Source organism: Solanum dulcamara, chromosome 4 (genome assembly GCF_947179165.1).
Source record: "Solanum dulcamara chromosome 4, daSolDulc1.2, whole genome shotgun sequence".
Classification (NCBI taxonomy): Eukaryota; Viridiplantae; Streptophyta; class Magnoliopsida; order Solanales; family Solanaceae; genus Solanum; species Solanum dulcamara.
The window spans coordinates 75,864,195-75,936,283 of record NC_077240.1 but is presented as its reverse complement, the minus strand read 5'-3'; the positions used below and the strand labels follow the sequence as shown (position 1 = coordinate 75,936,283).

Here is a 72,089-nt window from a genome sequence, read left to right as displayed (position 1 = left end):
TTACTTTTAAGATACAAGTTATTAATATTATTTTATAATTGATTTCTTTTAAAAATCCCTTTTCAATTGATAATATAGATAATGAGTAGAATCTCTCTTGAGACATATAGATCTTACTTACATAAGGTTTTCTCAATTTTAATTTCTGCACATATAATTTCAAATTAATTAGGCAAATTTGACAAGTGTTGGTAAGACTTTGGTTGATTAATTGAATGATTACAATAACATTGCCAGTGTAATCACATAAATGAGAAGAGTAGGATGTACGCAGACGTTATCCCTACCTTTGTGAGGCAGAGAGAATTAATTCTATGATTAAAACTAATTATTTCTAACTGCATTGAAAATATTTCAACAACCCGACTTCTTTAAAAAACACGAACATTGAACGGGACTGGATGGCAATAACAATGGGGCATCCCACCCAATCCTATATATGTACCAAATGATCTATGTATAATACACAAAGGTAGATTATTGTTAGGAAGCATGGCCAAAATTAAGGAAATGATATATTTTCCACCTTTGTGTTATTGACCAGGGAGACTAAAGTGCAGTAGGAGGAGAGTATCCAGAACCTAATTGTCACGCCCCGAGAGGGTATCCTAGGCGTGACCGGCACTTAGAAATCATCTCTGGCCTTTGAGAGAATCACTTGGTCTCATTACTTATTCGTTCATCAGCGGAAGACTTAAGTGAAAATAAGAATACTTATGTGGACTCTCCATCATCAACATCAAATGAAAGAAAGAAATTCTTAGAAGAAGTAGTTTCAAAGGAGAACTACTCCAATTACATCATTAAACTCTGTCTACGAAGCCGCTAATACTATTAGACGGTGCCAATGACATATCCATGGCTACCTCAAAAGAAACATAATACTCAACAATAATAAAAGGATAAAGAGTTCCTCCGAATACAAGGACTCATCAAATAGCTGAAAAATAATGATCTTCAACGATGCGCCTGTTGAGGATCTCTAACACCTGTATCTGCATCATAAAACGATGCAGGTTGAATGACCTCAGTACGTGAAATGTACAAGTATGTAAAATGACAGGAAAGTAAGGATAGATATCAAGAAACTTCTCTTAGGAAGACTCAGCTCAGAACTCAACATCATCTCAACATTAATATGTAATGCAAATTTAAAAATAATAATAAGCAATGCTTACTTAGTTGAGAGTTTCTCTAACTGACAACCGTCACTTATGAGCTAGTGATGATACAACAAAACGATGTCGTTGCCACATCCATCTAATACCTTGCCAGGGTAAAGGACATCACCATCGTGGATCCAATCATCAAAGTCCTCTTTTTGGGACTTAAGAGGCATAACCTCCATCCTACGCTGGCTACGTAGTTCTGGGGTTTGAGTCAATTAAACTCTTACCCAACTCGGTGCTCAATACTACTCCCAAAATATGTGCTCATATTAACCTCATCATCAAGTCTCATTGGACTTTAATTTAAATCATCAGACTCATCTCATTACCTCTCATCAATCATTATATTTCAAAAACATCATTTACATCTCATGAAAACATCTTACTCAAAAACCCATTTAATCCAAAGAATAAAATAAATTTAAACTCAATTATTTTGATCTTTCAAAACTCAATAAAATACATATATAGTATTAATTCAAATCACTCTTTTTGTCAATGAATAATAAAGCCAACATCTTTACTCAAAACACGTGTAAAAATATTCATGAACATCAAATCAATTAGGGTTCATGGGAAAGTAGCCACGAACAATAATTCCAATAATATGAGAGATAAAAATAATAATAATCTCAATACATAAATATATCTAACTCAATAGAAGAAGAGTTAACTCATTTAAAATTCAAGAATCAGGGTAAAACTCAACTATAACTCAATTACGATGAATTTGGATATTGGGTGCATGGACAAACTCAATCCAATGCTATGAATGGACGTACATACCTGAAATCCGAAGTTTTACTCCAAATTGGAACACTCTTGAACTCCTAGCCTTTTCTCCTCGCCGGAGTATTTTGTGTACTACCCGAAGTATAAGAATCACCGAAATAGTATTTTTATACTACTAAAACTAAAACTACATTTGAGAATGAGTAAAGAAGTGTATAGAGAGAAGAGTTGCTTGAGAAAGCTTGATGAATAAAATGAAAAAATAAGATGGGTATTTATAGGTGTGGAGGAGGGACCAAACCATAAATAAAAATAATTACAAAGGATTATCTTGAAAATTCAATGGAGAATTTTGATGTCATGGATGATGTCAAATGGTTCTAGATCTTTTCATGGTAGGTGAAATGTGCTTTCTTTTAACGGAATATCCTTTTTCGGAGCTGCATTTGAATAAGATAAATTCCTCATTAGGACTTCGTGTCTTCATAAGAATTGTAGAGCTAGAAGTCTAGTTTCATGTCGTTTAAGAATCAACTAATTTGAAGCATCCTACTGTGAGATATGATTTTTCTTCTACAAATACTCCATTTCGTCACAACATCATGTCTTGAAATAATTAATTTATTTGACCTACTTATCCTCTGAATCTTGAGATATGGTCATCATGAAAGTTAAAGGTTATGTCGTTGGAATTACTCAGAAATTTGAATCACCTAATTTGGACTATCTATAAAAAGTTATGTGCAAAATACTTTAGGCATGAGAGAACATAATTATAATCAAAATACTTTAGGCATGAGAGAACATAATTATGATCAAAATACTTTAGGCATGAGAGAACATAATTATGATCAAAATACTTTAGGAATGAAAGAACATAATTATGATCAAAATACTTTAAAACCTTTTCATGCCTTCATATAAGGACTTTTGATAAATCAACAATTCAATGCATTTAAGAGCCAACATAAGCTAATATAAGATAGGTAATTAAACTTCAAATATTTAATAATCTATGCATTTGGAATCATGATATGTAAAATCCATAAAGTTTCATGCTTGAATTAAATAGAAAACTTTGATAATTCATTTGGACTTCATGAATGAAAGGATCCATGAATCAATAAAATTTTAGGGGGTGTTACACTAACCATGCAGATAACTTTAACGATCATATCTGGGAATCAGGAAATGCATTATGTTCACCACTTATTAGCAGACCGAATTGGAAGCCTTGCAATGTGGATTAGAAAAATGGGCAGTTCAGAGAAACACAACCAACACTTGATATAAGGCATTGATCCTCAAAAGGAGGAGCATGGGTGGTGCAAACATCATAAAAGCAGATGAAATGCTGATAGGCAGCTCCAAACTCCAATAGCTCACCTAAGTCTCCAAAATCCAAGGGCTGCTTTGCACGATATTCAAATCAGTAGTGAAAATCCGTACTATGATCTGCATGGTGCAGGAGTGTAGTATGAGTACCAACAAGTGACACTCATTAAGTATCAACCAAATGAGCTTCAAAGATAAAACAAGTATAAAGAACCTGTAAGCAAGGAGTATATATCACAAGTAAGCAAGGAGTATATATCACAAGTACCTAATAAGAATAATACCGAATCCTACTATAAGAACATTTGATATAAGGAAGGAAGAAGATAGGAAACAAGCAGGGAAACCAAGAACGTACTTGGTGGCGCTAGCGCAGAACCTAAACATGATAACACACTATGAAGGTGGACGACTAAGTGACTACCTACTAACAGAAGTAAACACAGATATCACATAAAGGCCCAAAAGACCGCATCAGCTAGATTCCTGCTCAACAAAGTTAGATAAATAAGAACAAAAGCAGGATAACGGGCATAAAATCCAAATGAACGACCAGGCGACTGAACTGTCAGTGTCAATAAGTCATAAATGACTTGGGGTCCCTACAGGAAAGCTCTAAACGCTAAAAAGATAGGAAAAGACGAAAATGACTTTGAGGTTCATTACACACAACCTTCTAAATTCAGGGAAATTGAGCCTGCCCCTCTACTCTTCTCCACTTAAATACTAGGCTTAGTCCCACGTGCATGGCTAGGTCACAAGTCCCTCTTTGTCACTTGAACTAAGCCGCGGGGAGCCTATTACTTGGTTATCTTAACATTTGGGTGTATTTTTTATCACATCATGAACACATTAAAGATGAAGGAACAACAACAATATTTTACTAAAGTAATAATACTCACAAGATTAAATATCGAATAAACATCTCAATAGTTGATGGATCTTTTGAGTCGCATTCAAAAAAGCCAGCATGATATATGTGCACTTTAGATATTCCTGATGTATACCAACACTCATAAGTCTTGTTTACCTGAAAAAAGATGTGTATGCAACAGGATGAAGACACTTGATTCTTCCTCAAACGAACATTAATTGGGTCTGTATGCTTCACAGTTCACACAATGCAACAGATCTATCTAGAGAGTAGTGACTAATCTATACTACCTAGGCCAGGCAATAACATTAAAATAAAAGTTAGTGTATTATACTAAATACTAATCCTATTAAATTTACAAAAAGAATTAAACTAGCCTTGTCGGGGCCTAACAGAATTAAGCTTGGACCAAGCAAGCCAATTTTAATCTCCCGTTTGATCATAAATTTTGAAGTTGAAATTTTAAACTTAAAAATTTAAGTTTTTAAATTTGAAGTTGAATATGTATTTTACTTGAAAACAGATTAAAATTTTGTGAGTGAAAGTAAAATTTCTCACAAAAAGAACTTGAAAATATTTCAATATCAAATTTCATGGCCTGTTTGAAGATAATTTCTTAGAAACTAATCCAAAATTCATGAAAGAACGCTAGGTTTAGCCTCCCACCCCCACCCCCACCCCCAAACAGGGCCTTTTGAAAGCCAGGTTACCAAGCTCCCTACCGAACACAAGTTTTTGCATGAAACTGCCGCTATTTTGGAGTGGTTTTTAATTTTTATCTCTCAAATGTGTAGTTTTTAATTTTTGCCACTATTACTCATTTAAAAAAAAATTGTTGTTCAAAGTACTCTTAGCCGTGACGTAATTTCGCTAGAAACGTTTTTAGAGAATGTTTGCTCTAGGGCATAAGTCTAGTGTTATCTAATTCACAAGGCATACTTTTACTCTTAGTATTAAAAAAAATAAAAATACTAACCACAGGTTATGCCTATAAGGCATCATTCATACTACTAAACTTATGCCTCAAGACATACATTCATGCTATTGAACTTTTGCCCCAAGGCACATTTTATGCCTAAGACATAAGTTTTGTGTATTAACTTCTTAAAGCATAATGTTCTAAAGTTGAACCTGTGTCCTAGAGGCGAGCCGGGATTTGAAGACTTCGGTGCATCAATATTATCTTATTTTAGTAATTAGCGAAATTTTCAATGACAATTAATGAATAATATCGTATTTGATTTGTTATTAATGACTGGAACAATACTGAAAATAGCATCACGTACTTGTTACTTTTCATTAGGATGGTATCGAGTAACTCTATCCATCAAGTTTTGGAGGAATGAAATAAATCAACAAAAGATTTTGTTCATTTTTACTATGATTTGAACCACTGCCTCTTGTTAATTTCCTATGTCCCCCTCCTCTGTATTTTGTTTTAAAATCTAGCCAACTAAAATAATTTATCAACAAGGTTTAAATAGATTGGAAGAAAATATATAGTATTTCGTCCATCTCAATATATGGGATAACTTTCGTAATTCCAAAGTAGGAATTCAAACCCATGGTACACAAAAGCCTATAGTAGTTCCAATGCTACACCTTAAACCACAATTTCTATTTTATCGCGATTTTTTCATAGATTTTTTTAAATATTTTGAATTTGTTAAATAAAACTTGAACCTGACTTACACCCCAAAAGTTAGCATAAAATGAATAAGATTGTCCATGCCATATAAGGAGCTTTGGGATCTTGTCTAGTCCGATGTGGGACAGTTTTTCTTTAACATATTTTGTTAATTATTGTGGCTTATATTTCCTCGATGATTTTCAACTTCAATAACACTGGTGGTCCTGATCCAACCATGAGCCAACTTCAGTAACACTGGTGGTCCTGATCCAACCATGAGCCAATGGCTATTGTCTGAGTTAAAGAAGAAGTGTCCTAGAGTTTCATTATTTGACAACATTTATCCTCTTGATGTGAAGACTCCATCTTTTGTAGATAACTCATTTTTTCAGGAAATTCAAAAGGGAAATGGGGTTCTTAAAATTGATCAACAAATAGCATTGGATGAATTGACAAAGGATATTGTAGGTGATATTGTCAATGAACCTGATTTTTTCACTAAGTTTGGGGAGGCCATGGTGAAATTGGGTAAAGTTGAAGTACTAACTGATGGACAAGGAGAAGTGAGGACATCATGTAGGTTTGTGAATAAGAAGCCATTCTTTGGCATTTGAAATTTGAGTATTGTTGTACTGTTTTTTCATGTATGAAATCTATTTTTTAACTTTTTTTTAGGATACATACAAAGTTATTAATAGTTTGTTATAATTGATTTCTTTTAAAAAATTCTTCTTCAATATAGCTAATTAGTGGAATCTCTCTTGTGGATCTTACTTGCATAAGATTTTCTCAATTTTAATTTTGAAAAGTTTCTTTCTGCACAGATAACTATTATTGAACAATTAACATTATTTTTTAAAGAAAAAATACATAAACTTGACCTCAAACTTGCCATTAAAATTTATTTTAACACTTTAACTTTACAAGCATTAAATACCCTTATTCTAATTAGAAGTGAATTAAAATGAAAGAAACAACATTTTAGAACATCTTGTATTAAGAAACATTTATTTGAGGAAGTTACAGACATAGACGTCTACATATTTGAATATAAAATGAAACAACATGAGAAGTCTAAGCATACAAGCTAGCTTTCAATGATAGCAATATCCTTAATCACATCTCTCAACATATTGGTACCTTTGCAAGCAACATTTCCCAACTACGGTCTAGAAAACGAAAATAAGCATGTCTCCATGATCTCTTGAAAAGCAATGAACCACATACGCCCCAAAAGCTTAGTGCAATTCCTATTGCCATTGAAATGTAAAACCAATCCAATTCATCTTTGTCACTCTCGTCATCTGCATACTCGTGATTTGAAATATTACCATTCGAACTACAGTTCACCAAGAGTGGAAGCCCGCAGAGTTTGTTTCCTTGAAAACTCGTGGGATCAAAGCTTTGAAGTTGGGTACTCAATGGTATCATACCTGATAAATTGTTAACAGATAGATTCAAGTAACTCAAAGTGAACAAACTCGAAAAGCTTTGTGGGATTTGACCATAAAGTTGATTTCTTGAAAGATCAACAGATTCCAAGACTTTCATGTCACCAATGTCTTTGTTAGTAAACTGTATTGTAAATATTAAAACAGTAACAAAAACTATTGAAAGTAATAAAATACAGAATCTGAAAAATTAATGTAAGAACAAAATCGAGCCTACTGAATGCACAGTGTGTCCTTAAGGAAATTATTCCCCTCAACGTACCTGAGGTTTTGGGAATTTTTCCTTCCAAGATAGAACGATTTACTCACCAAAATAGAGGTACTGCAAATTCTGGTGACTGCGAACCACTCGAAGGTTGTATATCACACGAGTCTTAGGAAGTGCAGAAAGAAGAAGAAGAAGATGTTATTTCAGAAATTTCGTATGGAACATTCTGAGGATTAACAAATATATATAGACTGTTTGCACCTTTTTAAGAAAAGGCACCTGTTGGGAAAAAGTTTGTCTGTTGAGAAAAGGTTTGCAACCTTTCAAAAAATCTGTTGGAAAAACGGAGGGAAATAAATAAATAATATTAATTAATTAAAATTTAAAGGAAATTTGGTCCAAAAAGATTATCAATCAATCATATCAATTGACCAAATCTGAATTCGAAGCCGAAGCCATAGCCGTAGCCATAGCCGAAGCCGAGCGAGCGACGACGACTCTAGGGGAGACCCTCTTTTTGACCCTTTAGCAACATGAAGGAGTGCTTCTATTTTTAAGTAGGAGACTTTTCCTTTCCACCACCTATGTGGGACAAAAGCTTATTTCATAAAGCAAGAGAGAACAGATCATTTTTTCCTCCACTTCTTTTTTTCACTTAATTAATTAAATAAATAAATAATATTAATTAATTAAAATTTAAAGAAAATTTGGTCCAAAAAGATTATCAATCATATCAATTGACCGAATCCGAATCCGAATTCGAGCGAGCGATGACGACGACGGCGCGAGGGGAGACCCTCTTCTTGACCCTTTAGCAACATGAAGGAGTGCTTCTACTTTTAAGTAGGAGACTTTTCCTTTACACCACATATGTGAGACCAAAGCTTATTTCATAAAATAAGAGAGAACAGATCATTTTTTCCTCCACTTCTTTTCCCCTCAATTTCCCATTCAAACTATCTATTAAACCCAATAGTTTTTTGGAATCATGCCAGTTAGGTTATTTTGGAAAAATTAAATGATCTTAATCCTGCAAGATGTGTTAGATTTATAGGAATATCTCCAGAAAGATTATTACTAGACATATCCATACTTGTAAACAACGCCAAAATGGTGTCATATTGGTATATGTTGCCTTTAGTCGTCACCATTGCACTCTCTATCAAAACTCCAATATAATAAGAATAATTCAAATCTTCATCATCTCCCACTTCCTTTTTTTCTTTGACCATCGCACTAAAATTGCCAATACATCTTGGTATGATTCCAACAAATATATTGTTTGCAAGATCTAAGATTTGAAGATCTTTGAGGTGACAAAGTTCTTGAGGCAATTCACCATCAAATATATTGGACCGGAGGATAAGTACTATCAAGGTCGGAAACTTCATTCCCAACCACGATGGTAATTTCCCAATAAACTCATTCTCAGTTAAATCTATTTTGTGCAGTTTTTCAAGGATGAAGGAAACGAACCGTTACCAACTTACTCAAAACATAACAACACTTATGTTTTCTCTTACTCTGTATTGCACCTTCAATGCCACTAAAACGGAGCGCAAGATGTTCAAGATTATTCAAATCAAACAACTATTTGGGTAAACTACAATTGAAAGAGTTTCCAGAAGCCTTGAAAGTTGTGAGAGAAGTCAAGTTAACTGGATCATCAGGAAATGGACCAATAAAATTACAATCACTCAGGTCAAGAGAAACGAGATTAGGGAGGTTGAAAACCCATTTGGGAAGACAAGAACAAAACTTGTTGTAATTCCTAGAAAGATCGAGAGATTTGAGTGAAGAAAAATTGTGATGATCAAGTAGAGGTGTTATATTTTTACTAGGCCAAGCAATATGTATATAAAGCTATTAACAACTGTATAATATTGTTGAAGATTATTGTTTTGTTTAAGAAAGATGATGCATATAGATGTTGACTCAAAAGACTTGTTGATTTTAAATTGTGGCCGGCTGAAGCGACCACCTTAGTCCCTCTAATTATTTTAATGGGACAATTTTAAATATATAGAATAAACTAATTAGTTTATAATAAATATAGTCATATTTTATTTACATAAAAGATAGTCAAAAATCATAGAAAATATATAAGTAATTAATTACAGTAGATAGTTATTCGGTCATTTTACTTACCAAAAAAAAGGCATTAGGTGTATATTCGGTGTATATTCAATGTAAATTTCATGTATAGAATGTACCATAATGTATATTCAGTATATAGCTCATCTATAAGTAATCTATTTATAGAATCAGTGTATACTTTCTATGACATTTGGCAAGGTATATTGTATAGTCACTGTATATTTCCTATGAACTTTGACTATTTTTTATGTAAATAAAACATGACTATATTTGTTGTAAACTAATTAGTTTATTCTATATATTTGAAATTGTCCCATAAAAGGTATTTTGAGATTTAAATTATCTAAATCTGATTAATATTTTAAAAAATTGTTATATTAATATGAAAAAAATTACAATTCATAGTAGTTTTTATAAAATTTTTAAATATTTTTTATTTTTATTTTAAACTATTATGTTGATTTAATCCAATTTATCTTCAAATTGGATTATGTTGTAAAAAAGAGCCTTTGAGGGAAAATCTGAGCTACAGTATCGTGCAAGCGCTATCGCAGGCAGGCACCCGTTGCAGCAAGATGTGTGTGTTAGAGCGGGATATGTCCGCTATAGGAGGTACATCCAGCATTATAACGGGACTTCGGCCACTATGGCAGAGCCGCTATAGAGGAATAGGGTAGCGGGGTAAGTCAGAATCTAATGCAGAAAATTCTCAAAGTCAGTCATTAATTGACCATCTCGTTTTGGGAACTGCAATGGTGAATTAAGACGTTTTTCACCAATTTTCATTGTGTTCATCGATTAAGGTAAGTTAATCACTTTTCCAACTTGTATATTTGATTCTTAAGCTGTAAAATCCGTGAGGATAACCTTGGGGAAGGGTTTTGACTTGAAATTGATGGTGGGAAGCCCTAGTTTGGTGGAATGATCATGAATTGGCCTAGAGTTAGGATTTGATTATAATCCGGGTACTATTAGGCCACTATTGACTGATTATTGTATTTTATTATTATTTTAGATGAAGAACAAGACAAGATTCATAATAAGGGGAAAGCTTAGGTGTTTTAGAGTTTTCAAGGCTTGGTTCGTAGTAGGTGATGGTTTGTGTGTTTTTGAATCATTTATGTATGCATGTCTACTGCTTTGTAGTATTACTTGTGCAATGCATGTGAAGGAAACTAAGAGGCTAATGTGAAATGACATCATGTTGATAATCTCATGCAATAAACCTATTTATTTACTTGTGGTTTCAAGTGTGACTGTTCATTGTGATTGTGATGGTGCATATTGTGTTGTGATAGATAAATGGTTGGCTCGGGTATCATATCTGGTATGATTCATAAATGTTTGACTCAGGTACCGCGCCGATACACTAAAAGTTTATATGTGGGTTCCATGAGAGAACCAGGTATGTGCATGTTGTGATCATGTGGGACATGTTTATGTATTTATGATTCAGGCTATTGATATTGTAAATCTGTACTATGATGTAACTGTTGATATATGTGTTGACCTGTTTTACTATGTGGTAGTTGCTTGTTTACATTCATGTTTTGGAACTGACTGTGTACTGATACTACTCTTGCTCTTTCTTTGTTGAGTACATGGCATATTCAGGAGGTTGTTGAGAGACCTTAATTGAGAGATACTTGATCATTCGAATTCAAGGATGAGTTAGTTCTTTCAGGCTGCCATAAATTCCTCTTGTTTCTTAATCCTTTCTTTTCAGACTCAGACATTCTTAGACTTTAGTTTTACTTTTACTGTTTGGGGTTGCATCCCCATATTCTAGACTTTTGTTAGAAGTTTTGGTACTATGACTTTTAGGTTTCTAGGAGGTTTATTTTCCTCAAATGATTTTTGATAACTATTGAGTTTATGGGAACTCAAGCTTTTATTGGTTTAAATTGTTTTACTTTCATTAATTGCATGTTTGGGCATTTTTAAAGTTATTTGATGGGTTAAATTGGGTTAATAGTTGATTCTCTCGTCGGAGGGTTGCCACTCACGGCGGTCTGGATCGTGACAGAAAGTGAATGTATATATATTTGTGGTCATTTTATACAATCCAAATTCTTCTTCATTTGTTATTTATCTTTATATTTTTAATTACTTTATACGTTTTTATATTTTTCTATGATTTATTAGAATTAAAGTGTTAACTAGAAAATAGTTTAAGTTAATTACTTAAATTTGAAATAAAGAGAAAAGAAAACTTTAACGAACAATAAGAGAATAACAAAAAGGTATTAGAGAATAGTGCTCTTAGAATATGATCAGGTCACTAATCTAAGTTGAGCGCATACACCAAAAAATAGGAGGGGTGAAAAAATTAAATTCAATCCCCTAACTTGTATAATTTGTTCATTTATTAGTCCAATTAATTTTGGTCTATTAAAATTTAGATTGATATATGAATTTCTTACATAAATGTACAGACAATAACGAAAATTCAACAAAATAGTTATACATATATATAATGTATTGATATTGTATAACCATATATATATATAATGTATAATTAATTATGTATCAGAGATGTATATATAATCACATATATATTTACACATTACAACAATCTCAAAGAGTTAATTATTTGTTTGTTCATTTGTAAGTTACAAGTTTAATAACATTAAAATAAAAGTTAGTATATTATACTAAATACTAATCCTATTAAATTTACAAAAAGAATTAAACTAGCCTCGTCGGGGCCTAACAGAATTAAGCTTGGACCAAGCAAGCCAATTTTAATCTCACGTTTGATCATAAATTTTGAAGTTGAAATTTTAAATTTGATAATTTATGTTTTTGAAGTTGCATTTGGATACACATTTTACTTGAAAAAAATATTAAAATTTTGTGAATGAAAGTGAAATTTCTCACGAAAAGAACTTGAAATATATGAATATCAAATTTTATGGCCTATTTGAAAATAATTTTTTAGAACCTAATCCAAAATTTGTGACTGAACGCTAGGTTTAGCCACTCCCCCCCCCCCCCCTCAAACCTGGCATTTTGAAAGGCAGGTTACCAAGCTCCCTACCAAACACAAGTTCTTGCACGAACCGTCGCTATTTTGAAGTGGTCTTTAATTTTTATCTCTCAAGTGTGTAGTCTTTAATTTTTGTCACTATTACTTATTTAACGAAAATTTGTTGTTCAAAGTACTCTAGCCATGACATTTTTTGCTAAAAACTTTTTTAGAGAATGTTTGCTCTTGTACGTTATCTAATTCACAAGACATACTTTTACTCTTAATATTAAAAAAAAAAATTACTAAGCACAGGTTACGCCTTATAAGGCATGCACCAGTTCATACTACTGAACTTATGCCTCAAGACACACATTCATATTATTGAACTTTTGCCCCAAGGCATATTTTATCCCTAAGACATAAGTTTTGTGTATGAATTTCTTGACGCATAATGTTCTAAAGTTGAACCTACGTCCCAGAGGTGACTGAAGATATGAAGACTCTGATGCATCAATATTATCTTAATTTAATAATTAACAAAATTTTCAGTGACAATTAATGAATAATGTCGTATTTGATTGGTCACTAATGATTGGAACAATACTGAAAATATTAAATACAAATATATTCATCAAATATGAGTTCTAAGCTAAAACTTGAACTTTACTTTGTTATAATACGTGTTTAAGCATTTAAGGTAATATATAGACTTTAACTTTCTTGAGTGTGATAGCTCAATAGTCGGGGTGGATTCGTCTACTGAATGATCATGAAGTCAAATCTCCTATCTAGCAATTTTAATGTTATAAATAAGCTTCTTTAAATTCAAAACTTATAATAAAAATAATAAAATGGGGTTTTATCTGGGATCAAACCCTGATCGTGTGAGTAGTACCAAATGCCCTTCTATGCTTTCCATGGGGGCACTGTTACTTATATTTAGTTTCTACCAGTTTCTCAAGATATATACACATATATACCTGATTCTTTCTGATGTTAACAGGTGCACATGCATTCTATTATGTCCCACGGAACAAGTATGTCTAAGTTCAGTTTTAAAACTTTATGCCTCAAGTAATTCATGTTACCGAACTTATGGCCCAAGGCGCAAATTATGCCTAAGGCAAACAAAAAAATAATCACAAGGCACACCCTGTTGACACCCAATTTTGACTCTCTGTATTCAAAATTAACATCTTCAGGCTACTTGATCGTTAAAGAACACAAAATATAATATTTTGTTTTACACATTTTTTTAGTTTTAATTTTTATTTTATTTATAATTATCCTTATTTTAGCATTTTCATGAATTTATTTTCTCATTTTTTTAATAATTTATAAATAAGCATTCTTAGTTTCGTAAATAATAGGATTCTTATCCATGTTGACATCGATCCTCCACAATGCAAATTAATCATCGAGCTTCTCCAATTTTAAACAATTTGAAATAATTAATCTTTTAAAAATCCAAAAAAAATATTTTAAATACTTTAAAATAACTTTGTCATTTTATAATTTTTGAATGATATATATAGTTATATATAATTATTAATATAATTTATTATTTTTTATCATTATTCAAAAATAATCTCAAAAAGATTTTTTTTTAATTAATTATTTCATAAATTAGTGTTGACATCCAATTTTGACCGACCTATAACCCATTTTTCGATTGCTATTTAATTAAATGTGTATTCTTTAAATTTTTATTTATTGTATGTTTGAGCTTACATTTGGTATAATATTTAAAATTTTATTATTGTTATTATTATATAAGTAATATTATTATTTACTTCATTGGTTATTAATTTAGAATATTGATTCCAATCATCCATCTCCTTTTGACTAATCCTACATAAAGAAAAAGGAAGACAATCTTATTTTTTTTTCTTCTTCCAAAAGAAGACTAACACATACTATTCTCTCTATTATCTTCTCTTTTCCTCCCTCACAAACACACCACTATCTCCAATCTCTTCTCTTTTTCTTCCTAAAAAATACATCAATTTCTCCATTATCTTCTCTTTTTCTCCCTCAAAAAGTCTCAAAAGAAGCTTATCCTTTCATCTAGAACACGCAACTCCTCCCTTGTGGTAAGTAAATCAAATTCGATTTTTTGAAACTGCATAGTTGTTAGTAATTTTGACGTATCTCATTGTATAGATCTTTGTTTTTAGTAAATAAATATTTTTTGGAAAGATAAAACACGTACCTACAACTTTTATGTTTATGTTGGAGCCTAGATCTTCTGTTATTGGGTCGAAAAATAGGACGCAACATAGGACAAGTTTTGTCCAGATTTTTTATTTAAAATTCCAGCATGTACAACCACTAGTATTTTGATCATATCTTTTTGTACAAAATGTATTTTGTGATGATTCTTTTCTTTTTGCAAGCTTAAGACATATATCTACAACTTTCATGAAGGACATAAAGTTCATTTTTGCCGTTTGGAGTTTCAAATTTTAGGTACAACATGAGGTACAGTTTTGGTCGGATTTACTGTTTTGATAGCCTTGAAGTGTTGTTGTTTGTTTGTTGTTGTTGTTGTTGTATAGCCTTAAGTGATAATATGAAATATTACTTCAAATTTATATATAGTTCAAATTGTAATTGGCCAATGAAAAAATCTTTCCGTCGATTTTCGAGGCCTCCCCATTAAAAAAAAGACAAAATTTTTAGTTTAAGTTTATATTTTACGTTATATTTTGCAAGCTAAAACAAAGTCCAATAGTGTCAAATCAATAACCTCCGGAGTAGCTCCATCTTCGGGAAACAACAACTAGCTATCGCGATGGTAAATCCGGTAAGAAACTAACAAGTAACAACTCTATCTCTCCTTTGTTTTATTATTTTTTTTTCATTGTTGTTTTTACTTTTTTTTTGTTTATAGATCTACTTTATTTTATGATAGATATAATTATTGTGATTTGTTTCTATTATTTTTTTACTTTATTGTTGTTGTCTCCATCATATCTTTTATTAGTGACATCTATTGTCATATATATTTGCTTTTGATTATTTTAATTGATTGTTTTAAAAGATATGATAGTTTTAATCTACTTTGTTTGATGATAGATATAATTATTGTGATTTGTTTCTATTATTTTTTTTACTTTATTGTTGTTGTCTCCATTATATCTCTCTATTAGTGATATCTATTATTTGTTGAGTGAAAATTATTATTTTGTTTTTGTTTGACTACTTTTGTTAATAGTTTAACTTCATTTGTTTTGGCTATATTTATTCATCACTTTTGTTTGTTGGTGGATTATAATTGATGATTAGTGTATACTTTATTTATTTATAGTTATCTTGTATCTATTTTTAACTTTGTTTGACTACTTTTGCTAATAGTTTAACTTCATTTGTTTTGACTATATTTATTCATCAAAGGATTATAATTGATGATTAGTAATAATTTATTTCTTTAATACATGATTTTTTATTTAATGGATGTTGATATTATTATTTTTATTCTTTTTAATTATGTAGGATATACTAAAGCTAGGTTGATTCACTTGTCATTAACTTTAGTATTACTATTTTATTTTTTATATTATCATGTGTTTAAGTTAATTGATAAAATCTTCTCACTTATTTTTTTGTCATATTGTACCTTTATTTTTGTGGGTGTTGGTGCTTGATGATGTAAATATTCACTAGTTGTTATTTTTTCTTTTCTTTTGTTATTTTGTTTATGTTACTATTTTTTTTGTTGAATTATTGTTGTTGGTTTGAATTTTACATCTTTTATCTAGTGTATTTCTTATTATGTTATTAATTACGCTATTATTGTTTCACTTTTCAAATATCTTATATGTTGTCTCTATTATGTCGATTGTTTCATCAATTATTGGTTGTTATGGCTTTCACGCCATTTTATTGAAGTAATTTTATTATTTTTAATTATTATTGTAATTCATCATATTAAATAGAGATTACACCTAATAGGTCGATGAAGAAATTACCGTCGATTTCCAAGGCCTTCCATGTTTATAAGACGGATTTTATTTTTAGTTATTATTATTATTATTATTATTATTATTATCATCATCATCATCATCATCATATTTATTCCTTACTAACACTTTTATTAAGTCTTTTACAGGTACTCAGAATTGCTTTCTGAGAAAGCTATTCGAATTAAGTTCGAATAATATGTTTAATTTATTATTGTGTATATTATTGACGTTAGGCAAACATTAGGCCGTTCCTTATATTATTGTTTTAATTTATTCTTTATGTATATTTCATTACATATTTGCGCAATATTTTCATCTTCTCAATTTAAAAGCTGAGTTTAGCTGGGACCTGCAGTTGTGGATTTCGAAGGATGCTGATACCTTCCCTTTGAAATAACTTGAACCCCTTACTTAGGATCCATTGAATTTGTAGACATTTTTAAATAATTGAATGGTTTCTAATTATCCTAAAATTATGGTGACTCCTTAAATTAAACTATTTTCTTTTAAAATCTCTTTTGAACAATTGAATTGATTTTTTACGGATCCCCATGACGTTCTAATAGGGATGTAACGCTTATTACAGTTACACCTCTGAGCTTACTATAAAATAGAATTCTATTTTTTGTAGTATATATACACACATATTTTAAAATTATTTTGATAATAATTTATTCATTATTAATATTTTACCAAGTGTCTGTACATGTATTCGGAGATACTGCAAATGATATTCAAAATTATTTTTCTTTTCATATGATAAAAGAGTTCTTTGTTCATATGAATAAAGGGCTATTCTTTTAATATTGCATAAAAACTACCTTTTTTATATACATATACCTTTCTCATATTTTTCTACACATAATTGGTGATAATATACTTTACTTACTTAGTACATATTTTTTTTTATACATATATTCTTATACAATTTTAGTGTATATATTTTTATATATATGTTTGTTATACTTGCAAATAATAATTTTATCTCCTCCCTTTTTGATGAATTAAGTCTAGCTGGATACCACATTTTGTGGATTTCGAAGGATGCCTAACACCTTCCCTTTGGAATAATGTAAACCCTTACCTAGAATCTAAACTGATTTTTCGCAGATTGAAATGTGAGTCATACAGGTCATGCATCAAATAGGTTTTCCTTATTTTCCTAAATAAATTAGGTGGCGACTCCATACAATAATTAATTTTTTTCAGAGTTCATATGTTGTGCTTTATATCTAACCTCGGTTAAAAATAGGGCATAACACACCCTATAAGGTATAAGTTTAGTGTATGAACTTCTTAAAGTGTAGTGTTTTAAAATTGAACTTATACCTTATAAAGCATAATTCGTGCCTGCCGAATTATGCTTTTGCCTTGCATTTTTTTAATACTAGGATATTTTTTTCATGTTTTTATTACTTAGAGTGCTATACGATAAAAATTAAAAATCACTCTAAAATAGGGACATTCCTGCGAATAACCATACAAAACAGGTTCTGAGACAGATCAGGCTCAAATTTGTATTTAGGACATCTTGCCAACACCAATTCAACATGCACGAATTTAAATTTTAAATTTGATGGATATATAACTTTAAAATTTTTTAGTACCAACCAATATATATATTTATTACGCTTGTATTTCATGTTAAAAATATTAAATATGATTGAACCGATTGGATATAAGTTCCATTTGCCACTGAATACAAACAAAGCATTTAACTTGCTTTACTTCTTTGGATGTCTTAAAAATATCTCATTTACTTCTTTGGATTCATTTGATATGGAAAATATTTTCCTATGTATGTACTTGTTAGAGATGAACCTATGATAAATAGTCAAGCTTTGGAAGCCATCGATATCAATGATTGTGGAATGGTTGAGATAAAGATTTTGAATTCAAACCTTAAATAATTGGGAATTTTTTTTATTAGGAATATTGTACTTAAAAATGAATTTTGCAATACACAAATTTAAATTTAATCAGCATCAAAAAAACCTGCTGTATTTGGATGTTACTCACACTACCTATCAGTAAAGTGAGCCACACCAAAAAAAAAAAAATAGACATAAAGCATATGGCTTTGTCGGTGCTTCTTGCTCAAGGTTCTTTTTTCCACAAAAATCACAATTATTCATTCATGCAAAACATGTTCTCTCTTAACCCCATGTGCATTGTTTTATTATCTATTCTGTTAAAATGTATGCGTCCATTAAAAGTCAGGGATCGGGCCCCTTCTCAGAAAATAATGCAGAAAATTAAAGAATAAAAACGTAAAATCAGATACACAATTTTACGTGGAAAACTCCTTGTTCAAGGGAGAAAAAATACGACCTGTCTCACATGATTTCACCTCCTATCTTCACTAATCAAATGAGTCAAAGATTTAGATTACAAACTCTTGCAATCAAGGAATCGCACTCCCAATCCCTACTCCCCTCACTGCAACAACTCTGTTGCAAACAGATCTAAAATCAATACCTTAGCTAACTTAGACTTCAAGTAGCCTCCATAATTAACTCTAGTTACTTTTACAAGACAACAAACAAAAAGCTGATCTAATTCCTTTATAAATTAGAAATAGATCTTACAAAGATTTAGACCACGAAATCAAGACTCTAAAATAATAACAAACAACTGATAACTCTACCAGGTCCTTCGTCTTCTTCGAGAGCAGATTTTAGAGAGAAAGAGCTTCAAGGTTTTTTCTTTTTAGTGATTCCCCAAGATAAAGAGGAAAATGTTATTGAGAATATATATTTAGAAGATATACATTGTGTTGGACGTTTTCTATTGGGTAGACAACTGTCCTCCTGCAAAGGGACTTAGCCTCGCACAAAATAGTCCTGCAGATTTGGCAGGATCTGTTTTGTACTATTGTCTCAACTTAGAGTCTTCAAAGAAATCAGGTCCCTTACCTATTTCCTTAGTTTGTTAAATCATCAAAACCAATAATATTAAAAATTATCATATTCTATCTTTTTCTTTCTAGACTAAAATAACTTGGGATCGAACTTTTTGTTCAAGTGGTTATAAGTGCGTTCAATTCTCCATCTTAACGATAGAAAATAGGATTGTCAAATTCTACTGAGTTTGACTCATAAAAACAAAGTATACAACTTTTCTTTCCTCTAAAAACATCCACAAACCCTTCAAAGACTAGCTTAATCATCATCATCTTATCAATGATCCTCTTACCTTCAGCCAATGCTCCCTTGATTTGTTAACCAGAATAAACAAAATTTTCAACAATTAAGAGGAGAAATATCAAACTGTTAATACTTGTATCCAACCGCATTTTCCACTTGTCAACATGAAAATAATAACAATCTAAGTGTGTAAAAATGCATATAATAAACATTATAAATGCTAGTATGAAACACATAGTTGAGCCACAAACAACTCTTCTCCCTAATTTTGTTTCCTCTAAAAACTCCCACAAACCCTTTAGTGACTAGCTTAATTATCATCATCTTGTCATTGATCCTCCTACCGTCTGTCACTTTCTCCCTTGATTTATTAATCAAAATTTAGAAAATATTCAACAACTAAGAGGAGAAAAATCTAATCATTAACACATGTATCCAACCACACTTGTCACTTGTCAACATATAAAAAACTTCTAGGCATGTAAGAATGCATATAATAAACATAGTGAATTCAATTTTGAAATACTTACTCGAGCCACAAGAACCTCTACTCCCTCTAATTCGATACTGAAAAAACATCTACAAACCCTCCAACTACTAGCTTAATCATCATCATCATCTTCTCATTGATCCTTCTACCTTTAGTCGCTCACTCCCTTAATTTTTTAATCAGAATTCAAAAAATATTCAACAACCAAGAGGAGAAAAATTCAGTCTGTCACGCCCCGAGAGGGATGGCACTCAGAAACCATCTCTGGCCTCTAAGAGAACCACTTGGTCTCATCACTTATTCGTTCATCAGCGGAAGACTTAATAAGAAACTTATGTGGGCTCTCCATCAACAACATCAAATGAAAGAAGAAGATTTTTAGAAGAAGTAGTTTCAAAGGAGAACTACTCCAATTACATCATTAAACTCTGTCTACGAATCCTCTAATACTATTAGACGGTGCCAATGACATGTCCATGGATACCTCAAAAGAAACATAATACCCAATAATAATAAATAGAGTTCCTCTGAATACAAGAAGGACTCACCAAATAGAGGAAATATAATGATCTTCAACGATTTGCCTGTTGAGGATCTCTAACACCTGTATTTGCATCATAAAATGATGCAAGTCGAATGACGTCAGTACGTGGAATGTGCGAGTATTTAAAATGGGATGAAAGTAGGATAGATATCAAGAAACTTCTCTCAGGAAGACTCAGCTCAGAACTCAACATCATCTCAATATTAATATGTAATGCAAATTTAAAAATAATAATAAGCAATGCTTACTCAGTTGGGAGTTTCTCTAACCGACAACCATCACTTATGAGCTAGTGATGATACAACGAAGAGATGTCGTTGCCATATCCATCCAATACCTTGCCAGGGTAAAGGACATCACCATCATGGATCCACTTATCAAAGTCCTCTTTTTGTGACTTAAGAGGCATAGCCTCCATCCTACGCTGGCTATGTAATTCTGGGGTTTGAGTCAATTAAACTCTTACCCAACTCGGTGCTCAATACTACTCCCAAAATATGTGCTCATATTAATCTCATCATCTAGTCTCATTGGACTTTAATTAAAATCATCAAACTCATCTCATTACCTCTTCATCTATCATTATACTTCAAAAACATCATTTACATCTCATCAAAACATCTTGCTCAAAACATCATTTACTCAAATTCATTTACACTCAATTCTTTTTCTTTTTCAAAACTCAATAAAATACATATATAGTATTAATTCATATCACTCTTTTTGTCAATGAAATATTAAAAGCCAACATCTTTACTTAAAACACGTGTAAAAATATTCAAGAACATCAAATCAATTAGGATTCATGGGAAAGTAGCCATGAACAATAATTCCAATAATATGAAAGATAAAAATAATAATAATAATAATATCAATGCATAAATATATCTAACTCAATAGAAGAAGAATTAATTCATTTAGAATTCAAGATTTGGATGAAACTCAACTATAACTCAATTATAATGAATTTAAATATTGGGCGCATGGACGAACTCAATCCAATGCTATGAAAGTCTTACATACCTGAAATCCGAAGCTTTACTCTGAATTGAGACACTCTTGGACCCCTAGCATTTTCTTCTCGTCGGAGCGTTTTGTGTACCACCGGAAGTATAAAAATCACCGGAGTAGTATTTTTATACTACTAAAACTAAAACTATATTTGAGAATGAGTAAAAAAGTGTATAGAGAGAAGAGTTGCTTAAAAAAACTTGATGAATAAAATAAAAAAATAAGGTGGTATTTATAGGTGTGGAGGAGGAACCTAACAATAAATAAAAATAATTACAAAGGATGATCTTGAAAATTCAATGGAGGATTTTGATGTCATGGATGATGTCAAATGGTTCTAGATCTTTCTATGGTAGGTGAGATGAGATCTTTTTTAACGGAATATGCATTTTCGAGGCTGCGTTTGAACAAGATAAATTTCTTATTAGGATTTGGTGTCTTCATAAGAATTGTATATATAGAAGTCTAGTTTCATGTCGTTCAAGAAACAGCAAATTTGGAGCATCCTACAGTGAGATATGATTTTTATTCTACAAACACTCCATTTCATCATAACACTATATCTTGCAAAGATTAATTTATTTGATTTACTTAGCCTCCGAATATTAAGATATGGTCTATGAAAATTATAGGTAATGATGTTGGGGTTATTTTGAAATTTGAGTCACCTAATTTGGACTACTCTATGAAATGTTATGTCCAAAATACAGAAGTCATATCATTTTCGTCGAGAATTGAAATACTACATACAACATTTTAGGGGGTGTTACACAGTCGTTGACACCTTTATTTAACTGCACTTGTCAACATGAAAATAATAATAATATAAGCTTGTAATAATATATATAAATAAGAAACATCGTGATTGCTAGCATGAAACACAGTCGAGCCACAAGAAACTCTCCTACCTCATTTTCCTTCCTCCCACCATCTACACTTTCTCCCTTGATTTGTTAATCAGAATTCAAAAAATATTCAATAACTAATAGGAGAAAAATCGAGTCGTTAACACATGTATCCAACGATACTTTTCACTTGTCAATATGAAAATAATATTTTATCTAAGCTTGTAAGAATGCATAAAATAACCGTTGTGAATGTAAGTTTGAATCGAGCCACAAGCAACTCTCCTTCGTGTAATTCCATCCTCTAAAAACACTTACAAACCTTCCAACGACTAACTTAATTAGCATCATCTTCTCATTGACCCTCCTTCCTTCATCCATTTGCTTCCTTGATTTGTTAATCAGAATCAAGAAAATATTCAACAACCAAGAACAGAAAATTAAGTCGTTAATTCTTGTATCCAATCACACTCGTTACTTATCAACAAGAAAACAATAATAATCTAAGTGTATAACAATACATATGGTAAATATTGTGAATGTGAGTATGAAACACACAGCCGAGCCATGACAACTCTCCTCTCTCCTTTTCCTTCCACTTAAAACATTCACAAATCCTCTAGTGACTAGCTTAATCATCATTATCTTGTCATTGATCCTCCTCGCTTCTGTTATCTTTTTCTTTAATTTTTTAATCAAAATTAATATAATATTCAACAACCAAGAAGCAAAAATTAAGTTATTTAAGTGTGTAAGAAAACAAATGATAAACACAGTGAATGTTAGTATAAAACACACACTTGAGCTACAAGCAACTCTCCTCCCTCCAATTCATCCTCTAAAAACATCCACAAACCCTCCCATGACTTGCTTAGTCATTTTCATCTTCTCATTGATCCTCCTACCTTCAGCAACTCACTCCCGTTGATTTGTTAATTAGAATTCAAAAAATATTCAATAACCAAGAGAAAAACAATCCAATCATTAACACTTGTATCCAACGTCACCTGTCAACATGAAAACAATGTATAATAATCTAAGAGTGTAAGAATGCATATAATAAACATCGTAAATGCTAATATGAAAAACATACTCAAACCACAAGCAATTCTCCTCCCTCTTTTTTCTTTCTTTAAATCAACTATATAGAGATAATTTATCCGTGGAAATGGCAAGGAGGTGGATCTAGACGGCAAGCTTTCTTTATTATCTCCTCTATCTATCTTGAGGATTTCAAGTGATAACTCTGATGGTCATTAAAGGGATTGGTTATGAAATGGCTTTTACTTTGCCTTGAACTTCTCCATTTCATAACCAATCCCTTTAATGACCATCAGAGTTATCACTTGAAATCCTCATCACCTCTCTTGCTACTTTCCTAATGCCACTAATTGTCCTAACACATATGTTGTTCGCATCTTCATACTCCCTTAAGCCACCATTGCTATTAACTTCGCCTCCATCTTCCCTGCCTGAATAGGGGTCAAGTCATCTTATTGATCCTCGAATGTTCATATATAGTCTTTTTTTTCTCTCTCCCTCTTGATCTCACTGAGAGTTTATGTTGGATGGTAACATTCGCGCTCTAGATAACCTTGTAGTCCTTACAAGGATCTCTATCCTCCTTCTTAAGGTGTAACTAATCTATTTGCATCTTAGTCATCGCACTTCGAAAGGTAATCAAAATGTCCTCCTTCTTTGGAAAACTCAAATTAGCTATCACTAACTCAAAAACTTCCGCAAAATTCAGAAGCGAAGCTCCTCCCCTATTTCTATCCCTAAACCAAAAAACCTCTATGCACATCGTCGAAATCACTAAAACTTGCCCCGATATGGTTATGGAAATCTCCGCCAATGAAAAGCTTATCGGTGTGCACTATACTCCTCACTTTTTTGTCCAAATCCTCCCAAAAGTACTTTTTGACCTTCTATTCCAAGCCACTTACAATGCATATACACTAATAATGTTCAAAATAAACCTCCTACCGACTAACTTAATCTCCATCATTCTATTATTAATCATCGACCTCTACTACTTGCTCTTTTGGATTCATATCTACTAAAATCATAAAGAAGAAAATAACAAAAGATTATGAGAACACAGCCAAAACATGTACAGTAGGAGATTTGTGTGAAACTATTTGAATCTTTCTTTACAGTTCATTCCACTAAAAACAAACATAATGTCAAAACCAGAGGAGTATAAGTCCAAATTTTCAGTCTAATAATATTCTCACTATCAGAATTTTAAGAAAGATAAATGAATAAAATATAATGAAAATGAAGAACAACCCACTTCTGAAATCACCGCAAACATACAAAATAGCCAAATCACACACTGGATTTCTATAAGAAAATTTGAAATTAAGTTCAGAAAACAGGGGAGAAGAAAACCCCACTTCCAACACATTCTTGCTTGGATCCGGGATTTCCCAGGATAATAGCACGCATGCCGAAGCCAGACTGAGGCAACGGGTGGGGCTTTGGTTGTTTCTGCTGATGGTGGTGGTGAACAAAAAAGAACTATGAATTTGTATTTTTATTTAGGTATTAGTTATTCATCTATAACTTATTCCATCTTCTACTCCACATAAAATAATATATAAATTGACCCATAGCTTATACATGTATTAGTTATATGATTTTTTAATTTTATAATAAAACATAGTATTATGTGTGTTGAATTTTATACCTTACACAAAAATGCTATCAAATATGATAAAGCTTATGCAATATTTTATATCTGAATAACTCAGCTCTTATCCAGTAACCAAACGACCCCTAAATGTGTAAAAATGCATATAATAAACATCATGAATGCTAGTATGAAACACAGAATCGAGCCTCAAACAACTCTTCTCCCTAATTTTCCTTCCTCTAAAAACAACCACAAACACTCTAGTGACTAGCTTAATTATCATCATCTTGTCATTGATCCTCCTATCCTCTACCACTTTCTCCCTTGATTCATTAATAAAAATTTAGAAAATATTCAACAACTAAGAGGAGAAAAATTCAATCATTAACACATGTATCCAACCACACTCGTCACTTGTCAACATGAAAACAATAATAATCTAAACGTGTAAGAATGCATATAATAAATACATTGAATGCTATTATGAAACACTCACTCGAGCCACAAGTAACTCTACACCCTCTATTTCGATAATCTAAAAACATCCACAACCCCCCCCCCCAAACGACTATCTTAATCATCATCATCTTCTTATTGTTCCTCCTATCTTCAACCACTCACTCCCTTAATTTGTTAATCAGAATTCAAAAAATATTCAACAATCAAGAGGAAAAAAATTTAGTTGTTGACACATGTATCTAACCGCACTTGTCACTTGTCAAAATAATGATAATCTAAGTGTGTAAGAATACATATAATTATTAAACATTGTGATTGCTAACATAAAAATACAATCACGCCACAAGCAACTCTCCTACCTCTGTTTCCTTCCTCTAAAAACATTCACAAACTCTCTAGTGACTAGCTTAATCGTCATCATTTTGTCATTGATCCTCCTACCATCTATCACTTTCTCCCGTGATTTGTTAATCAAAATTCAGAAAATATTCAACAACTACTAGGACAAAAATTAAGTCGTTAACGCATGTATCCAACTGCACTTGTCCCTTGTTAGCATGAAAATAATATTTTATCTAAGCGTGTAAGAATGCATATAATAAACACCGTAAATGTTAGTATGAAACACACATCAAGCCACAAGCAACTCTCATTCATGTAATTTCATCCTCTAAAAACATTCACAAACCTTCCAACAACTAACTTAATCATCATCATCTTCTCATTGACCCTCCTACCTTCAGCCATTTGCTCCCTTGATTTGTTAATTAGAATCAAGAAAATATTCAACAATCAAAGAAGAAAACCGTATCATCAACACATGTATCCAATCACACTCGTCATTTGTCAACATGAAAACAATAATAATCTACGCGTATAAGAATGCATATAATAAATATTGTGAATGCTAGTATGAAACACATCGCCGAGCAATGACAACTCAATCTCCTCCCTCCTTTTCCTTCCTCTAAAAACATTCACAAATACTCTAGTAACTAGCTTAGTATTTTATCATTGATCCTCCTAGCTTCTGTTACTTTCTCCCTTGATTTGTTAATCAAAATTAATATAATATTCAATAATCAAAAAGAGAAAAATTGAGTTATTAATACATGCATTCGACTACACATGTCACTTGTCAACATGAAAATAATAGTAATTTAAGCGTGTAAGAAAATAACAGATAAACATAGTAAATGCAAGAAAATAAATGATAAACAGAGTGAATGTTAGTATGAAACACACACTCGAGCTACAAGCAACTCTCCTCCCTCTAATTGCATCCTTTAAAAACATCCACAAATCCTCCACCGACTAGCTTAATCATCTTCATCTTCTCATTGATCCGCCTACCCTTCAGCAACTCACTCTTTTGATTTGTTAATCAGAATTCAAAAAATATTCAATAACCAAGAGGGAAAAAATTCAGTCGTTAACACATGTATCCAACGTCACTTGTCACTTGTTAATATGAAAATAATATATAATAATCTAAGCATGTAAGAATGCATATAACAAACATCGTAATTCTAGTATGAAAAACACAATCAAAGCACAAGAAACTCTTCTCCCTCCGTTTCCTTCATCTAAATCAATTATACAGAGATGATTTATCTGTGGAAATGGCAGGGAGGAGTAGATCTAGACGGGCAAGCTTTCTTTATTGTCTCTTCCATCTTACACCTTTCTTTATTGGTCCGTTTTTTTGTCTGGTTCTTGCTCTCCACAAGCTTTGCATAGGCAATCTTCTTGACTTTTACTTTACCTTGAGCTTCTCCATTTCACAATCAATCCCCTTAATGACCATCAGAGTTACCACTTGAAACCCCTATCACCTCTCTTGCTACTTTTCCAATGCCACTAATTGTCCTATCACATATGTTGTTCTCATCTTCATACTCCCCTAAGCCTTCCATCACTATCAACTTCCTAAGCCTTTCATCGCTATCAACTTCGCCTCCATCTTTCGCACTCGAACAGGGGTCAAGTCATCTCATTTTGATCCTCGATTGTTCATACATAGTCCTTTTTCTCTCTCTCCCTCTTGATCTCAAAGTACATCACCAATAGTTTATGTTGGGTGGTAAAATTCTCGGTCAAGATAACCTTGTAATCCCTTCAAGGATTCTATCCTCCTTAAGGAGTAAATAATCTATTTGCATTTTAGTCACCACACTTCGAAAGGTAATCAAATGGTCCTTCGTCTTTGAAAAGCTCAAATTAGAGATCATTAACTCAAAAACTTCAACAAAATTAAGAAGTGAACGCCCCCCTCCTTTCTAACCTTAAACCAAAGCCTCTATGCACATCGTCAAAATCACTAAAAGTTGCCCTGATATGACTATGAAAATCTCCACCAACGAAAAGCATGCATTATACTCCTCAGCACTTTATCCAAATCCTCCCAGAGTACTTCTTGACCTCCTAGTCCATCAACAAATGTTCAAAGTTAACTCACTAACAGCTAACTTAATTGCCATCATTCTATTATTAATCATTAAACCTCTACCATTTACTCTTTTGAATCCATATCTACTAAAATACCTATTTCATTTCTACCTCGGTTTGACAATCAAAATTCAGAAACCAAGAACAGAAAAATCCAGCCGTTAACACCTGTATCCAACCACACTTGTCACTTGTCAACATGAAAACAATAATAATCTAAGCGCGTAAGAAAACGTATGTATATGTATAAATAAACACTGTGAATGCCAGCATAAAAACCACACTCAAAGCCACGAGCAACTCTCTTCCCTCCTTTTCCTTCCTCTAAAATCAACTATACAGAGAGAATTTATGGCAGGCAGGGTAGATCTAGACGGCAATCCGATTAACCCGATGACGATATGCATGATCGGTGCCGGTGGCTTTATTGGGTCCCACTTATGTGAGAAGCTCATGTCGGAAACGCCGCACACGGTGCTCGCCGTCGATGTTTACAGTGATAAAATCAAACACCTCCTTGAACCGGCTTCTCTACCTTGGAATGGACGGATACAGTTCCATCGAATCAATATTAAGAATGATTCTCGCCTTGAAGGACTCATCAAAATGGCAGATCTGGTAATTTTACTGTAGGGCTTTTTTTTTCTTCTATGCGAATCGGAGCATAGAGGACTAAATGTGACTTTAATTTCTATAGGGGAGGGGATTATAAGGCGGGGAATCAAATAGCTAACTAACTGAGCTACTGAGATTTTATGAATTTTGAAGTATCAGTGTTGCTTTGGTTGATATATTTAATTGGTGCATAATCCTTTGCTGCTTATTTTATAGTAGAAGATTTTTAGGATCCAAGCATGAAGAGCTGATCTCAATGGGTCTGATTAGCAAAGCCACTCTGTCATCTAGAAAACTGTTTTCTTTCTTCATTGATTAGCTCGGAAATTTTTCACAAGTCACTCTACCATTTATGTTGCATCTTTAAGTTATCACTTCATTTGGTGCACTTGTTAACTTTGTCTATATTAGTTTTCTTTTAGTTGTAGCTCTTTTCAAGACTAGCTTGATGTTCTGGTAAAAAATTATACTTTAGTTTCTGAATATTGGAACTAGCAATTCTTTTGGGATCTTAATGTGAATTTGAGATCTGTTATGATATGAACTTGATTCATGGTCAGAATTTTGGAGAGAATTTCCGAAATTAAGTTAAGCTTCCTTGTAATTATGGACTAGTTTAAACTTATATATACTTTGGGATGCCTTTCTCAAAAACGCTGTACGAAGGAAGTCCTTGACGAATGCTAATTTTTTCTCTTTTCTTTTGATGTAGACGGTAAATCTTGCTGCGATCTGCACTCCAGCTGATTATAATACGCGCCCACTTGACACTATCTACAGCAACTTCATTGATGCTCTACCAGTGGTATGCATTTCGGATTTCTAATTTCTCATAGTTCTTATAAAAAATGAATGTTGTTTAAAGAGAGATTTCTATCTGTACCTCATAAAGCACAATTTCTGTGCTTGTGGGATGTCACTTCCAGAAAGATTTCACCTTTTCTGTTGGTAGTTGATGTTAATTGATAATTCAGGTTAAGTACTGCTCAGAAAATGGAAAGCGTCTCATTCACTTTTCCACTTGTGAAGTTTATGGGAAAACCATAGGTGCCTTTTTACCCCAAGACAGCCCATTGCGCCAGGTAAGAGAAACTTTCTTCATGTTATTACTCTTGTTAAATGGCAAACTTGTGCAAATTATTGATCTGTTATTTTCTGTGTCATGTTGCATATAATGGAAGTTCTTGAACTATCCTCTTATTGTGAAATGTCCTCTTCTCTCTCCAAAAAAAAGAGAGAGAGAATAAGAAGTGGTGCTATGGACTATGGTACGATTGATGTGAAAGATGTTGTATTTTAGTGTAAAATGATAGTAATATAACGATAAATATGCCTTAATCCTAATTGAGTTGGGGTCAACTTGGTGGATTCTCTCTATGTCTATTGTGTGCCATTTTGGCCTGTTATTTTCCAATGCTTCACAATTTTTTCTTTTAGGACAAATTAAGATTCTCCAGAACTACAGAATCTCTAAATCCCACATGCATCCCTGCCCTAGCTACAATCTCCAACCAACCTCGTAAACGATATTGAGATGTTAGTTAATCTGGAGCATTCTTTATATTATGTTATATTGGAAAAGACTTGTAATGGAAGTTTTTTAATCAAAAGGATATTTGAGACTTGAGTTATTTTTTTCTCAATTTTCTCTTTCATATTTTTCTTAATGCATTCCTGGTGTATTAGACGTTAGGTCTCATTGATTGTGAGTTGTGACAACCTGTGGAAATCCAAATGTATTCTCAACTTGCCCATCCATTTTTGGTTTCTCTCATTCTTTTGTGTGAGTATAATAATTTATGTTCAAAGTCACCTCATCTTAGTAGCAAATGTTATCCCACAAGGCACCCTATTATGTGGTAAATGAGTCTTGGTATTGGATGTCAATGAAACATGAAACACAAGGCCTATTCAGTGTATTGTTCATGTCTACCTGAACTGCACGACATTATTGTATGTAGGTTTAGGAGGCATTAATGAATTAGTATGGAAATATTATTCGGGCTTGTATTACATTTTTGCATCTCTATGTTTAGAAAGCTAGTTGTCTTTGTCTATAATAGTTTTTGAATAGCTAGTGGTTGGTAATTGGCAAGCGTATGCATGAAATGATGCCATTTTCCATAACCAGAAGCACAGGGTTAATTACTTTCAAGGCTATGTGCTTTGAAGTTGCTTGATTTACTGTTTAACTTGAATCTTAATTAGCAATGTGGAAAGAGTGTTTAACATGATCTCGAGTAGTGGATTGTATCTTTAGCTGCTGGTGTGGACTGTGGTATCATCGACCATATTATGCTTTCTGTTACTTTTGTGGAGATATTCTGATCCTTACCTGATTATTTCTAGGATCCTGCTTATTTTGTTCTGTCGGAAGATGCATCTCCTTGCATTTTTGGACCTATTGAAAAGCAAAGGTGGTCCTATGCCTGTGCAAAGCAATTGATTGAGAGATTGATCTATGGTGTGTAACCGTACTTTCATCTGGCTGTTCTAAAGTTGAATCTCTTTTCATATATTTCTCAGTTAATGATGTTTTGCAGCTGAGGGTGCTGAGAATGGCTTAGAATTCACCATTGTTAGGCCCTTCAATTGGATTGGTCCCAGGATGGATTTCATTCCTGGGATTGATGGTCCTAGTGAAGGTGTTCCAAGAGTATTGGCTTGCTTTAGTAATGTACGTATATTTTTTTGTTTTGTTTTTTTTGGGCTGAGTTTGAAGTCATCTGATGTTTACTAGAGCATGTGTGTCAATTTAATCATCTCTTTATTTCTTTTGTAGAACCTGTTAAGACATGAACCATTAAAACTAGTGGATGGTGGACATTCACAGAGAACCTTCATATATATCAAGGATGCTATTGAAGCTGTTTTCTTGATGATTGTGAGTTTTGACGTATTAAACTCTCTATTCTTGTTCTTAAAATGTATTATGTTCTATTGTGATTCATTTGATTTTTCTCTCAGGAAAATCCTGCACGGGCCAATGGCCATATCTTTAACGTCGGCAATCCTAACAATGAAGTTACTGTTAGGCAGCTAGCTGAAATGATGAGTCAGGTAATTGAGTGACCGCTTTGTCATTTTAATCCCACCTCTCTGGCCATGGATATTGCTTCAGTTCTACATTTCATTCAGCATATGTTCTGCATTCTCAGCTCATTCTCTTGCGTTAGAACAGGTATACTCAAAGGTGAGTGGAGAATCTCCTCTTGAAACTCCCACCGTCGATGTAAGTTCTAAAGAATTTTATGGCGAGGGGTATGATGACAGTGACAAGCGTATTCCAGACATGACCATAATTAACAGACAACTTGGTAATAATTTGATTCCTTATCTATTGAGAAATGCTAACTCCTGAGAGTCGAAAATAACTTGACGGTTGGATTGACTGATGACCAGGTTGGAACCCAAAGACATCCCTATGGGACTTGCTTGAATCCACACTCACATACCAACATAGGACATATGCTGAGGCTGTCAAGCAGGCAATGTCAAAGACAACTGCAAATTGAATGAAGTCAGGAACAGAGCTTTACTGTGTGCTTCATGTTGGCAGGCTTTCATATTCTTTTGAAGAATCTTCATCTACTCGGTTCGACTTCATCCACGTTATTCTTTTTGTCATCCACTTCATGCAAAGGTCATGGCCATAAACATCATGTTTTCGTGTCATATGTAGTGTAATGCCATTAAAGCCTTAGCTACAACAGTTTTCGACACATTAGTCAAAGGAAGCCTGCAATCTGCTCATAGAAGTTTTGTTGTCATTATATTATCATTCTTCGGTATGGAAGTATGTTGTATCATTCCACTGAGATTTTCCTAATCTATTACTTTATTTGTTTGATTAAACTGTCCTTTTACTTTATTGTCTATGTTAGATAATGTTAATCTCCCAAGTACTTGTTTTTACAATATATATGACTTCTCCAATTTTCTGTATCGTGTCTTCTTTCTGCTATTGCATTTGATGTGTTTGCTTCTAGACACAAGGTGATATTTGCTCCCTTTCTTATGATTGTCTTCTTTAATTGGAGCATTCCATTTCTCGATTAGCTGCTTGAGGAGGCGGCTTGAGCTTGTTCCTGATGCTAATCTTTAGCAATGGTAGTCACTGCTTCTTCAGTATGGGAATCTATTTTCTTAAAACGAACTAAATAGGTATTCATAGTTTATTTGAGCTCAGAGCTGATTATTCCAAGTGTCATTTGCAAATTTACACGACATAAGGATCTTATTCTCATGAACTCATTTCAAGATTCAGTGAGGTTAAAGTTTGATTGAAACAGAAGAAAAGGGAAGGCCCTAACGATCATAAATGATTTTGTATAGACAATATCCCTGCAATAGTATTTATGGCTAGTTTTAAATAAATACAATAAAGTAATTAATTATGGCTAGTTTTAAATAAATACAATAAAGTAATTAATTACAAAAAAATATAGTTATGTTTTATTTACATAAAAATAGCCAAAGATCATAGGAAATATACATCGACCATACAATCAAAAACTCGTAGAAAGTATACACTAACTATACAATATAGCTTACCTATATATGATTTAGACACTGACTATACATTATGCTCAAAATCACCTCTAAATAGTCTCAAAATTTAGATATGAAATCTTCTTGATGTTTCGAATCTTTTGATATATAATTCACTCGAAATGATTCACATTTTCGATACGTTGAATTTAAAAAAATTAAGAAAAAAAAAGGAGAAGAATTTAAAAAATTAAGAAAAAAAAGGAGAAGACGAAGAAGAAATTGAAGAAGATGAAGAAGAATGAAAAAGAAGAAGCAACAACACCATCAGCCATTAATGGCGAAATTGAAAGAAAGTAGAAGCAGCCATTATTAATGACAAAATTGAAAGGAAAAAAAGGAACAAATTTGGTGTTATGAAATAAACTAACTTCGCAAATTAAGGCGGAGAGAATAAGACAAAGAGAGAGACTGAGAGGAAATTTATTTTCGTGTATATCTCCTTAATTCCTATATCTGATGACTCCTTTTATAGCCAAAATCATGTACAAGTTGAGTCTTCAACTTGAAGACAACAACTAGTGGCAACAAAAAGGATGATAGTGACATCTATTAATATGCAACACTATTCCTTGAATGTCTACGTGTAATAAAAGAAATTTTACAAGAAACAATATACATAGTTACCCTGAACACCCATAGATGTTGTGCCTCGTTAAAACATTACTAGGAAAAATTTTAGTGAGAAAAAGCCTACTGAAGAAAAAAGAGTACACACATCTGGTAATACGCCTTGAGTGCTGCCTCATTAAAAACCTTATCAGGAAAACCCAGTGGGACAAAACCTTAGTTAAGGGAAAAAGAGTGCAACATGTATTTTACTCCCCTTGATGAAAACTTCATATGATATCTCGAAGACGACGCATTCCAATTTTGTATCTCATTTTCTCAAAGGTTGAAGTCGACAATGCCTTGGTAAACATATCTGCTAAATTGTCACTTGAACGAACTTATTGAACATCGATTTCACCCTTCTTTTGAAGATCATGAGTAAAAAAGAATTTTGGTGAAATATGTTTTTTTTGTCTCATTTGATGTATCCTCCCTTCAGTTGAGTTATACATGCAACATTGTCTTCATACAATATTGTTGGAATGTCTCTTTTCAAATAAATGCCACATGGTTCTTGAATGTATTGAGTTATTGATCTTAACCAAACGCATTCTCGACTTGCTTTATGGATGGCTATTATCTCTGCATGATTTGAGGAGGTGACAACCATAGTTTACTTTGTTGAACACCATGATATAGTTGTACCACCACATGTAAATAAATAGTCTGTCTGCGATCAACCTTTATGGGCATCTATGTAACTAACCAATTGTGACGTGGATTCATTTGAGTAAAACAATCTCATATCAATGGTCCCTCAGAGGTATATAAATATATGCTTAATTCCATTCTAGTGTCTTTGTGTTGGAGAAGAACTAAATCTTGATAACAAGCTTATAGAAAAAGCTATATCTAGTCTAGAATTATTGGCAAGATACATTAACGTACCAAATGCACTAAGATATGGTATTTCAGTACCAATAAGCTCTTCATCATTTTCATGAGGTCGAAACAGATCTGTATTAATATCAAGAGATCTTACAACCATTGGGGTAATCAATGGATGTGCTTTATCCATATAAAACCTCTTTAAAATATTTTCAGTATATGTTGACTGGTGTACAAATATCACATTTGTAAAATGTTTAATTTGTAGATCAAGACAAAAAAAATTCTGCGGTCTTTCATTTCAAACTCTTTTTTCAGACATTTTACTGTCTTTGAAAGTTCTTCCAGAGTTTCAATAATATTCAAATCATCAACCTATACTGCTATTATGATAAATTCAGATCCAGACCTTTTCATAAAGACACAAGGGCAAATTGGATCATTTTTATATCCTTCTTTTAGCAAATATTCGCTAAGACGATTGTACCACATGCGCCCTGATTGTTTCAACCCGTATAAGGATTTCTGAAACTTTATTGAGCAAGTTTCTCGAGAATCCTTGTATGCTTTAGGCAATTTGAACCCTTCGAAAATTTTCATAAAAATGGCATGGTCCAATGAGCCATATAAATAAGTAGTGACCACGTCCATTAGGTGCATTTCAAGCTTTTCATGAACTGCCAAATTCATTATATACCTGAATGTAATTGCATCCACCACAGGGGAGTATATTTCCATATAGTCAATGTCATGCCTTTGCGAAAAACCTTGGGCTACAAGTCGTGCAATTGCCCCCAAAGTATGATTATCTTGATCATTTATTCTTTTCCTTTTTTGAGGATTTTTATCTTTGGAACCAATTGGTCTTCCATGTTTTAAGCGTGACCTAGACTATTTTTCTGAACAAGATGTCCTACCGGGACATCAACTCGAACTTGAGCATTAATAGCTACGATATGCGATTTAGTAACCCGTGGAAGGTTAGTAAACGCATCCAACAGTTAATTTATAATATTCTGCAAATAAATCATCTTTTGAACTTCTTGCTCACATTGATTTGTTCAAAGATCTAAATGAGATAGCGATAATGAATTTCAATCTATCTGATTTTCCAATTGCTTATGTTCTCCCCCTAATATTGGGTATACTGATTCTTCAAAATGACAATCGGTGAATCTTGCCGTAAATAAATCTTCAGTCATAGGTTCTAAATATTTTATAATAGAAAGAGATTCATACCCAATATATATTACCAACCTTCTTTGGGGATCCATCTTTGTGCGGTGCGGTGGAGCAATTGGGACATATACCGCACACACAAATATTTTAAGATAGGGTATAGTTGCTCTCTTCCAAAAGCCAACTGTAGTGGAGAAAATTCATGAAAATTTATTGGTCTTATGCGCACAAGTGTTGCTGCATGCAAAATTGCATGCCCCCATACCGAAAGAGGAAGTTTTGTCCTCATTAGCAATAGTCTAGATATCAATCGGAGGCGTTTAATCAATGATTTTGCTAGACCATTTTGAGTATGAACATGAGCGACCGGATGCTCAACTTTTATTCCAACCAACATACAATAATCATTAAAGGATTGAGATGTAAATTCACCAGCATTATCAAGACGAATTGTCTTTATTGCATAATCTGGAAATTGTGCTCTTAACCTTATAATTTGAGCTAACAATCTCGCACAAGCCATGTTGCAAGTTGATAATAAGCACACATGTGACCATCTTGTAGATGCATCAATCAAGATCATATAATATTTAAATGGTCCACATGAAGGGTGAATTGGCCCACATATATCACCCTGTATACGCTCCAGAAACGCAAGGGATTCAATCCCAACCTTAGTTGTTGATGGTTTAATAATCAGTTTTCCTTGGGAACAAGCAACACAAGAGAATTCCTTTGATTGAAGAATTTTATTATTCTTCAAAGTGTGTCCATGTGAATTTTTAATAATTATGCGCATCATATTATAATCGGGATGGCCCAATCGGTCATGCCAAATGATAAAATTATTAGAATCAATAAACCTTTATTTACTATGGCATGTGATTCAACAGTATCAATATTTGTATGGTACAATTCAGAAGAAAGTATAAGTAATTTTTCGTGCACAATTTTCTTCTCCGTATTCATTGTAGTAATATAAAGGTATTCAATCTTTTCTTCATTCACAGTCTCAATATGATAGTCATTTTGGTGAATAACCTTGAAAGCTAACAAATTTCTTTGAGCTTACTATAATACAATGCATTATCAATTACTATTATCGTTCCTCCAGGTAGTAATAAGACCACTCTTACAGAGACTTCAATCAATTTTGTACTATTTGTACTGACATAAGCCTTTTTCATAATCAAATGACAGCAATATTTCTTTTCTTTTAATATTGTATGAGTTGTGACACTATCCAAAAGACACATATCTCCATTACTCATCTTGGATCCAATTGAAGATTGAAAAATTTTTTTATCTTCATAAAATAAAAATACATTATAAGAGATAAAATAAGTAATAATATTGTTAGAAAAACATAAGTCCTTTTTTCTTCTTTTCTTTTAAATAGATAAACATAAAAACATGTTTGTCCCTATCTGACCTTTTATCTTGTTTTCTTCTCTTGAAATCGAGGGTCTTTCGAAAATAGTCACCCTACCTTTCAAGGTGGGGGTTAGGTCTGCGTACACTCTACCCTCTCCAAACCCCATATGGTGGGATTATACTGAGTTTTTTGTTGTTGTTGTTGTAAACGTAAAAACATGATAATCAAAAGTACATAAAAAATGACAACATATTGTAAATCATATAATGAAATTAAGCATCAATTATAATCTCTAAAGAAGTCTTCAACCTTCAAATGAGTAATATCATTGAGGTTATTAAAATCGTCATCCTTCAAAGTCAGATTTGTTTCAATATTATCATTATGCGAAAGTCTTGCCTCAACATTATTTTCAAACGTCAAGTGTGACTCTATCTGAGCATTAGAAGAAGGTGCACCACCTCTATTTGTCTTTCTTTTGAAGGAATTTTGATAAAGCCTTACAAAATGCTCAGGCGTCCGACATTCATTTTTCTAGTGGTCTTTTATGCCACAACGATGATAGTTACTTCTTGAAGGGCCACTTTGAGAACTCATATTGTTCTCTCTTTTATGTTGACCACCACCACGATAATTATTATATCATATTCTGTCATTGCCACGTCCACGCACATTATTATAGCCTTAATTTTTATTTTGTCTTCTTTCAGACTGGTCATGTGCTTCTACCACATTTGCTTCCGGTAACGGAGTAGCTCCAGTGAGACAGACTTCATGATTTTTCATTAAAAAAGCATTATGTTGCTCAGTCACCAGAAGGCATGAAATCAATTCAGAGTACTTTTGAAAACCTTTTTCACGGTATTGCTGCTGTAATATCACATTAGTGACATGAAAAGTAGTTAATGTCTTTTACAACATGTCCTCATCATTTATAGTTTCTCCACATAATTTTAATTGGGAAGTTAATCTAAATACAACAGAATTATACTCAATTACAGTTTTAAAATCTTGAAACCATAAGTGCATCCACTCATAATGATCCTTTAGCAATATCGTTGCCTTGAGGTGGTCATACCTCCCTTTTAAATCTTTCCACAATTCAAGTGGATCTTTCACTGTCAAGTATTCAACTTTCAAGCTTTCATCTAGATGATGACGAAGAAAAATTATAACCTTCGCTTTATCCTGATTTGATATTTAATTCCCTTCTATTATAACATCACCAAGACCTTTAGCGGTAAGGTAGACTTCAGTATCAAGTATCAATGACAAATAATTTTTGCCAGAAATATCAAGTGCCACAAACTTCAATTTTGACATGATGAAAAATAATTTAAAAATAACAAAGACAACTAAAATTAAATTTCTCCAGGAGATATACCTAATATAGAAGTTAATTTTCTGAAAAACAAATTAGAGTTTCGTGTTGATAACGTGTTATGAAATAAACAAACTTAGCAGATTAAGATTGAGAGAATAAGAGAAAGAGAGAGATTGAGAGGAAATTTATTTTCATGTATATCTCTTTAATTCCTATATTTGATGGTTGCTTTTATAGCCAAAATAAAATCATGTACTGAATTTTCAATTTGGAGACAACAACAAGTGGCAACATAAAAGAATGATAGTGACATCCATTAATATGTGATATTTGGCCAATTTTTGATACTTTTAAAAATTGGGTTAATTTGAGATAAAGCAAAGAAGTGTCCACTTTGCATAATTTGCCTTAGTATTATTTATTCTTAATTTTTATCATTGGGTCGTCGGACATAGTTATTTTTCATCATACTAAATCTGACAATTATAAAGTAACACCGAAATATTATTTAATTTAACTAAAGAAATTATTAGATGAGAAGTGAGCAATACTAGACCTCAATCTAGTTATTATTTTTTTCAAATAAGAACTAGAATTCCTGATGTGCAGTGAGTATTAAAAAGAAATATGAACATTTTGTTTGGAAATGAATTATGAATTTACTATTATTGTGCCACAAATTAGGCGTTTTATGTTTGCATGTGCTAGTTTACAATAGGAGACGAAGATGACAAATATTGGAGTGACGGCTATCTGGCTATCTGTAATTATGATATTTGCTTTAAGTCTTTGATACTCTAATTCGATTTGTTGAAAAGACCATCACTAATAAATTAATAGCAATTCATGAAGCGTTAAACTATCAAATTTATTGAATTCAAATAAAATTATATATAGAAGTTTTTTAAAAAATAATCAGACCTCTTCTTAAAGACTGGTCTTAGGCCAAATTTCCCTTTTATTTATTTCTAGTATACTTTTTTTCCCTCCTATTTCAATCCTATCAACATATAACCCAAAATTCTAATTTTGTCTCAAAAAATATAAATCAAATGGACATGCACATGTTCTCGCTTCTATTGCGACATAATTCATAATTATTACCCATTTATCGTTAAATTATATTAACAATGAATTTTATTGTTTAATTAATAAAACTTAATCATCGTTAATTTTAGTGAAATATCTTAATATTGATTTCTTTCTTCAAATTCATGAATTAATTACTTGTTTAAGATGAAAAATTGTTGAAAGGAGGCATTGAGTTAGGATAATTTACATTAAACTAGTACACAATCAGATGAATTTGTAATATCAAAATCTTCATCTTTGATCTGTGGGCCACATTCACACATCAGTCCTTCATTACAAAAAGGTACGCAATGAAACTTAGCACGAAAGTGTTCACAATCTCCATCATGATAGCAATCTCAGAATCCTTCGACTTTAATAAGACACAAAATGTCTGCCAAAAAAATATTATTAGAGTCGTTTGGATTAGTTGATGATAAATAACTAATAAACAGAATATGATGATGAACATTTTTAAATGTTAAAATTAATTTTATAAGTAAGAATTTGCATGTTTGACTATAAGTATTGAAATTAATAATAAGCACTTAATGTGTTTTGACAAAAAAATGTCGATAAGTTGTTCTTTTGTAAAATGACTAAAATACTATAACATTTTTTCTAATAAAAGGTCGTGAATTTAAATGTAATGAACACAGATATGGAATGAAGAGGAATTAGAGCGAGGTTTTGTTTCAGGAAAAAGTATTCTGAGAAGTACAAGAATATTAAAAATAAAAGTAATTTTTTTTGATTAACCTAAAAGTGCCTACAATAACGACCTACACAATGTAATCTCATAACCAGGCTATGGAGAGGATAGGATATATGTACATCATGCACCTATCTTTATGAGAGAGAAATTATTTCAATAACCCTCAGCTCAAACTTAAAGTGCTTATAAGCTGAAAAATCATAAGTTGTCCCTTAATAGTGTAATGGGAGTTCGCCCGTATAGACTAAGAAAGGGTTTTTCGAGTGACGATTGAAGCAAATTCCGCCATTTCTCACAAAAGCCCATTCGATTTAAAAAGATGCTTTTGCGAAGATGACCTACTTATTACCAAACACATGTATTTATTGCAACAATAAAAAGTTCCATGGTAAAAACCAACTTCAAAGATGTCTTCTTCATATTTAGATTGTTTAATTATGTTTGCCCCTTTTATTAGAGGGAGGAAGCATCACAATTAAAGTTTGATATGATGATAAATAATGAAAATAAATTGGACATGAGAATTTTACATGGAAACCTTTCAAACAGATAGAGGGAAAAAATCACGAGGTAGAAGGATTTTACTATGATAATATGGGAGGGAGTACACTGCTCTCAAATACAAGGAGAAAACAACAATAACACTTCTCTCTTGTAAAATGAATAATTCACTAAAGAGGACACTCAAGACTACAATATTTATCTTGGTGTATAACTCTTTTTGTGTTCTTACTCTTTTAGATTGTATTCTTGTGGGATGATCTAAATGAGGGAAAGAGGCCCTCTATTTATAGAAAATTGGAAATGCATAAAATACGCGTTTTCGTATAAAATATGCGTTTTCTTGTCAAAAATTGCTAAAGGAGACAACAATTTTTGAAACGCGTAAAATACGTGTTTTCTCATTAGACTGTGCATGTGCACCTCCCTTTTAGAAACCCTCTATTTATAGAAAACTGAAAATGCGTAAAATATAAATTTTTTGTGTAAAATACACATTTTTTTGTCAAAAGTTGCTAAAGGAGGCAACAACTTTTGAAACACTTAAAATATGCATTTTCTTCTTGGACGGTGCATGTGCACCTCCCTTTTTGACTTTCTTGCATTCTCCCACTTAAAGATTTAATTGAGAATCAATTAAGTCTTTGCACTATTCTTTCTACTCAATTACTCCAATGTTACATTTCTGCTAGGCCAATAGAAGATTGACACCATAACAACTTGTTACTGTTGATCGGCTTCGTAAACATATCTACTAGGTTGTCATTAGTGTGAATTTCTTGAATATCTACAGTTCCTTCTTCCACCTTCTCATGAACATACTGAACTCGTATGTGTTTTGTCCTTGAATGAAATGCTAGATTCTTTGCAAGATGCAAAGCACTCTGACTGTCATAAAATAGATCAACCTTCTCTTGTTTGTACCCGAGCTCCTCCAGTAACATCTGCAACAATATTTCCGTTTTGTTAGCTTGTGTAGCTTCTACATATTCTTCTTCTGTCATAAATGTAGCCACGATAGAGTGCAGTTTTGAAACCCAACTTACAGCTCCGCCAACAAGAGTAAACACATAACCTGTGGTGGACTTGCTTTTATCAAGATCACTTGCATAATCTGGATCAACATAACATTTAACAGTAAAGTATGATCCTCCATAACACATTGCAACATCTGAGGTACCCTTGATATATCTCAGGATCCTCTTAACAATATTTCAATGCTCTCTACCAAGATTAGCAATGTATCGACTAACCACTCTCACTACTTGTTCAATGTTAGGTCTTGTACATATCATGGTGAACATTAAACTTTCCACTGCTGATGCATACGGTACTCGAGACATCTCCATCCTCTCTGTTTCATTTCTAGGACTCATACTTGAGGATAACTTGAAATTAATAAGAAGTATGGTAGAAATTGACTTACAGTCTTGCATCTTGAAGCGTCGCAAGATTTTCTTCAAGTAGTTCTCTTGAGAAAGCAATATCTTCCTATTATTTCTGTCTCGGTGAATTTGCATTCCTAGAATCTTGTTTGCTGGTTCCAAGTCCTTTATTTCAAATTCCCTAGCCAACTGTGCCTTTAAATTTGTGAGATAATTTTTTTGGGGGCGGCTACTAACATGTCATCAACATACAACAGCAAAATAATAAAATCATCATCACCAATTCTCTTGTAATAAATACAAGAATTTGAATTATGTCTGTTGTATCCAAGGCTTATAATGAAGGAATCAAATCTCTTATACCAACACCTCTACCCCTATTTGAGACCGTATAGAGATTTTTTCAACCTGCAAATCAAGTTTTCTTGTTCTTGTTCTTCAAAACCTTCTAGTTGGAGCATGTAAATTTCTTCTTCAAGCTCTCCATGAAGAAATGCAGTTTTGACATCTAACTGCTCCAAGTACAAGTCAAATGTAGTACACATTTTCAAGACCACTCGAATTATTGTAAATCAAAACACCGGAGAAAATATCTTATTGAAGTTTATACCTTCTTTTTGAGCGAATTCTTTTAACACCAATCTTGCACGATACTTCTCCACTTGATCATTACCATTGCGTTTGATCTTGTAGACTCATTTGTTTCCAATGGTCTTCCTTCCTTCCTTGTGGTAATTGAACAAGATCTCATGTTTTATTTTTATGAAAAGCTTCAATTTCTTCTTGCATTATTTCCATCCACAGAGATGATTCTTGATCTTTCATAGCCTCGTGAAAAGTTGAAGGCTCTCTATCCTTTGTTAATAGACAGTATGCAACATTTCCCTCCATAGAATAATCTAAGTGTCAAATTGGTTCTCTTCTCTCCCTAGTTGACCGTCGAACTTGTGAAGTTTCGATCTCAGCTTGCTCTTGTTCTTCGTGCTCTGGTGCTGCATCAGAAGAAATTGAAACTTCTTCTATTTCTTCAATTTTGAACGATAGTGGTCATTGATTTTTCTTTCAAAATGCTACCTTCTTTTAATTGTATCTTGTTTTCAACAAATACAACATCCCTGCTGATTATCACCTTGCAAGCAGTGGGATCCCACAAGCGATACTCCTTGACTCCAGCAGCATATCTTAATGCACTCCCTGGATTTCGGATCCAACTTCAATTTTTTTTGGGTGTTGTACATAACATAAGTAGGACTTCTTAATATATGTAAGCAAGAATAATCAACTGATTTTTCTGTCCACATCTCCATTAGTGTTTTTAAATCAATTGTGGTTGATGGTGACCAATTGATCACATAATTTGCCCAGAATGGTTTATCCAATCCTGCAGTTGTCAATATAGCTTTTGTCCGTTCCAACGAGATTTTATTCATCCTCTCTGCTACTCCATTTTATTTTAGAGTATATGCCACTGTGAACTGCCTTTTAATACCTTCTTGTTTGCAGAAGTTATCAAATTCATTACTAGTGTATTCTCCTCCATTATCTATCCTCAAACACTTGATCTTTTTCTCAGATTCAAGTTTCACCCGCTTTGAACTCTTTGAAAATTAAAAAAACATCTGTATTTCTCTTGATTAGATACACTCAACTTCTCCTAGAGTAATTGTCGATAAATGACACAAAATACTTTGCTTTCTCTAGGAAATCCACCGATGCTTGCCAGACATCAGAGTGGACCAAATATTGTATTTCCTTGCTTTTAGCAGAGGAACTGCTAAACTTCAGTCTATGTTACTTACTGGTAACACAATGCTTACAAAAGGATAGTGAAACCTTTTAAGCCTTGGAAGAAGCTTTTGCTTAGCAAAAATCTTCAAACCTCATTTCGACATATGGTCAAGTTTACAATGCCATATCATCGTTGTTTCTTCAAATAAACTTGCTGACGCAGTTGATGCTTCTCCTTCTTGGTGTGTTTCACCTTTAAGCACATATAGATTTGCAGCAAGTTTTTCTGCTTTCATCACAACAAGCGCTCCTTTTGATATTTTCATGATTGCACCATAAGTCTTATATGAACATCCATTATTATCTAATTGTCCCAAAGACAATAGATTCTTCCTCAAGTCTTTTACATGTTGTACCTCCTGGATGGTGCGTACCATGCCATCATACATTTTTATTTTGATGGACCCAATACCAATAAAATCCAAAGCATGATCGTCTCTCATGAACACAGATCCTCTTGAGATAGGTTTATATTGATGGAACCATTCTCTTCGAGAAGTCATGTGCCATGTTGCTCCTGTGTCTAAGATCCAGACATCAGTGAAACGTTTTCTGCCTTTATTATTTGATATTACTTCACTGCATAAAATATCACCATCATCCGAGGTATTTGCAACATTCCCTTGAGCATTTGATGACTCAGGTGTTCACTCTTCTTTTTGAACCAATAATCCTTCTTGATGTGCCCTTTCTTGCCATAGTTGTGACACTTGATATTCTTCTTACTTCTTGATTTAGATATACCATGATTGTTACTCCCACTGGGGCCACGTTCCGTTGGTCTTCCTCTCACCATCGTCAAAGTTTCAGCTTGCTACGAACTTATTTGTCTATCTTCCTTATTTTTATGTCGATTTTCTTCTTCTAAGACAGTGACTGCAACTTCATCGAATACTAGATTGTCTGTATTTTTCGTCAGGTTGATGATGAGTTGATCATACGAGTCAGGCAGACTTTGAAGTAGAAGCTCCGCACGTTCAGTCCCCTCTATTTTGCAGCCCATTATTGTAAGTTGCGAAAATAAAATATTCAAAGTATTGATGTGTTCAGTAACCGACATGGACTCTGTCATTCGAAGAGTATACAATCTTCTTTTTAAGAAGATTTTACTAAGCAAAGACTTAGCCTCGTACAATTCTGTAAGAGTATCATATATTTCCTTCGCCGTCCATTTTTCAGCCATACTAGACAACACTTGATCAGCTAGTGTCAAGTGTAGATCAGCAACTGTGTTGCTGTCTATGTCGTTCCACTTGTTTTCATCAGTAAAGTTTGTGGGTTTGCCTTCAATTGCAACTAAGTAGTTTTCTTTTCTCAATATCGCTCTTATTTTCAATTTCCATAATGAGAAATTAGTCTCATTTAATTTCTCAACGTCAAACTTTATTGTACTCGACATTGTTATTTGCTTCACACCCTTCTAGATTGTTTGTGAATATTTTTGCAAACAATCGTGACAAACTGTACCTTCACCAAAATTTACTATTTATTTGAATAGCACTTTTCACTGAATTTTACTATTTACAAAAATTTACTATTCATAGATAGTACCTTCGCATAAAACAGACAGAATAATTGAGGGTTGTGATACCACTGTTAGGGGGAGGAAGCACTACAACTAAAGTTTGATATGATAACAAATAATAAAAATAAATTGGACACGAGAATTTTACGTGGAAACCCCTCAAACAGATAGAGGGAAAAAATCACGAGGTAGAAGAATTTTACTATGATAATATGGGAGTACGCTGCTCTCAAATACAAGGAGAAAACAACAATAAACAATTTTCTCTTGTAAAAGGAATAACTCACTAAAGAGGACACTCAAAACTACAATATTTATCTTGGTGTATAACTCTTTTTGTGATCTTACTCTTTTGGATTGTAATTTTGTGGGATGATCTAAATGAGGGCAAGAGGCACTCTATTTATAGGAAACTAAAAACGCGTAAAATACGCATTTTTGTGTAAAATACGCGTTTTCTTGTCAAAAATTGCTAAAAGAGGCAACAACTTTTGAAACGCGTAAAATACGTATTTTATTCTTGGACGATGCATGTGCACCTCCCTTTTTGACTTTTTTGCACTTTTTACCTTGGTAAAAAAAAAATTACACACTTTTATTGTCTGGAAAATAGCTTCATTTATAAGAAATCACCGTTAAATTTTGATAAATGTCCTCTTTAATGCTCTTTTTCTAGTTAAATGAATGTAACTTCTTTTAAAATTCTTAAATTTCATTAAACCAGTAACGTTTCATCTCAAGTTCATTTTCAAATATTAACGGACCATAAATTATCTTTGGTAAACATTTATTTTACTATAGGAAATAAAAAATTAATGATGGATAAATTTCGTAGCTAATATCAAGATTTTTCACTAATTCTAATTAGTGATGAATTTTCAAAAAGAGAAAGTTAGCTACGAACAATTTAGCAACAAAAATTATAACTCGGTAAGAAACAATTATTGTATGATGAAATTCAATTGATAATGCTTGAATAATTCTTTTATTTAATATAGGAAATAAAAATATTTAGAAAGGGATAAAAATGTTTCCTCTACAATTGATAATGCTTGAGTAATTCTTTTATTTAATATAGGAAGTAAAAATATCATGCTAGTGAGTTTGTAATCAATTAATCATCAAAACAATTATTAGAATTTCCCAATTTTGACATGATTAGTAGGGCCTATATGTCACATAATATTGTTTTCTGCTATATAGTAGGATACTAAAAGGAACTTTAAAAATTATTAAAATTTAATTTTGCAACATCAACAATAATAACGTAATACACTAATACTAGTGTATACTCTTAATGGGCTTTACGGAGAATAAAATGTACATAAATTTATCTGTAGCATGATAAAATAGAATATTATTTCTGATAAATTCTCGATTTAAAATATGTATCATAAAACATATTAAAATCACACGTACCTATTACGTAATTGTAAGAGATTTCAATCAGCATGACTAAATTGTGAAATTTGATGCCATAGTTAATAATTGTTTATACTTTAAAAATATTAGTAATATTAGAAAATGAAGTATACAGAGAATCATCCTAGATAAAGAGTGATTGCATAACTCTTAAACTTATCTTTGTTTATGTTATTAGTTTAATAGTATACAATTTTAAAGATGTTTCTCTTCAAATGAAAAAAATTAATCATATATGGTAATGGTGAGAATCATTTACATGCCTTAATTTTACTTTAAAAACCAATCCTCTCCTCCCTCAACTTTCAACAACAGACATTCTTCTCATTTTATCTTAATTGACTTTTCTAAATATCTATTTATCATTACATTATTAACCTTTTTCTTTTTTTTTTCTTCTTTAAAATCATAATATTTTTTATTTTAAAATTTATATAACAAAATTTCTATAGAAAAAATAGATATTCCTTTCTAGACAAAAATAAAAAGTAAGAAATAATGATTAAGTGTATAAAATGACGTTCTATAATGAAATTTATGAGTGCAGTAAAAAATTTAACTTTATTAAGAATAATGAAAACTCTAATAGTTATGTATATAAGTGAAAATAATAGAGTCTGGCTTTGTAAATATACTTTAATGTAGGTGATAATTTTTTTTAATAATAGTAATGGCATATTTTATTACAAAATTCCTAAAAACTACCTATTTGTATTGTAAATAAATTTTGACTTGTAATTTAGAAAACATCTAATTAATGATAACTAAAACTCGTTTATATAATAAAGAATAAGAGATAAGTAAATCTTAAATATACATATATACGTAATGCATGAAATACAAAAAATAGTATTTGATTTTGTAATAAATTTATAAAATAATTATTCTACTCGTAAGATTAATGAACTTAAATAAAAATCTTTAAATTCATATAATAAAAAACAAAATATTATAATATAAAAAGATATTGCATAGATGGAAGATAAATGTCAAGGATAAAATAGATATGATATAGAATAGAAGGGGGGGGGGAGGGAATGTCTATTATTTAAAATTGAGGGGAAATTTGATTTATAGAACAAAACTGGAGGTATAAATAATTTACACACATGTAATAATTCGTAAAGTTTTCCCTCCAAATAATGAATTGTAATAATATTGTAACACTCCAAAAATTTCTATGCTAAGACCCGAATCATTCTTTGTATGCATATAGGTCCGAATCCAATAAATTCTAATTGTAATATAATTGTTATGACTGATTCTTTAGTGTTTGGAGTGTATTTGAAGTGAATTATGGTCACAATAATCCTCTAGCACAAAGTTGAGTTTGAAAACTTTCTTACCGATTGAGTTTCGATATAAGATTTTACTTTGGTCAACTTCAAGTGATCATATCTTCTAGAATATAACAAATTAGGTGACATATTACCTATCAAATTAAAGGTCTTTGAGTCCTCTTTCCAACGCCACCAAGCTTGCCTCATTTCAAGTTTGAAGTAAAAAGTTATGAACGTTTTACTAGAGGTTGTCAAGATCATCAAAAGTTACGACTCAATTCTACGACTCGTAAAGTTTTGTACGAATCGTAGAAACGACTCATAGAATCTCTGAACACTTAGAAAAAATTCAAATCTTTAAAGTCCTTTCTACTAGTCTTGATTACGACTCTTAGAAATTCTTAAGACTCATAAAAATGAGTCGTAGACTTCAGTGTCATATCCCAATAGCTACTCGAATGTGCACAAAGTTCCTACGAATGGGCCTTACAACCCGTAGAAGAAAAGACGACTCGTAAGAACGACCCGTAGACGGCCAGAGTCGAATTTGTGAAGGTTAGTTTGGTTTTTTCCCACCTTTTCGCAATCAAAACCTCGACGTTTTGGGACTATTATGAGTCTCATAAAAGTACCCTATATGCCTAAGTCCTCATTAACACTTAGTTTATTTGAGAGTAAGGATTGGAGAAGAGAAAGAAGCTAGAGTTCAAGCATTCACTCTCATCTTTCAACTTTTGATTGTTCTTCGAGTTTCAAGTATGTAAGTGTCACGCCCCGGGAGGGTACCCTAGGCGTGGCCGGCACTCGAAAGTCATTTCTGGCCTTCAAGCGAACCACTTGGTCCAATCACACTTTCATTCATTCAAAATCAATCGACGGAAGGCTCTATTGTAAGAATACTATTCATAATTTTAGGGCCGAAGGCCAAACAAATACCCAATCAATAACTAACTAGAATAAAATTAGTCAAAATGGACAATTCAACACTTCCACACTCTAGTCTATGAAGCCTCTATCAACAATCCAGGAGGTGCCAATGACAAGTCCATGGCTACCAACAATCAAAATAAAGGAAACAAAATAAAGCTATAAAGACAATCTCGGTATCCTCCGGAAATTGGAAGGACTCACCAACTAGCTGGAAGTGGGGAGATCTTCAACGGCGCATCAATTGATGATATCTAGTACCTGTCTCTGCATCATAAAATGATGCAGGCCAAATGGCGTCAGTACATGGAATGTACGAGTATGTAAAATGGTCGAATGAAACAACATAAGATAGAATCAATACAACTCGGAAACTCAACTCAAAAAGAAGAAGAACTCAATCAAGTGTCCTAAGCCTAAACAAGAATATGGTTTAGACGGGACCAATCACATACAATTCAACTCAATCCGACTCCGAGTACTATCAAGACATATATGGGAGTTTCTCTTATCTGACAACCATCACTTATGAGCCAGTGACAGTACAACAAATCAACGTTGTTGCTGCGTCTGTTCATACTTTTCCAGGGTATGAACGAATCAACCAATCATGAATCCAATCCAACCAAGTCCTATAATGTCAGGACAATAATTTTGGGGAAGCATCCGACTTTAACGGTTCCATCCCCTCCTATGTTTGGCGACGTAGTTATTAGATTTGAGTTATTACTTACTCTTACCCAATTCGGTGCTCAATACTCCTCCCAAGAATCAATGCTCATAAAACTTCATCCAATCAACTCAGTCAAATCATATCGACAAGTCTCATTTACAACCTTGTCAACTAATCAACTCTATCACAATCAAACCTCTCCCAATCATACTATCCGATCAATCTCAATCATATCTTTCAAGAGTAGATTAAATATGCATTTATAACCACATACAAACCTATCCAATCATTCCTCTATTCATTTAACAAATCTTTTGGGACTCATCACAACTCCAAGGATTTAAATCAACAATGCAAGATAAGCAACATATTTAAGAAAATTAACATTTTTATCATAATCAACATAGTTAAGAAAATTAACAATATATGTTCCCCATCTCATCTCAATCAACTCATACCAACATGTAGCACATCACTTTCTTGACTCCACAACATCAACATAATAGAAATTAGGGTAATAGATGAAAAGGACCATATTTGGACCTAACTCTATCAATAAACTTCATTCTTATGAACAATCAATCTCAAAGAAGATGTAGGGCACATGGGTGCACTCAACCCATTCTTTGAGTAGCCTTACATACCTTGGTAAAGACTTTGAAGAAACCTTGATGCTAGGTCCTCAATGGAAGGCTTGAATTCTAGAAGTTCTTGAAGGCAATCCTTGTTGAAAAAAGATTTGAAGGAGAAGAGAGGGGATTTCTAGGGCTTTTAGAGAGAGAGAGAGGAACTAAAAAATGGTCCAAAAACGTCCAAGGCTAGTGTGTATATATAATTTGGGAAATGCCCAATTTGCCCTTTTTTCAAAACTCTGGAAAAAGGGCTAAAATACTCCTGGCGCGATAGTGGCGCATCGCACCACTATGGCGCCAAGTCGAATACAGGCTTAAAACCTGCACATCTGATAGTGGCGCGTCGCGCCAAGGATCAAACTACTGAGGCTATTTTATGGCGCTATAGTGGCGCATCGCGCCCTTACAACACCAAGCCTAAGTTTTCTGGGTTCGGGAAAATAGGCTTAAAAACCATGCACATCTCGTAGTAGCGCGCTGCGCTAGGGACCAAATTATTGAGGCTTGTTCCTGGCGCGATAGTGGCGTCGAGCCACTACGGCGCCAAGCCCAGGTTTCCAGCAGTTACCACCCAGGCCTGAAATTCCTGCAGTACTAGTCCGTCTTAGGATAGTTATAACTTTTGACTCCGAACTCCAAAAATTATAATATTGGCGGCGTTGGAAAGAAGACTCGAAGGCCTTTAATTTAATAGGTCATTGGACACCCAGATCTCCATATTTCAAAAGATATGGTCATTAAAAGTCGACCCCTTATACTGACTCATTCTAAAACTTAGCCAAGACGAATTCTTCGGACTTAGTTTGGTCTTAGGGACCTTTTGTGACCTCACATCACCTCTAATGCTCTTTAATTACTTATAAACTCATCCTAACTCATGCATACACTTCACAATAGTCGGGTTCGATCCTACATGTATACGAAGAAGGGTCCAAATATTAGTTAAAAATTTTGGGGGTGTTACAGTAAGGCTATCAGAACGCTGGACTAAGTTCGTCCATGTGCCATACATCTTCTTTGAGCCACATTGAGTCTCGATTGGAGTTTCTTGAACTATTATAATTCTAATGAGTCCTTAACTGTACCTAATTTATCACGTCTTGATAGCGTTACTAAATTGAGTATTTGAGATATGTGTTCATGTCTTCATTCAAACGAACCCTAAATTGAAATTTTATTTAATATTTACTGCATTGATTGAGTTTGAAAGCATGATTGTGAATGTCTTGAAAGAGGATGCATTAAGCATGAGTCAAGTTTGACGGCTTTAAGCTTCTTACTACTTTGAAACATGAATATTTCTTCGACATAAATAATCATTTTGAGGAAGAATGATGGGAATGCATGATTGAGTTGAAAGCATATCTTAAACGAAAGCATTAATGATTGTTGACTTAAAGTCTTGATGAGTCATGAATGAGTTTTGTAAAGAATGTCGAATTGAAAGAAGTGACGATTGAGATGATGGTTGAGTTGATGAGAGTATAATGTGACTAGATGGATTGACTTGTATAAACTAATTGATTTGAGTCTTATGAGCATATTGAGTCTTGGGAGGAGTATTGAGCACCGAATTGGGTAAGAGTATAGTTACAACTCAAATTTCATGAACTACGTCGCCAGCGTAGGATGGAGGGTTAAACCTCTTAAGTTCTAAAATGATGGACGTTGATTGATTATGGATCAAATGATAGTGATTCGTCCCTTATCCTGGCAAAGTATTGGACGGGTATGGCAATAACACCCCTTCATTGTACATCATCTGCTCATAGATAATGATTGTCGGTTAGAGAAACTCCCAATTAGGATATGATCTTGCATGACAGAATTGTTTGATTGAGATTGTAGATGATTGAGTCGATTTTAAAAACATTTGCTAAATTCTAAATTTTTGCATATTATTTGAGTTGATTGATGAGCTTGAGGTAAGTGTTGTTGACTGTTTCTCATTTTCGCCATTTTACGTACTCGTACATTTTGTGTACTGACGTTATTTGGCCTGCATCGTTTCATAATGCAGATATAGGTGTTAGAGATCCTCTACAGGCGCATCGTTGAAGATCATTTCTACTCTCAGATTTGGTGAGTCCTCCTTGCATCCGGAGGCACACTGGAGTCTAGATTAGTTATCTTTTCTTCGAGTATTTCTTTTTGGGTAGCCATGGACTTGTTATTGGTACCTTCTGGATAGTATTAGAGGCTTAATAGGCAGATAGTGATAGTGTTGAGTTATTGTATTGAATTTCAAAATTATTCTTTGTCATGGAGTTGGGTTGGGATTTGATTAAATATGTTATTCTTTCATGGGTTGCTGATTTGGTTAGCCCACTTGATTGTCCTTTTTTTTGTTATTTAAGTCTTCCGCTGAATGAATGAATTTGTGATTAGACCAAGCGGTTCATTTGGAGATCAGCAATGATCTTCGAGTGCCGGTCACGCCCAGAATACCCTTTCGGGACGCGACAAATATTTTATAAGTATTCCTTAAAGAAGCTTGAAAATAGAATTTTAAAAAATTTACATCTCTGCTCAAAACTTGGTCTTAGGCCATCAAATTTGTTGAATCACCTCAACTGATACACAATCAAATAATATATGTTGTCATTTTTATTTTTAACTATCAGTATTAAATTATTTAGTTTGTTGTGAAAAATTGCTGAAAAGTGAGGTGCTGAGGTAGGATAATATGCTTTAAAAATAGTACATAATGAAAAGAATTTATAAATTTCTCTTTATCTCTTGTATACAAAATTCATAAATCAAAGATGAAATATAGTTATTTTATTATTTGAAGATTAAAAGGGGGATAAATTTGGATTATTATCTTCATCTTTGATTCGTGGACTACACTCACACGCCAATCCTTCATTACAAACAGGGATGTAATGAAACAAAGAACGCAAGTGCTCACAATAATCACGCAAGTGCTCACAATCTCCATCATCATAACAATATCCAAATCCTTCAACTCTCAAACACAAAATATCTGTCAAAAAATATATTGTTAGAGTCGTTTGAATTAGTTGATGGTAAATACATGATCAATACAATATGATGATGCATATTCTTAAGTGCTAAAATTAATTGATAAACATAATATGATGATGAACATTTTTAAGTGCTAAAATTAATTTAATAAATAGGTAGTTATGTGTTTGAATAAAAATATTGAAACTAATAATTAGCACTTGTTTTGTTTGACAAAAAATGTTGATAAACTGACTAAAATTTCCTTAACTTTATATATATATATATATAAATTAAAAGTGAATTTGTAAGAAAAAGAATGAACGCGGATATCGAATGAAGAGGAATTAAAGGTTTTGTTTCTGGAAAAGTTATATTGAGAATGAAAAAGTAAAATAGTAACAATTTTGGTCAAATTAAAAATGTTCACAACAACGACATACTCAATATAATTCCACAAGTAAAATATATGCAGATTTTATATCTACCTTTATGAGATAGAGAGATTGTTTCCAATGGACCTTCAACTCAAACTAAAAGTGCTTATAAGATGAAAAATCATAAATTGGAGGTGACCTATTTATGACTTTTGACTTATAAACACTTTCTGAGTTTATCAAACTCATGTATTTATCAAACACATAAATAAATTAAAAATTAATTTTAAAGTAATTTTATCAGTTTATAAACTGAACCAAACACCATCATTTTGTACGTCAGCGTAGGAAGGCCAACCGAGCGAAGCTCTTTCTTTTTTTTGGCCGTGCCGTGAAGTGAGATGATATACAAAAAAAATTAGAGAGTGAGTTGCAAACCTATTGCAACGATTAAAAGTGTCATAGTAAAAACCAACTTCAAAGATGCCTTCTTCATATCTGCAATGTTTGTGTTTTTATTTTTCACCATGGTAGAAATTTTTACACAATTTTATTGTCTGAAAAATAGCCTCATTTATGAATAATCATCGTTACATTTTAATAAATGTAACGATTAATGCTCCTTTTACTATTCAGATTAATGTAACTTCCTTTTCGATATCTCATTTATGATCTCAACGCCTTTACAAGGTAGTGATGAGTTACATGTCCTCTAAGCCCAGCCTACATGCTGGTTAGAAAGATAGAAAAAAGTAAATGAGTAAATGGTGGCTGTGGGGTTCGAACCCACGCGCACTTATGTGCAGAAGATCTTAAGTCTTCCCCCTTAACCACTCGGGCAAACCACCACTACATTTAACTCACCGACAATGTATTACTAGTCTAAACATTTCGTTTTGTTATTTTAAAAAAGAATTTCGTAACCAATTTATTAAAAAAAATAAAAATAAATAGACTAAGGCATTTCATTTCATACTGTGATAAAAAAACATTTACAAATTTAGATAATACATAAAAGAATTTAAAAAATACAGGTTTTATTAAATTAATCAAAATAAAAATAGTTTGACTTTTTGATTCATAATAGTGTTAATTTTTTATAAAATGATCCTAATTATGAAAACACTTAATTATTCGATCGATGTATACGGCAAATCAATAGATATATGTGTTTGCGATAAATTTTCTCAAATTCAAAATATATACTATAATCAGAAACTAAATTTAAATAGGTAATTTTATTTATTAAGATTATGAGTACAATTATGCATATTCACTTGATTCTTCTGTCATGTGATTCAAGGATCGTTAATTGTGTATTTATCAAACATATGGTGATATAGACGTATTTGATCGGCAAGAACGTTGGATAACACTTTCAGGAACGTCTCTTGACCATTTCAACTTTAAGAAAGAGAATATTTAATGTCTTGATCTCTTTATAAATATTTCAGAAGTTTGTGAAACTATAGAGATGTCTTTTCAAAGAATATATACTAATTTATATAGGTGTGAGCTAGAGTATAAAGTAAAGTAGACTCCAAAAATTTTTATGTGGCATTGAATTTGTCTTGTAAAGGTCCGACTTAAATCAGATGAATATTTGATGTCTACAATATGTTGTTATCTTTTGTATAAATTTAAATATCCAGTTATAGTGAATTAAGATATATTAAAATTGTTGATCTTTTTAAAATTAAATTAACCTGATTTAGTACAAACAATGAGATAATTCCTTAGTTTAAAATTATCAATGGACTGGGCATAATCGTCGTGAAAGTTGAACTAACAACATTGATTTATTTTTCATCAGTTTAAATTTTATAAAGAATTATTTGATACTTATATTGTATTGATCAAAGATAGCAAATACGTTAAGTTATATATGAGTTGACCCAAACATCACCACCTTCAAAAAGAAAACAATAATTAAAATGATAATATTGAATAAAAATGATAATAGGCATACTTCTATATGTTTAAACTTTGGTGGATGTCGTTATATATTAAAAAAGACTTCATACATTCTTTTAATTATAAAATTAATATCAATTTTCTTCGTAAAGAAGAATTCTTTTACACGATTTTAAGAGAGCTTGCAAATTCCGAGATATTATTAGGGCAAAAGATGAACAAAAATTCAGAGTACTAATTCAAATTTTTCTTCATTCATCCCCTCATGAGGAATTATCAAATCATTTGACTCTTCACTCATTCCAACATAAAGAATTCGTCAATCGAATAATAAATAGTAAATAGATTGATTTGAAGAAAAAAAAATTGCTAGTCATAGAATATTATTTTCGAGTTAACATTAGAAGTTTGTTATGAATCAATTTGAAAATAAATAAATCACTAGTCATAGAATGTTATTCTTGAGTTTAACATTAAAAATTTATTATAGGTCGCTTTGAAAATAAATGAATTATTGGTCGTAGAACATTATTCTCTAGTTTAACATTAGAAATTTGTTAATTTACTTGTAAAAAAAGTGCAAGTGTTCATAAGTTCCCTTCGTCTCATCTTCACTCTACAGTCATCCGCTTAGTTGTTAAGATAAAATTTTAGACAATTACTATAAAAATAAAATAAATTATTAGGAGGATAATTTGATTAATATCTCTTATTAATTTTTATCTATTTATATGCCTATTAATCTATAATAATTGGTATTAAAGATAAAATTTAAAAAATTACTTTTTCTTTGATTTGTTAAATGAAATGTATTTAAAAATAATTATTTTTGATATTTAATTTATAAGCTAGGTGCTTTATGTGCAGCTAGAACTAGATTTACACCAGCATTTATAGTGAATGTTGAAAAGTTAAAAATAAAAAAGTGTCCATTTCTCTGATTTGATTATCGTTTCTTTTGGTGAAAAATTACTTCATTTTCTACGAATTTTATATTCTTTTTTATTTTAAAGATGTTTATCAATTTAATTGAACAAAAACTATCTACCACAAGTCCAGAATCACTATGGGTAGGGATATGCGGGTAGGATTAGGGGTGTACATAGATCGGTTTGGTTAGATTTTTTATTAAAAAATAATTAAAATAATTATGTCGATTTATTAAATTTATAGATCAAATCAAATCAATCTAATGTCAGTTTTTTTGGTTTCAGTTTTAGTCGGTTCTTTTAATTTTTTGGTTTTTTTTTTACAATTACTCCATAATTGAAAAATAGATCAAATTAAAGAGGTTGTTCCCTTGATCGTGTGATTTAATGCCGCACTTGAAGTTCTCAATTGAAGATTGTTCCTTTGATCGTGTGATTATATTGTTTAATGACATTTCAAAGACACTTGAATAAATAAAATAAAATAAAAAAAGATATACAATATCATCTTCAAGATATTGTCTTAGAAAAACATATCAAAAACTCACGAAAAGACACAACACGTGTCAATTTTTTTAGTCATATTACAAGCTCAAATATAAAATAATATATGTAAACATTGAAAGTTATAAACTAATTTAAAAAATACTTACAAAGCATATTATAATTAATATTTTTTTGTGTATAAAAAAATAAAATTATATATGTATTATATCGGCTTGGTTTGGATTCGATTTGACTTTTTTCTATTAATACCATATCAAACCAACAATGATCGGTTTATTTTTTTCAACGCCAAACCAACCAAATCAAACGACAAGTCGATATTTTTGTAGGTTTGACTTGACGGTTTGACTTGTACACCCCTAGTAGGGATTTATATAGTTGGTCTGGTTTGATTTTTTATTAAAAAATAATTAAATTAATTATCTCGATTTATTAAATATATAAACCAAATCAAAAAATTCTAACATCAGTTTTTTCGGTTTTGATTTTAGTAGATTTTTTGATTTTTATAAAAAATTTTATAATTACACAGTGATTGAAAAAGAGATCAAATTGAAGAAGTTATTTCCTTGATCGTCTGATTTAATGTGGCACTTGAAGTTTTCAATCGAAGATTGTTCCCTTGATCGTGTGATTGTATTGATTAATTGCATCTCAATGACACGTGAATAAATAAAATCAGAAAAAATAAGAGGTACAGTAGCATCTTCAAGACATTGTCTTAGGAAAACATATAAAAAACTCACGAAAAAATACATCACATGTCAATTTTTTCAATCATATTACAAGTCCAAATATGAAATAATATATATTAACATTGCAAGTTATAAACTATTTTTAAAAAAAATTATTTACAAAACATATTATAATAAATACTTTTTTGTGCATAAAAATATTAAAATTATATATGAATTTTGTCGGTCAGATTTGGTTTGTATTCAGTTTCACTTTTTTCTGTTAATATCAAAGTAAACCTACAATGATCAATTTATATTTCTAAATGCCAAATCAAATAAAAAATCAATTATTTTTATCGAGCCAAATCAAACAAATCAAATCAAAAGTAAGATTTTTTTATCGATTCGACCTGACGGTTTAACCTATACACCCTAACATGGGAATGAAGGTAGTAAGAATAAATTAGTCTAATCATATTATTTTTACTATTAATAATAAATAGCTTAATATTATGAAATAAATTAACTTAGCAAAACAAGAATGAAGGAAGACAGAAAGAGAATTCTTGTATCTGTCTATCATAAATTGTATAACAACAATGACTATTTATAGTCACTGCAAATGAATGAAGGTGGTAAGAATAAATTAGTCTAATCATATTTTTCTACTATTAGTAATAAATAGCTTAATATTATAAAATAAATTAACTTAGCAAAACAAGAATGAAGGAAGACAGAAAGAGAATTCTTGTATCTGTGTATCATAAATTGTATAACAATAATGGCTATTTATAGCCACTACAAAGGAAGAAAAATAAAAAAATTGGGGGAAAAAGTTGGGTGAAAAAGTTGGGATAGGTGGAGGAAAATAAAGTGGAAATGGACAGTCACCAATTTTTGTACAACACTCCCCCTTAGTTGTCCATGTGTAATGTATCTCATTAAAATTTTTATAAGAAATAATATACATAGTTATCCTGAACACCCATAGATGTTGTGCCTCGTTAAAACCTTAATAGAAAAAATTCAGTGGGAAAAAACTTAGTGAAGAAAAAAAAGTACATATATCTGGTAATACGTTTTGAATGTTGCCTCATTAAAAACCTTACCAGAAAAATTCAGTGGGACAAAATCTTGGTTAAGGAAAAAAAGAATACAACGCGTACTTTACTCCCCCTGATGAAAATTTCATTTGATATTTTGGAGACGACGCATTTTAATCTTATATCTTAACTTCTCAAAAGTTGATGTTGGTAATGTCTTTGTGAATAAATCTACAAGATTATCACTCAAACGAACTTGTTGTACATCAATATCACCATTCTTCTGAAGATCATGTGTGAAGAATAATTTTGGTGAAATGTGTTCGTTCTGTCTTCTTTTATGAAGTCACCTTTCAATTGAGCTATGCCCGCAGCATTGTCTTCGAATATAACTGTGTGTACTTTAATATCATTTTTCAGGCTGCATCTTTCTTTGATAAACTTTATCATTGATCTCAACCACACACATTCTCTACTTGCTTCATGAATTGCTATTATCTCTACATAATTTGAAGAAGTGGAAACCATATTTTGCTTTGTTGAACACCATGATATAGATGTACCATCATATGTAAATAAGTAGCATGTCTGCGATCGACCTTTATGGGGATCAGACAAATATCATGTATCTGCATAACCAATCAATTCTGACGTGAATTTATTTGAGTAGAATAATTCCATATCGGTGGTCCCTCGGAGATATCTGAATATATCCTTAATTTTATTCCAGTGTCTTCGTATTGAAGAAGAACTAAATCTTGCTAACAAGTTTACAGAAAAAGTTATATCTGATCTAGAATTGTTGGCAAGAGATATTACTACACCAATTGCACTAAGATATGATATTTCAGCACCAACAAGTTCTTCATCATTTTCATGAGGTCGAAATGGATCTTTATTAACATCAAGAGATCTCACAATCATTGGGGTACTCAGTGGATGTGCTTTATCCATGTAAAATTTCTTTAAAATATTTTCAGTATATGTTGATTGATGGACAAATATTTCATTTGCAAAATGTTCAATTTGTAGACTAAGATAAAATTTTGTCTTTCCGAGGTCTTTCATTTCAAATTCCTTTTCAGACTTTTTACTGCCTTTGAAAGTTCTTCAAGAGTTCCGATAATAATCAAATCATCAACATATACAGCTATTATGACAAATTCAGATCCAGACCTTTCATAAAGACACAAGGGCAAATTGGATCATTTTTATATCCTTCTTTTAGCAAATATTCGCTAATACGATTGTACCACATTCGCCCTAATTTTTTCCGTCCATATAAAGATTTTTGAAGTTTTATTGAACAAGTTTTTTGAGAATTTTTATATATTTCAAGCTTTTTAAATTCTTCAGGAATTTTTATAAAAATATCGTTGTCCAGAGAGCCATATAAATAGGTTGTAGCGACATCCATTAGATGCACATCCAAATATTCTAAGATGGAAAATGTTCGGCTCCTGACCAAAAACCAATTGTAATAGGGAGACTTTATGATAACTTGTGGGTCTGATCCACACAAGACTTGCTGCATGCAAAATAACATGACCCCATAATGAAATGAAAAGTTTTGTTCTCATAAGCATTGGTCTAACAGTTAATTGGAGGCGTTTAATCAATGATTCCGCTAAATTATTTTGAGTATGACTATGAGCAATCAGATGTTCAACTGTTATCCCAATGGACAAATAATAGTCATTAAATGTCTGAAATGTTAACTCATCAGCATTATCAAGACGAATTGTTTTTATTGCATAATCTGAAAATTGTGCTCTTAACTTAATTATTTGAACAAGTTATCTCGCAAATGCCATATTACGAGTTGATAATAAGCACACATGTGACCATCTTGTAGATGCATCTATTAAAACCATATAATATTTAAATAGTCCACATGATGGGTGAATGGGCCCACATATATCACATTGTATATGCTCCAGAAATGCTGGGGATTCAATTTCCACTTTGATTATTGATGGTCTAGTAATTAATTTGTCTTGAGAACATGCAACACAAGAGAATTCTTTAAATTGAAGATTCTTTTGGTTCTTCAAAGAATGTCCATTGAACTCTCAATTATTTTGCGCATCATATTAGAACCGGGATGGGTCAACCGGTCATGCCAAATAATAAAATCATTTGAGTTAGTAAACCTTTGATTTACTATGGCATGTGTTTCAACCATGCTAATACTTGTGAAGTATAAATCGGATGAAAGAGCGAGTAACTTTTCAAGTATAAACTTCTTGTCCGACATCATTGTAGTAATATAAAGGTATTCATTCTTTTCATCATTTGTAGTCTCGATATGATAGCTATTTTGACGAATATCTTTGAAACTTAATAAGTTTCTTTAAGATTAACTACAATATAAAATTTCATTAATTGTCAAATTTTACCTCTGATAAGTACAACTTTAGCTTTTTCGGATCTTTCTATCAGATATTATATTAAGATTAGCTTCGTTCATAATTAAATAAGAGAAATATTTCTTATCTCTTAAAATAATGTGTGTTGTGGCACTATCGATTAAACACATATCATCATAATTGATTTTGGATCCAACTGATTACTGGGAAATTTCCATATTCTTCATAAACAAAAAGATACATTATAAGAACGTGAAAAACTAACAACATAAGAAACCTTAAGAAGTTACACTGCCTTAAGAAACACATTTACGAAGGACAACATAATATCAAACATAATAGAAAAACAATAACTATTTTTATCATATTTATCCCTAGTTAGATGATCAATTCTTCAGTCAATATTCATAAAGTCTTCAGTTTCCAAATGAGTAATATTTAGGAGACCTTCAAAATCATCATCTTTATAAGCAAGATTTGCCTCAATATCTTCATATTTATTTGAGGGAGTTGTTTCATTATCATCATTCCAAAAATTCAAGTGTGCCTCCACATTATTGTCTCTTTTTTTGAGAGAGACTTGACACAGTTTCACAAAATGATCGGGCGTACGACATTCACGTGCCCAATGACCTTTCATACCACATCGATGGCAAGTATTGGCTTTACCCTTAGAAGGTTTATTTTGAGAAACTTTATTGTTCTCATGTTTATTTACACCATGATGACGATAATTGTTTCTTCCTTTACCACGTCCTCGCCCACGTTCATGACCACGACCATGATAATTATTTTGTCTTGATTTAGACTGATTATGTGTTGCTACAACATTCACTTCAGGGAATGGAGTAGATCCAGTGGGACGGGCGTCATAATTTTTCATTAGCAAAGTATTATTCTACTCAACCACAAGTAAGCATGTAATTAATTCAGAATATTTCTTAAATCCTTTTTCATATATTGTTGTTGTAGCAACACATTTGAAGCGTGAAAAATGGAAAAAAAATTCTCAAGTAAGTCATTATCAGTGATAGTATCTCCACATAATTTTAACATGAAACTTACCTTGTGAATAACAAAATTATACTTTGTCATAGTTTTAAAATCTTGAAATCGAAGGTATATCCAGTCATATCGAGCATTTGGTAACACCGTAAGTTTTAGGTGTTGACATCAATCCTTCAAATTAGTCCATAATTCAAGAGGGTCTTTTACAGTTAAATATTCAATTTTTAATCCTTCATGAATATGATGACAGAGAAAAATAATGGCTTTTGCTTTATCTTGACTTGATACTTTATTTTTCTGTTTAATAGTATCACCAAGATCTTTAGCGTCAAGGTGAATTTCACCATCAAGGATCCATGATAAATAATTTTTTCCTGTAATGTCAATGCCATAAACGCAAGTTTTGATAAATTTGACATGATAAAAATTAAGATAGAAATTAATTTAGAAATAACAAAGACAACTAAAATTAAATTTCTTCAATAGATATACTTAATATAGAAGTTAATTTATCTAGAAAAAATTAAAGTTTCATGCTGATAACGTATTATAAAATAAATTAACTTAGCAAAATAAAAATAAAGAAAAACAGAAAGAGAGAGTTAAGAGAATTATTATATTTATGTATCGTAAATTGTATAATAGCAATGATTATTTATAACTATTGCAAGGGAAAAAAAATGAAAAAAATGGAGGACAAAGTTGGGTGGAAAAGTTGGATAGGGAGAGGAAAATAAAGTGGACATAGAACGCGGCCAATTTTTGTACAATACTTAATTTTTTTTATAAATTATTAAAATAGGAGAGAAGATGTAATAATCATTAATTATAGGTTACATAATATGCACAACTCAACACTTGTTTAGAACTATCCAGAAGTTTCTTCATCAAATATAAATTCTTCCATTTCATACCCAGGAAAGCCCTAACAGAGAAATCTGAATTCTGAACTAAACTGTAATGGCGGAGCACTTGGCATCGATTTTTGGTACAGAGAAAGACAGGGTGAATTGTCCATTTTACTTCAAAATTGGTGCTTGTAGACATGGAGATCGTTGTTCTAGGCTTCATACAAAACCAAGTATTAGCCCAACGCTTCTCCTTTCTAACATGTATCAAAGGCCCGATATGATAACACCTGGTGTAGATGTACATGGTCAGCCTATTGATCCTCGCAAAATGCAGCAACATTTTGAGGTAAAAAAATAAAAAATTATCTATTTTCAGTTGTTTATGGGGGGATTTTGAGTTATTGTGTGGTTATGTAGATATTTAGTGATGTTAATGTTCTTATTATTGAGTTGTTCTATGCCTAGCAAAATTTGTTCAAATTAATAAAAATTTATCAACTTTCAGCTTGTTTTGGATTTTGAGTTAATTTGTGGTTTAGTGAAATGGAGGTTAACTCGATCAGTTGACATCTAGTGATCTTAATTGCTTTTTTTAAAACTAGCAATTTGTCTGCTTGTTTGTGTTTTTTATTGAGTTAATTTTATGCTTCAGTAAAATTTGCTCAAATAGAGAGATGATAATATATACGATTTGTCGATCTCAACTAGTTTGGGATGAGTCACAGTTGGTAAATTAAATGATTCATTTTTCCTGATTTTTTAATGATAGATCCTTTTTGGATAGCATGGAGTTATTTTATCATTTATTGAAACGGGTTACGAAGAACCATATAGAGGATTTATATGGTTTATTAGTTAGGAATTGAGGTATAGTTGTTTTGGTTTCATTTAGTTATCTTGTGTTGTAGTGAATTGGGTTTGAACAGAGAGCAACACAGGTGTAGTTTAAAATATATTATTTTGTATTGGAATGAAATATGTCTGAATAAAACAGAATGGACCCAAAGGGTTTTTATAGCTGACCACAACTTGTTTTGGATTGAGGATTAATGGTCAACATATGGATGTTTACTTTTGTTATCCATGATGTCCTATTCAAGGATAGTTATCCCAATTCTAGTTATACTTTATGTCACTGTGCTGCACGGGAAGCTATGAAGAAAGTAGGCTTGAATAAAGCAGGATGGATGCAGAGGTTTCATTCTGACCACAACTAGTTTTGGATTGAGGATGTTGATTGATATATAGATGGGCTTTAGGGATTGGAATTACATAGGATGTCCTCTTTTTTTTAGGATAGTCATGCCAATTGTAGTCCTACTTTAGGTTACCTTGTTGCATAGGGAGCATTAAAATTTGCTATTGAAGAATTGTAGAACAAAAAAAGAAAGCTAAAATCTTTTTGTTTTTTTTAATCGGCAAAAAAATTTTTGTTTTAAGATATTATGTAAGTGGTATTCTTAATTTGAGATGTTTAATACATGATTCTATCTGTAGACGAAGTCTTCTCATGCTTCATGATACTCTTGCTAATTGTACAGTTATAAAGTTTACAAAGATACTTACAAACTTCTTCATGCTTCATTTTATTGTATTATATTTTTCAGATAGGTTCTTTAGATGGATGTTTTGATGGAATATTACTTATTTTGATGCTGTTGCAGGATTTTTATGAAGATTTATTTGAAGAACTGAACAAGTATGGAGAGATTGAAAGCTTGAACATTTGTGACAATCTTGCGGATCACATGGTAAGCCATCTGCACTTTTTCTGGGGCTGATTTAGATTATTGGTTGGCATTTTATTTATGCACAATGTGCTTATGCAGGTTGGCAACGCTTATGTTCAGTTTAGAGAGGAGGAACAGGCTGCAAATGCTCTTAAAAATCTTACAGGAAGATTTTATGCCGGTAACATTTTTGTTGCACTAACCCTTTCCTTGTAAAAGTATAAGATCATAAACTGAGGGAGTTTAAAATGGTAAAAAGGCTTTAGCTCCCAGAGGCAGAGCCATGATTTTTAGTTTATGGGTTTGAATCATAATTTGTTTTGCTTACTGGGTTTTGAATAGATTATTTGTACATATTTTTGAACCCACATATAGGGTTTGAGCCAAAACTACTGGGTTCTTTTTGCTGAACCTGTAATTTGTACTGTGGCTCCTCCCCTGTTAGAACCAGTCTGTTAGTATTATGGTTAATGGGTGGGCTTGTTGATAGACAACTACCTCTTGGTTATGTTCTTTCTGCTGAACCTGTAATTTGTAACTGTGGCTCCGCCCCTGTTAGAACCAGTCTGTTAGTATTATGGTTAATGGGTAGGCCTGTTGATAGACTGCTACCTCTTGGTTATGTTACTTGTTTAGATACTTGAAAATATGACTACTTTCTCAAACTTCTGCTTATAACTGCAGGGAGGCCCATCATTGTTGATTTCTCTCCTGTAACTGATTTTCGTGAAGCCACCTGTAGACAGTATGAAGAGAACAGCTGCAACCGTGGTGGATATTGCAACTTTATGCACCTAATGAAGATCAGCAGGTTACTGCATTCACTATATCTGGAGAACCTTTCTGACAATATGTTCAATTTTTACATATTTAATTGTCTATGACTTATCCTTCTATTTTTAGGGAGTTGAGACACCAGTTGTTTGGGAGGTACAGGAGAAGGCACAGCCGAAGCCGAAGTCGAAGTCGAAGTCCTTACAGGCATCGTAGCTATGAAGTGCGCTCTCACAGGAGTCATAGTAGAAAATATGATGATAGGGATTATTATCACGAGAGTCGGAGCAGGAGGCGCACTACTAGTCCTGGGCATAGGAGGGGTAGGAGCCGGAGCCCTCGTGGCAGGAGGGATCAAAGTCCAACTAGGGATAGTAGTGAGGAGAGACGTGCAAGAATTGAGCAGTGGAACAGGGAAAAAGAAGAGGCGGACCTTTCTAATAGGATTAATGCAGATGGTACTAATTACAACAATGATATTGGATATGCACAAAATGGAGATGGGTATAATGATCAGCAGCCAACACTACAGGATGGATATGGATACTAATGAGTGTATACTGTAGAGGTTTGTTTCCTTGTCCACTATGGTTGATGTTTTGATTTCTTCCAAAAGTCATCATCTTCTAAGAAAGGCCACCTGCCATGAAATATACCTTACTACCATTTTCCACTGTGCAGGTGGTGCAGGTTTTCAATTCTGTGTTATTCCATGTGAAATTTCAACCCTTTATTATGCTTTTGTGGCTTTTGCATATATTCCTGTGCATCATGCATTTTTTTCACATGAGAACTATACCTTCTCCTTCAAGAAATTTATAAACTTCACCTTTCTTTCACATGAGAACTAAACCTGCTTTATGTCTTTTGGGACAACTCTTTTGGTTACCAAGTTAGAATTTTCTGGGAGTTTGTTAGTAAAGTGTTGTTCAAGGTCAATATAGGATCTAAACGTTTCTGATATGACATTTTAGTGATATATGAATGAAATTTCCTCAAAATTCAGTAATACTTCTGGCCTGTTCAAATTCTCACCATCTCTCTTCATTATGTGATGGGAAGATATTCTATATACTCTTATTGACAGAAAATGCATTTTAAATTGCTGAGGAGATTTGTATGGACATTTATTTCTATTACTATGAAATTCATAAATGAAGTAATTTTGTTTTGTGATGAATCTTGTATGTGTTCCTAAGAAAAGGAATTTGTCCATTTTCCGGGGTCTGAAAGGGGCGTGGAAACGCATAAAAACTCTTGAATGGAAAAGAGATGAGCATAGTAAGTAAACTGTGCCTCATAATTTACTGGTCATTAGTATAGCATAATTTTCAAAATATTGTCAGTGTTCGAGAATTTGGTTGTAGGTTCTTTGGTTAGCCTTTCCCTTATATGTGCTGTCATTCTACTTTAACTTTATTTGGTAAATGAGAAACTTGATGATTTGCTAGTGTTAGTCCAGGAAGTGTCTGTATGAGATATTCGGTAAATCAGCTACTTGATGATTCACTAGTTTTAGGCCTGGAAGTGTGTATATGATTGTTACATGAAGGAATGTCTTAACTTGAACATATAATTGCCTAGAAGTACGATGAAGTATAACGTTTTGCTTTTCGAGCTCCGTGTTTGGAGTTTAAAAAAGACAAAATTGACACTTCGAAGGTTCTGACAATACGTCATTAAGGGATCGTTTGGTTTGAATACAAGTTATGATGGGATTAATTATGATGGGATGAGTTATACTGAGATTAGTTATGATGGGATAAGTTATGCTGCGATTATCTCTTATTGATTGTTTGGTTTGTTGTATTCAAAATAATATGCATTGCATAAATTTTAAGAACAAATTGTTTGTTTACAAAAATGCTCTTCCTTTTATTTAGTTTTTTATATTTTCTTTGCAAGCTTTGGTTATTCATTCTTAAAATTAAAATTTTCATCTTATTTTGCTTAAATATTTTTGTGTGCGCATTCCCATGATAATATCATATGTATTTGAAAATAAAATATATATCTTATTTAGCTTAAAAATAGAATTTTCATCTTAAATTTGTTAAAGTAAAAGAGGATTTATTATTTATATCACTTCATTTAAGCACATATCACTCTTAAATTGTAAAATACTAAAGTTTTCATTTTAGTTGATATATAAAATACAAGCTTTCAAGTGACTAAAAAAATATATAATTAAAAATATGTAATTTAGTAGTAGAGAAATCAAAACATAAATAAATATAAGAATTAGTCAAATAAATTAATAAATAAAAATTATATTTGTTTAGTTTAATTTTTAATTAAAAAATATAAAGAATTATCATAAAAATTAGTAGTAGTGAAGATTGTAAATGTTATTATACATGGTATTAAAAATAATGTGAATATACATGTGAAAAGTGATGTATAAAAAGAATTTAAAGGGATATTTTTGTCATTTTCTCTATTTTTTTGGGCATAATTATCCCGAAATTACTATACCACCCAAGAGGAGGGATAACTTATTCCGATATTAATTATTAATTCCGGAATAAGTTATTCCGGACTTGCCAACCAAACAACAAATTAAATGACACTATAATTTAATTTCGAAACTATTTGATGTTATCCTTCACACCAAACGACCCCTAAGGGTATAATGTGAAGTTTATAGTTAAAGATCTTCCAAGTATATATAGACTAAGTATTACTCTTTTTGAAATGGATTAAAAAGGAAAGAGTGTCATATTAAAAGAAACGAAGGGAGACTTTTGTAACATTTTTGTATACCTAATATTTTCACCTCACGCACTTTCCAATGATTGTTGGTACTTCCAAATTAAATTGTCATTGGTATTGTACAACAATTACTACACCTTAGTTTCAGACAAGTTGGGACACCTTAGTTTCAGACAAGTTGGGATAGGCAGAATCCTTAATGATCATGTTTTCCCATTTAATTTATCTTTGACATTGGTATTGTTTTTCATCGAGTTTATTCCATTTTCTGCCAACTGTGTGCCATCTTAATGTTCGATATCCTAGGTGATTTTTCTGGTTGTCCGCCCAAATGTTTCTTTTCCTTTACATGGTGGTTTCCCTGTCATTTTGGTTGTGGGGTCTGTTTAAGAAAGTCTTGTTATGAGAACAGCTTGAATGGACATTTTTTACCCCAGAGCACATCCAGGCTAGTAGCTTTCGCAACTGCTCTTTGTTTTTGAGTTTTGTTTATGGAAGTAGCTGAGGGTCTGCCCAAAACAGCCTTTCTACTCTATTACTGAGGTAGGGGTAAGGTTTACGTAAACTCCACCCTCCCCAGACTCTCTACATTGGATATGTTGTTGTTTATTGAAGTTAGGCTTACAGGTTTAATGAGTTTTGCAGGTCCAGGTTTCCCTGCATATAAGGACTAAGAGCGTGATTTTAATTACGGCTTACCATGAACTGTGTAACAGGTGGTTGGAGCTAACTCAAGATTTGTCCCAACAGGTTTTGTTTGACTCGAGGCATTTGCAGGAAAGAGTTGGAAGAACTTTTTAAGGCTTCTCTGCCAAATGAGACAGCGTTACTAAAATTCAAATTCTCTGCTTTATTTTGGAGTAACGCAGCTTAGATATCGGCATATGACACATGTTAGCTATAACTTTACATGGGAGCTTGGTGAACTTGTTCTGTCCATATATGTGATTGGTCAACTTGTCGGAGATTTTCTCAAAGGTTTAGTATGTAATTTCTCTGTGAAGAGTATCTTGATGTTTAGGCATTTCATCCTTTTCACTATACAAGTTCATTCACAAGTTGATATTTGATTGTTTGTTTTCAGATCCAGATTTGTGTCCTAGAATTAGTTTTAACCTGAAATGTCTAAGAGACTTGTCAATTGATTGCGTCTTAACTCCTTAAGCCAGCCTAGGTTAGCAGAACCATTGCGTATTGCCTGCAAGGTAGTCGGCAACAAAGATTCTGTAAGCCTAAAGATGCCCAACTAGAGTTGGCAAAATTAGCTTCGTGAAATCAATCATAATTCTCGTAAAAATTAGCTTCATGAAATCATAATTCGTCCGAAGTTTGTGTTGATTATTAATATGTTGCATTTATTAGTTTAGTCCATTTCAGTTTAATTTATTTAGCTCATTTCTATTTAAGTAACTTTTGGATGTGTCGATAATATTCTATAGGCCCTACGTTGGATCTACACTAACATTGACCTATCTAGCGCTTAGGTGTAGGCTTCAACTCATCAAACAGTCAATTCTCCACAAATGGGGCAGTGTAGGTTATATCAGTCCAATGCTAGTCATTAGGCTTACTACAATACCCATTTATTGTTGGAAGAATTCCTTATATATATGAAATGAGATTCATATTTATAAAACGTAAAAAGAGTTTTTAGTTTATTTCTTGGGCAGAAATACACTAAATATTGAGTCATAACTCAATTCGTTTAATTATTTTCAGTTTTTTTTTCCAATTTGTTTAAGTATCTAATTAAAAAATTATTATATTATGATTATATAAAACATATCAAATAAAGAAATATTGTTTTAAAAAAACTTCAACGTTTTTTCATAGGTTAATTTGAACTGCATATGTATCAATTCAATTTTAAAATGAAATAAATTAATAAAATAAGTGAATTATTAATTTCGAACGAATAATAAATATATGGGTTAATTTTGCCATCTCCAGTACTACCTGCCCATTTGCTGGTGTTCCTGAGGATTGGCAGCATTAATCAAAGTTCAAATTTAACCTGCCAAGTTGGGGTGGGCTTAAGTCTTAATACAACTTTATTCAAGTTGCTAAAAAAATGAAAAGTGATATTATATATTTTATGTTTATGAGATAAATAAACAAGTTTAGATTAATCACATGCTAAAGTTTGAGCTTATCCTAGCAAGGATCTCCAAAGGGTATGGTCTATCTGGACATGCCATATGAAATCATGATTTGAAATTAGATTAATTTGAAGTTGAAATTTTGTTTGAACATGCATTTTGAATTTTTTTTAAGTTGTTTTTTTTCTTATAAACATGAAAATCTCATAAATTTGAGAGTACCTTCTCATTGGGGCATGCCGGCAACCTTGCGGCTGAGAACTATCTGGTGCGGAAGTAATCTATCGAGCTGAATGTTTGGTTGAGTATTCTATCGCGCCTAGAAGCTCATTCCGGACAAAGAAAATCTTTGACACAGATTTAGGCTTCTCCGATTGAGAAAACTCCGACAATTACTTTTATAGTAGCTGCGAGCATAAGATCAAAGGCAGTTCCAAGAAGGAGTTCCTTATTTCCAACTTGAAAAAGGAAAATTGTGAAAACTATAACAATTTCCCCAAATTTTAAATAATTTTGTAAAATGAGCAAATCATAGTTCATAAGAAGATATAAGAATATCCAAACTTCAAAGGCGCCCGCATTGATAAATCACATATCTTCATGTTTTTTTTATAAATAAATATTTGCGATTACAAACTTTCAAATACATATAATTTTAAAGATTCATTTGTTCAGAATAGTAGTTAACTAGTTATTTAATATAATCCTTTCACATGGTATTGATAATCTTTTCACGCCAAACATGAGTTTTTTTTTATATAAAATTAATTAAATTAATGATGGTTTTTTTTATATAAAATATAAACTTATGGGTTAATTAGCTTTACATCTAAAAAAATTGAAATCAAAATTTGAAATTATCATAATTTTTTTTTAATTTTGGAGAATTTAAAATTTTAAAAAAATTATAAAAATCTCAAATTACATGTCCAAACATAAAATTATGATCTTAAATCACATATTCAAACATTAATTTAAAATTATTACTTCATATCGCATTTTCAAACACAAACTAAAGGTACAAAGGCCATTGCGTTTTGTGGTGTTTAGTACTCCTACTAAACAATGGTGTTATTAAATGCTACATGTTAAATTTGACTTGTTGAAAATTTTCAATTTTCTTTTAGTATAAAATATAAAATATAAAAGTATTTATACTTAATAAAAATAATCGCAATGCCGAGTAATTCTCAATGCATATAATTGACAATATATATCAATGGATACATCATGCTATCAACTATTATATTTGTTAAAGAAGGTTTTGGGTCTAATTCATACCTCAAAATTAGTTCAAAAAGAAGAATTGAACAAATCTTATAAGAAGTTCAAGATTTCATTCATTCGTTCACGTGAGACATTTCATTCATCTCTCTCCCCCTCCTTCATTCTTCAATCCGGACATACATTATGTGGGCATTCATGGGCCGAGGATATTTTCAATCCCCACAATTTTTTAATTTCTTAAGAGTTTGAATCTGACTCTAATACCATATTAAATTAGGTGTTAAACTTAATTAAAACTTTATTAACTAATTTGAAGAAAAAAGAATTATCCTAGCAAAATCCAAAATTTCATATGCGAGTGGTTTCATTCGTCAATATCCTTATCCATGTAAAAGAAACTTTTCGTTTGATGACGACGTAATTTGATACTTATTGTCTCTTTGTTGATTAGTGGATGATGACGTAGAATAATAAGACTTATTTAACCCC

At 32.1% G+C, this 72,089-nt stretch overlaps 2 protein-coding genes and 1 non-coding gene across 5 annotated transcripts; 2 read left to right on the top strand and 1 right to left on the bottom strand.

Annotated features, from left to right (window-relative positions):
• The first annotated feature begins 28,085 nt into the window (after positions 1-28,085).
• On the top strand, positions 28,086-32,573 carry LOC129887621 (UDP-D-apiose/UDP-D-xylose synthase 2-like). Its single transcript, XM_055962787.1, has 9 exons — positions 28,086-28,631; positions 29,341-29,433; positions 29,603-29,710; positions 30,978-31,092; positions 31,172-31,305; positions 31,411-31,512; positions 31,596-31,688; positions 31,810-31,945; positions 32,031-32,573. The coding sequence occupies exons 1-9, from the start codon at positions 28,365-28,367 to the stop codon at positions 32,141-32,143; spliced, it is 1,161 nt and encodes a 386-aa protein (XP_055818762.1). The 5' UTR covers positions 28,086-28,364; the 3' UTR covers positions 32,144-32,573.
• A 21,952-nt stretch (positions 32,574-54,525) lies between these two features.
• TRNAL-UAA (transfer RNA leucine (anticodon UAA)) lies at positions 54,526-54,608 on the bottom strand. Its single transcript has one exon. It is a non-coding gene; the product is annotated as a tRNA-Leu (tRNA).
• Positions 54,609-63,034: 8,426 nt separating this feature from the next.
• LOC129887620 (splicing factor U2af small subunit B-like) lies at positions 63,035-69,363 on the top strand. 3 transcript variants are annotated; one of them, XR_008766446.1, is made up of 7 exons: positions 63,035-63,404; positions 64,723-64,809; positions 64,888-64,969; positions 65,473-65,599; positions 65,692-66,130; positions 66,244-66,276; positions 68,991-69,363. XR_008766446.1 is itself a non-coding variant. In XM_055962786.1 (6 exons), exons 1-5 carry the CDS (start codon positions 63,168-63,170, stop codon positions 66,110-66,112), a joined length of 954 nt encoding a protein of 317 aa, XP_055818761.1. In that variant the 5' UTR covers positions 63,035-63,167; the 3' UTR covers positions 66,113-66,130; positions 68,991-69,363. The 3 variants fall into 3 exon arrangements, 2 of the variants coding, with proteins under 2 accessions (XP_055818761.1, XP_055818760.1); XM_055962786.1 differs by lacking the exon at positions 66,244-66,276; XM_055962785.1 differs by having other exon boundaries at positions 66,244-69,363.
• The last annotated feature ends 2,726 nt before the right edge of the window (positions 69,364-72,089 follow it).

Excerpts from the sequence above, each read along its gene's own strand:
- LOC129887621 (XM_055962787.1), top strand. The coding sequence starts at position 28,365 with ATGGCAGGCAGGGTAGATCTAGACGGCAATCCGATTAACCCGATGACG. Across the intron at positions 29,711-30,977 it reads AAGACAGCCCATTGCGCCAG|GATCCTGCTTATTTTGTTCT; the intron begins GTAAGAGAAACT and ends GATTATTTCTAG. Across the intron at positions 31,306-31,410 it reads TATTGGCTTGCTTTAGTAAT|AACCTGTTAAGACATGAACC; the intron begins GTACGTATATTT and ends TTTCTTTTGTAG.
- LOC129887620 (XM_055962786.1), top strand. The coding sequence starts at position 63,168 with ATGGCGGAGCACTTGGCATCGATTTTTGGTACAGAGAAAGACAGGGTG. Across the intron at positions 63,405-64,722 it reads AAATGCAGCAACATTTTGAG|GATTTTTATGAAGATTTATT; the intron begins GTAAAAAAATAA and ends ATGCTGTTGCAG. Across the intron at positions 65,600-65,691 it reads CACCTAATGAAGATCAGCAG|GGAGTTGAGACACCAGTTGT; the intron begins GTTACTGCATTC and ends TTCTATTTTTAG.